General features: G+C 33.6%; 7 protein-coding genes and 1 non-coding gene across 12 annotated transcripts; 6 read left to right on the top strand and 2 right to left on the bottom strand.

Moving 5' to 3' along the window:
- Window positions 1–665: 665 nt before the first annotated feature.
- Window positions 666–11,218, top strand: CTR1 (Protein kinase superfamily protein). Its single transcript, XM_021433369.2, has 16 exons — window positions 666–1,473; window positions 2,538–2,839; window positions 2,931–3,075; window positions 3,260–3,363; window positions 3,761–3,969; window positions 4,630–5,043; window positions 5,167–5,207; window positions 5,506–5,574; window positions 6,627–6,727; window positions 6,893–6,977; window positions 7,096–7,194; window positions 7,887–7,955; window positions 8,052–8,183; window positions 8,825–8,919; window positions 9,022–9,229; window positions 10,882–11,218. The coding sequence occupies exons 1-15, from the start codon at window positions 850–852 to the stop codon at window positions 9,128–9,130; spliced, it is 2,598 nt and encodes an 865-aa protein (XP_021289044.1). The 5' UTR covers window positions 666–849; the 3' UTR covers window positions 9,131–9,229; window positions 10,882–11,218.
- A 7,792-nt stretch (window positions 11,219–19,010) lies between these two features.
- On the top strand, window positions 19,011–22,779 carry HSFA3 (heat shock transcription factor A3). Of its 2 annotated transcripts, XM_021434222.1 has the most exons (3): window positions 19,011–19,655; window positions 20,511–21,081; window positions 21,163–22,779. In XM_021434222.1, exons 1-3 carry the CDS (start codon window positions 19,302–19,304, stop codon window positions 21,633–21,635), a joined length of 1,398 nt encoding a protein of 465 aa, XP_021289897.1. In that variant the 5' UTR covers window positions 19,011–19,301; the 3' UTR covers window positions 21,636–22,779. The 2 variants fall into 2 exon arrangements, with proteins under 2 accessions (XP_021289897.1, XP_021289896.1); XM_021434221.1 differs by having other exon boundaries at window positions 20,511–22,779.
- A 133-nt stretch (window positions 22,780–22,912) lies between these two features.
- Window positions 22,913–25,690, bottom strand: LOC110420841 (Ribosomal RNA processing Brix domain protein). 2 transcript variants are annotated; one of them, XM_021434223.2, is made up of 7 exons: window positions 25,569–25,690; window positions 25,389–25,463; window positions 25,097–25,300; window positions 23,924–24,169; window positions 23,599–23,841; window positions 23,451–23,516; window positions 22,913–23,350 (listed from the first exon to the last, which is right to left on the bottom strand). In XM_021434223.2, exons 2-7 carry the CDS (start codon window positions 25,455–25,457, stop codon window positions 23,234–23,236), a joined length of 945 nt encoding a protein of 314 aa, XP_021289898.1. In that variant the 5' UTR covers window positions 25,458–25,463; window positions 25,569–25,690; the 3' UTR covers window positions 22,913–23,233. The 2 variants fall into 2 exon arrangements, with proteins under 2 accessions (XP_021289898.1, XP_021289899.1); XM_021434224.2 differs by lacking the exon at window positions 25,569–25,690 and having other exon boundaries at window positions 25,389–25,556.
- Window positions 25,691–25,853: 163 nt separating this feature from the next.
- LOC110420839 (pre-mRNA cleavage complex 2 Pcf11-like protein) lies at window positions 25,854–32,640 on the top strand. Of its 3 annotated transcripts, none has more exons than XM_021434217.2 (7): window positions 25,854–26,693; window positions 28,059–28,160; window positions 28,395–28,652; window positions 29,037–29,159; window positions 29,236–29,697; window positions 30,050–32,032; window positions 32,139–32,640. In XM_021434217.2, exons 1-7 carry the CDS (start codon window positions 26,286–26,288, stop codon window positions 32,160–32,162), a joined length of 3,360 nt encoding a protein of 1,119 aa, XP_021289892.1. In that variant the 5' UTR covers window positions 25,854–26,285; the 3' UTR covers window positions 32,163–32,640. The 3 variants fall into 3 exon arrangements, with proteins under 3 accessions (XP_021289892.1, XP_021289895.1, XP_021289894.1); XM_021434220.2 differs by having other exon boundaries at window positions 29,338–29,697; XM_021434219.2 differs by having other exon boundaries at window positions 25,855–26,693; window positions 32,155–32,640.
- A 1,043-nt stretch (window positions 32,641–33,683) lies between these two features.
- LOC110420543 (putative phytosulfokines 6) lies at window positions 33,684–34,554 on the bottom strand. Its single transcript, XM_021433897.2, has 3 exons — window positions 34,325–34,554; window positions 34,143–34,219; window positions 33,684–34,004 (listed from the first exon to the last, which is right to left on the bottom strand). The coding sequence occupies exons 1-3, from the start codon at window positions 34,419–34,421 to the stop codon at window positions 33,897–33,899; spliced, it is 282 nt and encodes a 93-aa protein (XP_021289572.1). The 5' UTR covers window positions 34,422–34,554; the 3' UTR covers window positions 33,684–33,896.
- A 5,924-nt stretch (window positions 34,555–40,478) lies between these two features.
- On the top strand, window positions 40,479–40,571 carry LOC149526927 (small nucleolar RNA snoR8a). Its single transcript, XR_016351509.1, has one exon. It is a non-coding gene; the product is annotated as a small nucleolar RNA snoR8a (small nucleolar RNA).
- Window positions 40,572–48,527: 7,956 nt separating this feature from the next.
- LOC110420515 (D-mannose binding lectin protein with Apple-like carbohydrate-binding domain-containing protein) lies at window positions 48,528–50,622 on the top strand. The gene has a single exon (XM_021433864.1). The coding sequence runs from the start codon at window positions 48,719–48,721 to the stop codon at window positions 50,228–50,230; it is 1,512 nt and encodes a 503-aa protein (XP_021289539.1). The 5' UTR covers window positions 48,528–48,718; the 3' UTR covers window positions 50,231–50,622.
- An 11,861-nt stretch (window positions 50,623–62,483) lies between these two features.
- Window positions 62,484–63,929, top strand: LOC110420631 (uncharacterized). The gene has a single exon (XM_021434015.1). The coding sequence runs from the start codon at window positions 62,788–62,790 to the stop codon at window positions 63,694–63,696; it is 909 nt and encodes a 302-aa protein (XP_021289690.1). The 5' UTR covers window positions 62,484–62,787; the 3' UTR covers window positions 63,697–63,929.
- Window positions 63,930–70,718: the final 6,789 nt, after the last annotated feature.

The raw sequence follows: 70,718 nt of genomic DNA on the forward strand, positions 1-70,718 counted from the left end.
GAGTGAGATGTTGAGAGAGAAATCGGAAGCACAAGTGAAAAGAAATTGTGATGAATAGTTTAATTTATTTGAAATAATTTCAAATGTATTTTTGTCAAGTTATAACTAAATATGATTAAAAATAATTAAATTTATTTTGATAATTATTTTTAAAATATTTTTATAAAAAAAATATTCTTCATAATTTTTTTAATTTTCTTACTAACATCCTTGATTGACTGTTGAAAAAAACCAACTTTATTAAGGCGTGACGTAAATGTGAAAACGCCTAATACATATATTACATACATTTTTTGCTCTTGTGTCCAAGTTCATGCACATAGCTAAATCCCTGCTTGCATACCTTTTATTTTTTTTTTAAAGGAGAGAATTAAAGAAAGTCTATCCGTGAAGACACGCGCGCGTGGGGTAGCGTGTTGATGCAGTTATCCATTTTACAAATAAGGAATGTACCAGTAGCCGTCGAGCCACCCAAACAAACTCAAACAAGAAATCTTAATATTTAGAAAAAAAAAAAAGAAAATCATCCAATCAGCGTGTCAACTGTGTACCAGAAATCCGGCTTTTCGGCATTTCCCCAAAACACCCCCAAAAGCAAAAAAGGCAACGACGAGAATATTACGATTATGCCACCCAATAAAAGCGGGATCGCTTTCTGTTTCTTTCTCTCTCCGACAACTCAAATTCTAGAAAGAGAAAAAAATAAATTAGTAAATACGGTTTACCAAAAGAAAAAAAATTTTGGAGAGAGAGAGAAAAGAAAAGGACTAAAAAGCTTCAAATCTTCAACAATGGCGGTTCCTAGGGTTTCTAGGGTTTTGTGATCGGCGATTTCTTTACAGATTATCAATGGAAATGCCCGGTCGAAGATCCAACTACTCTCTCCTAAGCCAGTATCCGGACGACCAGTACTCCGTTTCCATTTCAGGAGCTCCACCGTCCTACTACGATTCGCTTTCGAGCGACGCCACGAGTAATAAGAACAGTAAAGTGAAATCGGAGAGAGGTTTAATGGATTGGGATCAGAATCAGAGTCAGAACCAGCAACAAGCGAATCGAATCGGCGGCGGTGGCGGGGGAGGAGGGGGAGGAGGTGGGAATATTTATGCCTCTTCGATCGGGCTTCAACGGCAATCGAGCGGGAGTAGCTTCGGAGAGAGCTCGTTATCGGGAGATTATTATGTGCCGACTCTTTCTACGACGGCGGCGAACGAGATTGATGCATTCGTGTATGGTCATGATGAAAGCTTTAGGCACGGGGATTTGAGAGCGAAAGTTGGGGGTTCGTCGTCGGGGAAAAGCTGGGCGCAGCAAACGGAGGAGAGTTATCAGTTGCAGTTGGCGTTGGCTTTGAGGCTTTCTTCGGAAGCTACCTGTGCGGACGATCCGAACTTTTTGGATCCGGTTCCAGATGATTCAACAATTCAAACGGCTAGCTCAAGCTCCGCCGAGACAGTTTCCCATCGGTTCTGGGTAAGTTTTCTGGTGGTTTTCTTTGTTCGTTACACTGTGAGCTTGTTTAAATGAACTTAATGCCCAGTAAGGCTAGGAGATTGAAGAAAGATGCCTAGGTGAATGGATTTTGTGATAGTAAATGGATTTTGTTTTTATATAGTTTAAAGATTTGTTGCAAGATAAACCAGGTGATGTGTGTGAATTCTTACCTTGTGTTATGAACCCTAAATGGTGCATAGAATAGGATGTGAAAAGCTGGTTGATGCTACTATTAGTTTCCCGTTGGTTCAGGGATAGGTCAATCTGAACTGTTGGTGAGAGAATGATTAATTGGCATTTGGAAGATATCTGTTATTTTCAATTCAAAAAAAAAAAAGCATTATAAAGCAATGAAGTAGTTCCTTACTGTCATGATCAAAATATAGTAGCACCCATGATAGGGCCGTGTCAATCGTTCTTGAATTATTACTTCTCTGGTTAACCATGAGTGGGCGGATGTGGCATGAATGGTGTGTGTGCATACATAAAGAACTGGAATAGCCTTCACAACAACTATGTACAAGTTAAAATATGTGTGGAATGATTACTTACTTTTTTTTTTCTTCTTTGTGGTTTAACCAAACAATTAAGATTGGGATTTTCTTGACCAGTCGGTTAGTCAAAAATGTTTATTTAGATAGCATGCTATTTAGAGAAATCTGAATGCTTAGAGGTTGAAAATGTTGAGGGACAAGTGCTGTATTAGATGCAATTTGGTAAAGGTGTATACTCTAGAATGGGTGTATGTGCGAAGGGTAATGCATTATATTGTTAATTATCTGCATTTTGGTTATTTTTGTTAGTCTGATATTTGGTGAATGTATCTACACCTATGTTATATATTGTCAATGTGGGTAAAATGGGAGTATGTAAGCTGCACTGCATCTGCATAGACATGCGCTGACTGGGAAGTTAGTTAAGTTTCAGGAATAAAAGAATGAAATAGATTTATGCTTGTTCTTTTCTTCTTCCTATTATCGTTGGCTGATGAAAATGTATTTGGAAATTCAATTATACTGCCTTTTCTTTGTTATGTGCATCAGGTGAATGGCAGCTTATCATACTTCGACAAAGTTCCTGATGGGTTTTATTTAATTCATGGAGTGAATCCATATGTCTGGACTGTGTGCACTGATCTTCATGAACATGGTCGAATTCCATCAATTGAATCTCTAAGATCTGTTGATCCTACTGTCGATTCACTATTAGAAATAGTATTGGTTGACCGAAGAAGTGATCCCAGCTTAAAGGAACTCCAAAATAGAGTCCACAACATTTCTTGTAGCTGCATAACTACAAAAGAAGTTGTTGATCAGCTAGCAAAACTTGTCTGCAGTCGCATGGGGTGAGTTATCTACACCATTAGTGCAAGATTTTCCAACGTTCATGCATTTTTGTTGCACCTTGGTGATGAATTGTTTTATTTCTATCCCAAGGGGTTCTTCTACTACAGGAGAGGATGACTTTGTTTCCTATTGGAGGGAGTGCAGTGATGATTTAAAAGATTGCTTAGGTTCGGTTGTGGTTCCTATAGGTAGCCTATCTGTTGGCCTCTGCAGACATCGAGCTTTATTATTCAAAGTAAGGTTCTAAGTTTTTGTGGTGTTTTCTTTCACCGGAGATCTTATGAAGTATTTTTCTCTTTAATTATAGTTGGTTTTTTATGGCTTCACTACATTTTCGTGGGAGTAAGTTTCCTGTTATCAAATGTGTTTCACTTCGAAGGAGAGAGGATTCATTCATAGTTCAAATATAATTTACTCAGGTGCTAGCTGACACCATTGATCTGCCATGTCGGGTTGCGAAGGGCTGTAAATATTGCAAAAGAGATGATGCTTCGTCCTGCCTTGTTCGCTTTGGCCTTGACAGGTAATTTTATATTATGACCGTGGTAATTTGGTTGGTGTTAATTATTTTTGCATAACTTTGTTTCTGATTTATTGTCTTTTTCCTTTAAATTCTGAAGTTCTCATTTCTTTAGTGCGATTTTGTTTTTCAATGGCAATAATTTGCTGGCAAAATAAACTGTGCATTTTTTATTGATGTTATCGTTTGCTTGCCATGCGGAAACTGAACAAATTCTTTGAAACAAAAATTACCTAATTCCATCTGCTACTTGACTTGCATGGTGGCAATGTGTTTGCTTTTTGTGGTTTTTTCTTACCATTTTGGTCTATGATTTATAAAAAAGTTAGTGTCTGATTTATCTTGGTGATTTATTTGCTATACACTTGAAAAATCTCATTAACAGTCATTTTGATTTCAGGGAGTATCTTGTTGATTTAATTGGGAACCCAGGTTACTTATGGGAGCCCGATTCCTTGCTCAATGGTCCATCTTCCATCTCAATTCCTTCCCCATTGCGTTTTCCACGTCTCAAACCAGCTGTACCTGCCATTGATTTCAGGTCATTGGCCAAACAGTATTTTTCAGACTGTGAATCACTTAATCTTGTATTTGATGATGCTCCAGCAGGTAAATTTTCAGTTACTGTCTATATAATGAGCTTTAAAGAATGCCCTTTATTTGCTTTGAGATTTTAGCCTTTCACTTGGTTTGAAGTATTTAGTTTTTTTGATTATCTAATTGGGAATGCTGAAAAGCTTTTCATAGGTGAATTGCCTTCATTGGTATGACGTTGATCAAAGATTAGGTGCAGATTTTCAAGTTTTTTATAAAACTTTTTCTGTGTATTCACTAATGAAAGCAATTGATAGTTGCTTCTCTGCCTTTGTAGTGGTGCTATAACTTAACAGTTTCTTATTCAGCACGGGTTTTTTGCAAAAATTTCATCCTGGAGTCGAATCAAGGCATTGTCGCTTTAAGTTACAAGGGAAACCAGAATAGTGACTCTGGCAGTTAATGTGTGGATAGGCATTAATAAATTAAATTTGAGCTGGTGCTCGATATTGCCAATTGCTTCTTTTGTTGGTTGCACTTTATAGCACTGTTGAGGCTGTCATCTCTACATTTGTAGTACACTTCAAATTTTGATATGAACTCCAGGGTGCATTTTTCAAAGTAATATATTATTTATATGGGTAATTTTTGTGACTTAAAGTATGATGTACATGGTTACTTGTGATTCCTTATATATCTGCTCTGTAAGTAAGCTATTGTTGTTTGTCATTTCAGGAGCTAGTGAAGAAAATCCTGGATTCTCTCTTTATCCCAAGAAAGTCGATAAGATTGTAACAGACAGAAATAACCTGGTGCAGATATCAAGCAATATGGATGATATTTCACAATTGCCCCTACCTCCTAACATTGCTCGGCCAACCTCTCATGATAGAGATTCCCAATATTCACAGTCTATAATTCACTCAAAGAACATTATTAAAGATCCTTTAAAGCGCATCTCTCCAATAGGGCATAGAGATGTCCCAATTCTACTCTTGTCTGATCCAATGGGGGATGCTACTAAGGATTCAAGGTATGCTGAGGGCAGTCAACTTGTTCCCAGCAAGCCAAGTAGAGAACTTGCCCTTGAAGTTGATGATTTGGACATTCCATGGAATGATCTTGTTTTAAAAGAGAGAATTGGTGCTGGTATTTGCTGGTCCCTTTCTGAAGAGCATATATTTTTACAGAATTGAGAGACTATTCTTTGCTCATAATTCATGCAGTTATGGTTCTATTAATGTACTTAGGTGTAGACTATGTTCTTTTCAGGTTCTTTTGGAACTGTCCATCGTGCTGAATGGAATGGCTCGGTACGAATCCTTTTGATTATTTTTATGAGAGTGAACTTTTTGTTCTTTATCCCATTTTAATTTGGAGTTTGGTCCATTTTTGGTGATGTTTTGACTTTCAAAGTATTCAGTGCTTTTGAACTGGAGTTCCTTAGTTAATAAGTTTTCTTGATGTATTTCATTTAAACTAATTTAAAATTGTTTTCAGTTGCATGATGTTTTGATAGGAACACACCATATGCTGGTCAAATTCTGCCATTCTGGTGTGTTGGTATTGTTAATTACTCTTCATCTAAATAAACATTACTTTTAATTACAGGATGTTGCTGTGAAAATTCTCATGGAACAAGACTTGCATGGTGAACGCTTTAAAGAATTTTTGAGGGAGGTATGAATTTGCCAACATTTTTACCGGACTTTGTTCCTGAGATTAGGACTCTGTTTGGTAACCAGGAAAATAGCTTCCAGAAGTCTGCTTCTTCCTCTTTAATGTTTGGATGGCAGAAAGTATTATGGTTAACAGAAAGAGGCCAAAACGTGGAAATTGTCTTCTTTTTTCTTGGGCAGAAGACAATTTCTGAAAACACATCACTGCATTCATCCTTCACAAACCCTTGAGCCATCAAGGCCCAAACCCAGCAACCGGCCAAAACTGCCTCCCTTCCCCTCTGCTGGCAACAGCCTCTTCCGATCTGCCTTTCATTCTCATTTTTTCACTCTCCCTTTCTCCTACAGTCTCAACCCACTCTTGTTTCTCTCTCTCAATTGACTTTCCCTCTTTTCACTAATCTTCTCTTTCATTGCTGTTTTTGCTCCACCATTGCTGTCAAGCTTATAGGCAACGTAACAACCAGTTTCTATCTTCCTTTTCTCCTTCTCTTCTTCATTTATTGAACTCTATCTCTCTGCTCTACCAGCCTTCAAGGTGCCCCCAAATCTCCTATGATTTCATTTGTTTTTATCTTAAAATACAATCACATAACCGATTGCTGAATATAATATTTTTCTTTGAGTTCATTGAGGTTGCTGTTTTATTGATTTATTTATGTGAATTTGGTGATATGGGTTTTCATTGGTTTTTCTTGGTTGTGGTTTGTAATTGCAGCTAAATCTGAATGAAAATGATGAAATTTTGCGATGTGATTACCCTTTAACGAAAATAAAAAATAATGATATAATGGAATTTTTTGTGTAGTAACTTTTAGGTATTTATATTTTGTAAATCTTGATAAAATCTTTCGTGATATTCCAACCACCAAAATATTTATCATACTGATATCCAAACATTAGAAAATGTTCTCTTTTTAAGGGAAGTTATTTTCAACAGAATATCTACTTTCAGGGAGTTAATTTCTGGTTACATAATGGAGCCTAAGGAAACATCAATTTTATGTTCATGTTCTTGATATGATGTGTAGTTTCACCTCCATTGTTTGTTAGGTTGCAATAATGAAACGTCTACGGCATCCAAATATTGTTCTTTTTATGGGAGCGGTTACTCAGCCCCCAAACTTGTCCATAGTGACAGAGTACTTATCAAGGTTTGTTACTGTTTTTCTTTTTTCGGAAATACCCCTTCGTTGCACTCCATTTGAAAAATGCAAAAAAAAAAAAAAAGAGAAAAATTTAAGACTGCTTTTTAAGGCTATACTCATTTTAGAGGTTTGAATTGTTAAGTGGACTAAAACCTTGACTCTAATTTGCAGAGGTAGCTTGTATAGGCTTTTGCACAAGCCTGGTTTGAGAGAGGTGTTGGATGAGAGGCGTCGGTTGAGTATGGCCTATGATGTGGTGGGTATTTTTAAAGGTTTTGCTTTTTACCTTTGGTTTTATTTTCCAATATCTTATGGTATCATCCTTATATTTTGTACATTATTTTGGTCTAAATCACCATTTTTTTTACGCACAGGCAAAGGGAATGAATTATCTGCATAAACGCAATCCTCCTATTGTTCATAGAGATTTAAAATCTCCAAATCTTTTGGTTGATAGAAAATATACAGTGAAGGTAAGAACCAGAATGGTGTTGTGTGCCTCTCTTTATTGTTTTCACCTAATGATAATGTGATAGTAAGCATAAAATCTTTTGCCGTTTTCAGTTACTTATTTTTGCAATGGAGCAAACCAAGTGATTGGCTTCTTTCATTTGTGAACTGATAATGGAAACTAGATAGTTCTCAAACCTTATAATGTTGTTCCATTTGTTAAACGTTGCCCTGGGTTGACTGTTGATAATAGTTCTCAACTAGTTTTCTGTAATCATATCCGACATTTTATATAGTTGGAGCCAACCTTGTTTACTTTTTGCTTGTAATTTATATCCTGTGCCTGTTTAATGCAAATTTCTTTCAAAAGTTTTCTAGATTTTGGGCCTGTCAGGCGATATTGCTTCAGGATTTATTCAGTCAAGAAGAGGGAACTACTAGTTTATTATCTCTTGAATTTAATATTGCATTCTGAAAATGAAAACTTATTGTCTTACATCATTTTCATGGCTCCTGCTTGGTGTTGCATTCTTTATGGTGATGTTAACATAACTATGATGAATGTGGTTTTACGAACTTCTGTTGAAGTCCACACACAGTCTTTTTCATGCCTTGCAAGTTTGTTTGCTCTGTTGTAACCTGTAGAGAATAGTCAAGTAGATTTTAAGTCCTTGTACACATAAATTTTCCTCACATTGCCTGGTCTCTACTTCAGGTTTGTGATTTTGGGCTTTCTCGTTTGAAGGCTAACACATTTCTTTCATCCAAGTCAGCAGCTGGAACTGTAAGTTATATTAGTTCTTAACAATATCCCTTTTAGTTACCATAGGTTACTGTTTGTTGCTACACAATATTAATAAATATATGTTTTTTATATTAGCCTGAGTGGATGGCTCCAGAAGTTCTTCGTGACGAGCCATCAAATGAGAAGTCTGATGTATACAGTTTTGGTGTAATTTTGTGGGAGCTTGCAACATTGCAACAACCTTGGAGCAACTTAAATCCAGCACAGGTTTGTTAAGACATTATAGATCTTGGTCCACAAAATTTTATCATGCTGATGGTTTAGTTTTTATGAGCTTGATAAGGAGCATCTTGAAATTTTCCTTGAAATTAAATTTGTATTTTTCATATAGACACCATTCCATAGGTTCCAAGTTGGTTGGAATAATAATAAGATGGCAATTGAAAATTTTCTTGGAGAAGAACAAAAAGTTTTTTTATGCATCTTGAGCAACCGTACAACCTGACCTATTGGTACATGCTATGTGGAAATGAGGACATCTTATATTGAGATAACGTTCAAATTTGTCTATTTAACATAATGTTTGTAAATGAGGACCTCAAGTTTTGTGCCTCTGAAAAAGGTTTGAAGCTCATTGCAACAAGCAAATAGGTACATGCTCTTTGAAAATTTTAGCACCTTGCACTTTGTGAACTGTCTAATAGAATTAGCTATGTATTGCACTTTGTGGACTGTCTAACATACCCCTCAATGAACATTAACTATTAGATATATCAGTACTTTCCGTATAATCAATACCTTGAAGCTTAGGTTTTCTGCTACTAAAACGTTTTTGTTAATTTTTCATGCAAGGGTATCTTCTGGAGCTAAATTTCTAACAAGACGTAACCAATGTAAATGCCTTGTAGGTTGTAGCAGCTGTTGGTTTCAAGGGCAAAAGGCTTGATATTCCGCATGATTTGAATCCTCAAGTGGCTGCCATAATTGAGGATTGCTGGGCCAAGTAAGTAAAATTCTTTTGTGATATGGAAATTGTTAAGAAAATTTTCCTGTCTAAGCTATTTATGTCCCTTAATTGTCCTTGTCATTGTTGATTATAATGCAGTGAGCCTTGGAAGCGTCCTTCATTTTCCAATATCATGGATCGGTTGAAATTGTTGATTAAACCTTCCACCCCTCAACCAGGGCGTGCTGACATGCCAATGCTTACCTGAATGGTTGGAACTCCCCCAAAGTCTTCTTCATGCACATAATACAGCATTCTTTTTGACATTTTATGCCTTGCAAGGATACATGCTGTTAAATAATCTAAGGTATGCTCTTTGAAACGCTTAAGCTTCAAAATTACCTATATGGCATACCGTCCACTTTAGGATTACTTTTGATAGAGGGATCATGGTTAGCTTCTTCTTGAGAAAAGAAGAGGAGAGCTTGAAGATTGTAAATTCCCTTCTTTAAGTTTCTCGGCTCTTTTCCTTGAAGATTTTTGCAATCAGTGAAGCCTGAGGCTTGAGAGTGTATGATGTCTAGACTGGATGAAACTTTATTTCTCCCCTTGGCATGTTTAGAGTGCTCATCATTTCGTGTGTAGGTGCAGACATGCGCACATTTCTGCTGATGCATAGGCATTGTCCCTTTCTTTGTTTATGAGGGGTTAAATTATGAAATTAGTCCTTGTATTTTATCAAAGTGGTAGATTTAGTCCCTGTACCATAATTTGTAAAAAATGAGTTCCTATATTTTGTAAAATTAACAATGTCGGTCTAATTGTTAATAGTATTAAAATTTTGGGTAAAATATGTTTACCTCCTTAAGTTTTGATCGAAATTACAAAGAGATTCATTAGTTTTCGAAATGAACACTTTGCCCCAAAAAAGTATTTTTTGCTAGACGTATAGGTCCAGCCGTTAGTGATCCGTTAATATTTTCGTCAACTTGCTGACATGACAACGATAAAAAGATAATTTTACTTTTAATTAATTTTTATTATTACTATTATATTATTTTATTATTTTTTATTAATTAAAAAAAAGGCTCCCCATGTGGGAGCACTGGAGCTCCCCTAGGGAGCCTTGATCCCCAAAGGGAGCACCAGTGCTACCTTGAGGAGCCTGATCGAGGCTCCCCTTTCTTGGTGAGGAAGGGAGCATTGATCGATGTTTTTTATTTTTTTATTCTTTAAAAAATATAATAATATTTTTTTAAATTAATAAAAAAAAGAAAGGGCATTTTAGTCCTTTCATATCTTCTGGTAATAGTGTTTGTATTCTTAGAGCGGAATGTTTATTTTGAAAACTAATGGATTTTCGTGTAATTTCGATCAGAATTTAAAGAGGGTATGGGTATTTTACTCCAAAATTTTTCTATTATTTATGTTGATGTGACACTTTCTATTGATGTAGCATTGAATATGATATGTTAATGATGATTTGGCATTTTTGATCTGTTTCACAATATTTTTTTCACTGTTTTAAATTATAGAGTACAAAAATTCTATTCTTCTTTGTCTAACAATATTTTTTCCCTAAATCTCATAAATCTATTTGTATTTTGAGCATATTTCTTTTCCAATTCTATTTGAAACCATTAGTTCACATTGGATAACTTCAAGTCTGTACTTATAAATTCCATGTCAGAGCTTGGTCACGTCATATCAACACTATTATTGCAACATTCATGAAATGTTACTTTATCATTACAATGTCATTAGATTCATTGTCACATTAGTAAGAAAATGCCATGTGAATATAGTCAAACGTCATATAAACATAGATAATAGAAAATGTTTAATACCTTAAACTAATATTGTCAATTTTGGAAAATATAGAGATTCAATTTTTACAAATTAAATTCAACACTTTAATAGAGTATAAGGATTAATTGCATAATTTCACCTTTATGAGAATTATCAGTTTAACTGCATTTTTTGGTATATTGATACTTGCATTCATGTGATTCTTTGCAGAATTGTTGTTGTACATGTCTGTTCTCTTAGTGAATTGGGGCCTCTGATTGTTAACATGGACTAAAGGGTTGTGGTCAATTCTGTATTACACCCTCTTGCCAAAGATTATTGTTTCCATAAGTCATTCTCACATGCAATTACGGGAAAAAGTTGTATCATATTGTTTCTCATAGTTTCGTATGTAAAGATTGTAACTGAAATTAGTTCAATGAGAAGCAGCTCATCGGCATCCTGCACTATCTGATATCCGATTCACTCGTTACTGACATAGAGATGAGGCTTTGCCATCAGGGAGAGAATTATGTAACTACCATGAGTTGATAAAAAGTTTTAAATTTGATTGGTGTTAATATTACATTATTAGTCAACGTTTTCTAAAAAATGTTTTACCTTCTTTTTCCAAAGGATTTAGAAAGAACTTTTTTGGTGCCTAAATTGATTTGATTTTCATCCCAGTGTAAGGATTCTCCTTTTGCTATTCCTTGTTTCCTGGGTACTAATCAAATGCTCTATAATAGTTAAAAAGGGTGTCATCTCCCTTTAGAGCAAAGTGGTAGAAGGGAATTCTTCGGCGGAACCAAAGTCTCCCTTTTAAACAGTACTACACGTAGTTTGGTGGAAGTCTTGGAATGTGAGATACTACCCTATTGGACTTACGTGGAGCGGCTTGCTAACTGCTATTGGACTGACGATGGTCGCCAGGTTCTGTAACAAGATACAAGTAGTTCTTTTGGGATGGATGCGGACAGATGGAACAAGGGACAACTTTATTTGAAGTTGTTGAACCGCGATCCGTCTCGGAAATAGTCCATTGCATTGCGTACCTCAGACCTTTTTCAAGCACTCTGCGCCCTTGATTTTAATTTTTCTGCTGTAACTTTCAATCTCATTGTATATTAATCAATCTCACCACATCGATTTGTTTTGAATAGCACCACATCGATGTTTTGGTTTCATTAATCTCACCAAACTGCTATCGAGCTCATCACATAGTTGTTTTGATTTTAAATTTTATATAATTAATTTATATTTAATCAAAGATTTATTATAATAAGAATTTATAACACAAAAGTATATGGGATTTTTGCTCCTTGATTTGATAATGAAGACTTTATTAATCAAATTAATTGTTGGAACTCAGTGCAGTAAGATCTTTTTTTTAATCTATAAGATTCTTTTTGTTTTTTTAAACAAAAGAGTCTTACCATTTATTGAATTTAGTAATTATCTTAAAATTTAAATTATTTATTTCAAAAACATAATCAGTAATGACTAACATAGAAATAAAAATTAAATTTCATTTAAATGATGATACATTGCAAGTGTTTGTCAATAAGGTGGCGTTTGGTACATTACAATGCAATGTGATTACAGGTAATGTGATTGCAAGCAATGTGATTACAGGGAAAATAACATTACAGTGTTTGGTATGTAAGTAAAACAATGATTAAAATGCAGGGAAGATAACATTGCAGTGTTTGGTTTACAAGTATTTTAGTGGGAATGTAATGTTAATTGTCAAAATTACCTCTAATTATTAAAATATAAATTTAATATATTTATATTTTTTATTATTAATTTTTATATAATATCATTTCTTAAATATATTTGTAATATCATATATTTTATTTTTATTTATTATTATAATATTTTATATTTTATTTTTAATATATTTATATTTTTATTATTAATTTTTATATAATATCATATTTTAAATATATTTTTAATGTCATATATTTTATTTTTATTTATTATTATAATTTTATATATTTTATTTTCATTTCTTTAATATATTTTTTATATTATATATTTTATTTTAATTTGTTTTATCTATATTATATAAATATTAATTTTTTATATTTTATTTTATTTTAATTTTTATTCTATATTATATATTTATTTTAATTATAATATTATAAAATATTTTTAATAAGATAATAAAGTTGAAGGGTAAAATTGTCTTTAAGAACATTACAGAGTGCAATGTAATGTGATTGCATTGGTTTTGGATTACAATCACATTACATCCATTGACTGCAATGTGATTGCATTGCAATCTTACATTACAGTGATCTGTTACAAAACAAACACTGCAATGTAATTTAATAAGCCACATTGCAGGGAATGTGGCTTACATCCCTTATACCAAACGCCACCTAAAAGTTTATGACAAGTGTTTAAATTCAAACAAATTGTTCTTGTTAGCTTTACTTTCACTTCTTTCTTGTTGCCAACCATGAGCGTAGATTCTTCCTTGTTTATTATTTGGCTTTCTCTTGCTTATAAATCTTGTAAGGTAAAAATGACATGTTTAGTTGCATCACTATCTAGCCACCAAGAATTGGATAAGTCTGCAACAAAAGACAAGGAGTTACCTTTGTACTTGCAGTTCTCTAACCAAGTTTTATATTTGAAAGATCCTTGTATCTTATGACCCTTTTTCTTGCAAAAGAGACATTTAAGTTTCTCCTTGAGAAATACTTTTAGACCCATTATACTTACAAATTGTCCATATTCTTTATTTTATGAACTAGATTTTGAGTGGAACATCTTAATAATGTATTTTCTAATTCTTCCTATCCCATCATAACTCATGGAATAAAATTCTTCTTGCTTCTGAATCCATTTGGATGCTACTTGCCATTGCTGCGTATCATGACTATGAGATCTGGCATATGGATGTTAAGAGTACATTTGTTAATAGGAATTTGCAAAAAGAAATGCACATGACACAACTAGATGGGTTTTAGATCCAAATCTGAAACCAACTAGGTATGAAAGTTTTAAAAGTCTGTTTATGAACTTAAAGAGACTTCTATAAGTTGGAATATCCATTTTAACGAGACAATCAAAGAATTGAATTTCATTAAAAATGTGGATAAGCTTTATGTATACACGAAAACTAATGGGGACATCGTAATCTTCCTAGTGCTATATGTAGATGACATATTGCTCAGAGAAAATGACATACAAATGTTACAATTTACAAAAATTTGACAATCCAAGAAATTTTTCATGAAGGATATAAGAGAAGCAATCTACATTTAGGGATGACAATGGGTATTCTGTTATAGGGTACCTACAGATACCTGATCGAGTTATATAGGGTTAAAGTACACTATAATCTGGTTTGGGACGAGTTCGGGTAGTGATTTCACTTATCGTATCAAGTTCGGGTAGAGTTCAAGTACTACCCCTTGAATTGCTTGAGAAAAACTAAGGATGTATTTTTTATTTTTGGAGAAATTAACAAAATTCATAACATGCATGGTTGTAGTGATGCAATCCTCTAAACGAACAAGATAGGAGTAAAATCGCATAGTCATACATGATTACTCATAATAGCAAAATGGTCAAGTAGAAAGGTTCCAAACATGAGATGACCATCGTTTCTATAACTAAAGGCTGAATACATCTCTATGTCTAAGTTAGCATGATAGATTGTTTGGATCTAGAAATTCATAATAGAATTTGTGGTGGTTTGTAGCATTGCTAATCCAATAACATTGTATTGTGATAACAATAGAACCATTGCATAAGGAAATGAGCCAAGGTTTTATAAAAAATCCAAGTATGTATTAAAGCAATATCACTTGATTAAGGAGATTATACAAAGGAGTGATATAAAGATTGAAAATGTTCCCACCGATGAAAATTTAGCAGATTTATTCAATAAGCCTCTACCCTAACAGCAACATCATTATCATATGGAAGATATTAGATACATAAGTGATTGACTTTAGTGCAATTCAGGAGATTGATAGTGTAGTTATATACCTTACAAGCCAATCAGTCGGTTATACAGAGATACATATTGTATTTAAGTATTTATTATTAAATAACAAGACATTCTTTATTTCGAAGAGACCTATAAATGTCTATTAGTTAAAATAAAATCCGTTAAAAACTATGCTTTGTAAAAAAGATATTATAAAGGGTTATAATTATGAGAATCTTATTGTATCAAAATATTATTCCTAAATTGTTCCTAATCAAAAGTTTTATGAAGAAAAATGGATATTGATAAAATATAAAGATCAACACATGATTATGCAATTAGCATAAAGGTTATGCCAAGTCATCCAAGGATTAGGATTAATTTAGCCTATAAATTCGAGGCTTATGTTGCACATTGAAGGGAACAACCAACACCACTAAATTACTAGAAACCATCCACAAAATTCTAAGATGCTTGTGAAAATATTTAGAAAGAGTTCCAAATCCTGTGCTTTGATTTTGTTTCTTCTAAACCATATGAGCCACTGATTCTTCTTTCCAAATCAATTTGACCATTGTTTCTTCTTTTCTTGAATGTGACTCTTGGGATTATATTCATTGGTTGAGATTTAGGTAATGGTTGTTTGAAATCTTGTGGTTCAACTAGGAAGAAGGAAACCTTAAGAATCGTACCTATACCAAAAAGTTAGACTCTTTATCATCAATTGGTGTTCCTAGATGTAATTGTGTCTTGGTTTGGTGAAAAAAAAAGTTTTGATTGCCTCTTCCTTAGCTAGCATTAGGTTCTGCAAGTATAAACAACTTCAATGTCCTTTGGAGTTATTCCTAATTATGATTCATATGGATCACCATTTAGAGGTTATACACTAAAACAACTTGTAGTTTGTAACAACCCAACTTGGTACAGAGGATTGAAATTATGCTGAATTCTTGTGATTTCAACTCTAAAGACATTAGGTATAATGATTTTTATCCTTTAGTTAAGGTTTACTGGCTAAATAACCAAAGTACGATTCTATACAAAGGAAAAATTTTAGATTTTCTTTGTGTATACAATATGATTGCATGCCTTTTCTCTTTTCTCCAACATAAAGCTCAATTTAAGCTTCAAAATCCTTTGATTTTAGTCTTTTAACACCATGAAACTGATCTGAAATGAATTTAACTTTATTCTCCTATGTTCATTCAAATTAAAACACATGAATTGGATTGATTTCAAGACAAATTTAAAGCCCAAACTTGCGGGTTTGAAAGTCCTAAAATTGCTACGCTGAATTTGATAAAATCCACGGATTAAATCAAGCTTTATGGTCTCATTAATAAATCTTTAGTGATCAAGGAACAATAATCCTAAGGTAATTTAACAAAAATTACATAAAATCAAGTTGTTCTTCACTTAAAATTGTTAAAACTCGTGACCCTGGAAAAACCCAATTTCTTAAACACTATTTTATTTAATAACAAAGATATACATTGACCAAACAACCATATGATCGATAATATGTCATCAATTAAGTATACCCAGGATTTAATTACATGATTCATAAGGGAATTACGAATTTTTAATGGTGTAATTATACAAATTTTAAAAAACAAGACCTAATATGCAATCTTAATTAATTCACGTAATTAACATATATCAAAATTTAATTATAGTTTTCTAAGATTCTAAATTCAAACTATGATTGCTTTGATATCAATTGTTAAACTTTATATATAATTAATTTATAGCTATAATATCTAAAACAATTTTTAAACTATTTAAGAAAATTCAAATAAGCACTTATTTTATTGTTATGGCCAATCAAGTTTTTACACTTTTATTTTGAGTCAAATAAGCTCTTATAACTAATGATTGATTAATTGTTATTGATCAAAAATCACTTTTCATTCTATGCCACATAACGCTGATGTAGTATGATGACATTTTATAATGGATGATAATATAAAATATTGATGTGGCATTATAACATAACCATATGATATTTTCATTCTCTACATCAATGTCATGATAGCACAATATGAGTATAAAATGATAAACGATATTTTCACTAATCATAATTAATTAATAGTTAGTCATAAAAATCTGTTTGACCTAAAACAAAAATATTATGACTTGATTGAATGTAATAGAAGAAAAATGACTTATTATTTAAAATTTTTTGAATAATTCAAAGACTTTTTCAAATATTATGCCTAATTTGTACTTAAACTAGTATTCACCATACTAAGAATTTAGAACAAAAAAATAAATATGATTCTTAATCCATGATTTGACAACAAAAATAGTATTAGTCGAATTATCTTTTGAAATTCTATGTATTAAGATTTTTCTCCTTGTTAATCTACATTACTTTCATCAATCTCAACACATTATTGTTTTGGTTTCATCACTACCAATCCCATTGTTGTATTTAATGGATTTGGTCTCTAACCTGCATCTTAACCATTATTGTATTTCTTAAAATATAAAATTACTTTTTCTAATCGCTATTTAATTTTTGGTTAAAATACATTAACTTCTTTAAGTTTTGATAATAATTCCATATAAGTTCATTAGTTTCCAAAATGTTTTGTCTATCCCAAAAAAATATTTTTCGTTGAACATATAAGTCTAGCCACTAATCAACCATTAATGTTTCTGTTAGTTTGATGACGTAGTAAATTTTTTTGAATAATTTTTTTTTTTATTAATTTTAAAAATTACCACACTATATAAATTATAATTTTTTATTTTAAAAATTCCTTTCTCTCCTATTCAAAAAAAAATCTCTTTACCTATCTCTTGTTGGTTGGCCACCATGTGGCTGGATTTGATCAAAAAGCGGCAAATCCAACTACTCAAATCTCATGCACGCGCCCTAGGGGAGCACAGATTGATGTTCCTTGAGTGCGTGGTCAAATCGCACTTTTTGTGAGAAGATGCGGTCAAATTTGACATTTCACGATCAGATTTGATTATGGGTGGACAGTCGATGTAATGGAGCGTTACTGGTCAACTAGTGTGAAAAACAAATTATAAAAAGAGGGGAAGTTAGTTAGACATTCTATGTTTATTTGTTAATGTCATTTACACGTTTGGGATAAATTGTATATTTTAAAAATTAATAAATTTACATAAAATTATAGGTAAAACTTAAAGAAGTTAATGTATTTTACCCTTAATTTTTTCTTGTTGTTATAGGTAGAATTGCTTTTTATGAGCTAATATTTCGGATGTTCTAGATCCCATAAGTTGTTTTTATTTTTAATTTTTTGTTGATGCCCATTAAAATTTCATGATATAAGGTTCCTTTCAATTTATGGTCTTGTACTTACGTTTATGTCTACTTAAAATATAAGGATTTGTTCTTAAAATAATTTTTGAAAGTAATGCTGATTTCAAATAAAATTTGTTTAAAGCTATTCATAAAACATTTTCGCATTGATCGGAAAATGATGAGGGGCTCATATAAAATCTTCCCGCAAAGCCGAGGCCATGTTAACAACGAATGATTATAACTATTGGGCAAAAAAGAAAAAAAAAAACAAAAAGAATGATTATAACTATCACATGACGCTGACAATTCGTTGGAAGTAGAACACAGATCATGGGGAGAGGTTTTCACATCACGTGGGTTTTTTTCTTCTCCAATCGATGTAGATCTTTCAAAGCCAATGAAACAAAAAGAGATTTGGCCCATTACCCCTAGAAGGTCGAAACAAAGGGGAAAAAAACGGTGGAGCTTTTTCTATTGCATAGACATAAATAAAACCTCTGTTTCCCTCGGGAATTTTGATGTGCAAATGGAAGAATTCGGTATTCCTTGTTTAGAATGAAAAATGAGCTTTGAGTTTGGTATTGAATTGGGCATCTTTAGTAGTTCATTTTGTGACTTGTTCGGTTGAGTAGATGTTTGTGAAGACAAGTTTTGCTGTCACGAATTCGACATTTCATGAACCAAAATAGAAAAAATAAATAATAATAATAAAAATAAAAAGGAGATCTCCATCCATTTTAATACAGATGGAAGAAATATCATCAAATGGAAGTTGGTTATCCAGGGTTTTTGTTTTGGCCTGTTAAATGATTATTCAAGTTTGAGAAAGGAGTATTCAGCTAGCGTAACATCACATGGGCAACAAATTTTCATAAAATGATTGGTCCACCCATTTCACTGGCCAGCACTTAGGACTTAGCTTCGTCACCAAGTATGTTGACCATCCATTCCAATACGTCACATTCCAAATCCTCAACAGTTGAAAACAAACAAAGGAAGAGGATAAAATGAGAAAGAATGTGGACACGAGTGACAAAAATATCTGGACCAAACAGTGGACCCCAGCTGCTCCCTTCGGACCAGTTAGCCACACAACAAAGATCTGATACTGCAAAACCAGCCCTAGTAACTGCCAAGAAACTACCAGACTTAGGTCGGCGCTCCTTTCTTTCTCACATCTCAATTGTTGCAGCGAGCAAGAACAAATGGCCTATAAAAATTTCGTGTCCAAATCAACAACAGTTAACTTTACCGTGGCCGTTGAAGAAAAAGGCGAACCAACCTCCTCCCCCCACCCCACCGCCTTCAAGATTTTTATCGTAACACTTTGTCGGCATAAACCCTTAGAAAAACCCCTCCCAGCTCATGTGTTTCTCTTTAAACCAAAACCCATAGCTCTTTTTGTTTACCTCCAAAAATCAAATGAACCCAGAAGACGAAAAACGCTCCCCCAATTCCCCTCCTAACCCACCCCAAACGTTGCCTTTCCCTTCTCCATTAATGGAATTGGAGACATCTGGAACATCAGCACCAGCAGAAACGGAGTTTATTGGAGTGCCTCGGCCTTTGGAAATTCTTCAGGGGAATCCAGTACCGCCTTTTCTGTCGAAAACGTTTGATTTAGTCGATGACACGTCGTTGGATCCGATCATCTCTTGGGGTCCGACGGGAGAGAGCTTTGTGGTTTGGGACCCGCTCGAGTTCTCCAGGCTGATACTTCCTCGGAATTTCAAGCACAATAATTTCTCCAGCTTTGTTCGTCAGCTTAATACTTATGTGGGTATTATTGCAATAACACAGCCTACATAAAACCAAAAAAAAAAAAAAAGAAGAATGTTTTTTTTTTTTTCTCTTTTTTGCTTGTTTGTTTGGTTTTTATATGTATTTTTGTTTAAATTTTAAAGGCTTAAACTGTAAATTGAATTCTGTAAATGCAGAAGCGGGATTTGTAAACATTATTGTAACATTGTAAATTATGAAAATGTTGTACATAATTTTGTAATTGAAAAAAGGGGTTAATGAAATTCATTGTTTTGATTTAAAGCGCTTTGAAAATTTTGTATACATATAATTTTTATGGTTTTGTTGTACAGGTAAATTGTGGCATTGAGCTGTTCATGTTATGTTCCCTTGAGCTTTTGTACTCTAATGTGTTTATTTGTACTGAGATCTCTTGTAAAATTTATCTGTTGAATTGGATGTATGTTAAATTTGGGAATTCTTTTGAGTGTAAATGTGTAATTAAAATGGAGATTTTTAAAAGAATGGTTAAGCTTGTTCGAGGTCAGCTCACTTCGTTCTGCTGAATATCTGCTGGATATGGGAGTTCATTTTAAACAGGTAGAAATTTGGGTTCTGGTGGAATATTTGTTTTTGTACTATTTTGTTAGAACTTGAGTTTACATTCACAGTCTGTAATTGTCTAACAATTTCTTATTTTTTTTTTTAGAAGAGAGCTGATGTCATGACTCATGATAGCCAGATCATCTATATAGTGCAATCTAGCTCCTGATATCTGAAAATTGACGGCTTTAAATTCACTTATGTGGATCATAACCTTGATATTTTTGGTTTTCTGAACAATCCTGTTTTCCCCCATTCATTCTTGAATCATTTTGGATATTGTTTCAGGGGTTTCGCAAAATTGATACTGATAAGTGGGAATTTGCCAATGAAGCTTTTCAGCGAGGGAGGAGGCATCTTTTAAAGAACATTCAGAGGCGTAAGTCACCTCAATCACAACAGGTTGGTAACTATTTTCGAGCTTCTACTGAAGCTGAAAGGTCTGGATTGGAAGGCGAAATAGAAAGGTTGAGGAAGGAGAAGAGTGTGATGATGCAGGAAGTAGTGGATCTGCAGCAGCGGCACCAGGGTACAGCTCGAGATGTGGAAGTAGTGAATCGGAGGCTTCAAGCAGCAGAAAAAAGGCAGAAGCAAATGGTTTCATTCTTAGCGAAGTTATTTCAGAATCCTGCTTTCTTAGCACGCCTTAAACAAAAGAAGGAACAGGGAGAATTTGGTTCTCTAAGGATGAGGAGGAAGTTTGTCAGGCACCAGCAGCTTGAACTGGTCAATTCAGAACCACCTGTTGAAGGGCAGCTTGCAGAGTACAAACCTGATTGGAGGAACCTTGCTATATCCTCTTTAGCCACAGACTCAAATCCAATTTCTGTTGAACAATCTCCAGATTATCTACCTGAAGGTATAGAAGGAATTGATTTAGGTGCAGAATGCTTGCCATTTCAAATTGATAATGAAATAGTTGTGTCTGATGAGTTAGCAGTTGCGGATGGATATATTAGAACCTTGGAGCTTGTTGGAGAGGGTACATCAGCCTTGGGAAGCAAAGATTCCCATTTCAAAGGGAAGAACATAATCGGCTCAGAACAAGAGGTTAATCCAGGGTATTTAGTCTCTTTCCCAGAGGAATTGGTGAAGCATAAGAGCTCCTCAGAGTTCTCTTCTTCTATTGGTGAAATTGTTGCTAAACAAGAGGATATATGGAGCATGGGTTTTGATGCCACTGCTGGTATGTCTAGTTCTAGCAATGAGTTATGGGGTAATCTTGAAAGCTATGACATTCCAGAGTTGGGAGTGACTGGCGAGTTATCTGATGTCTGGGATCTGGGATTTGTACAAACAGCTGAGGATTCAGGCACTGATAAATGGCCAACTGAGGAATCTCCTTGTGATAATCCGGAGACTGAGAGTCTAGCTGGCCAGCCAGAAGATAATAGGTCTAAGAAGACTGATTAATAAGAGGGTTCATTTGCTTTGGCAGATGATGCCTTTGTGGATCATAATTATTTTCAGTTACTAGGATGAAGGGTCTTTTGGACAATTGATTTATGAACATATTAAGTGAATGCAGATTCTTTTTTCTAATATATATTATTAGCAGTACAGGTTTCTGTTCTTTTTTTTTCTTGAGTTTTGATTGGGAGGCGTGGTAGTATCTGTTATAAGCTAACTCTTGTGAATCGATTTTTTTATGTTGCTGTGCTATATAAGGGGTTGCACTTGAAAATGCAGGTTTTCCCACTTAAAGATACGTTTGAGTTATATCACTGCAGGTTGAGTTGAAGTATTACTCATCCATATGGTTTGGTGGCATATTCTTAATCCCCTATCTGGCAGGACTGGCTTGTGAATGTCCGGTAAGAAATGACATCTTGATTATTGTTTTTCTGTGGTTGCATTATTGTCAGTCACTTGCATGACTTCAGAACTTGATTGACAATTTCACCATGGGTGTAGGGTTTGCTTCATTTGTTGGTATGTATATATTCTTTTAAACCATTTGTAACTGGCTATTTATGCGATTGTTTATGACTGTTAGATAGATATCCTGAGTAACCTTGTATTTGTGTACTTGGCATCTAATCTAGTGTATTTGAATAATTAGTTGAAGAATTCAGAAGCCTCAGGAAGTAGTGTAATTCTCAGAGAAATTTGATGCGTGCCTGGTCCTCAATATGTGTATCGGCAGATTGTAAATGTTAGGAATGTTTTAATATTTTGTCACTTTGCTTTCGGCTAATCAAAATGTTGAGTTATGTGCTTCCATTGGTGCCATATCTGCATGTTTGTTTTAGAAGTCATCACTTATGTAAAAATCCTCTACAAGCCATATCGTATTCCTATAGATGCAGGTTGTCGAGCTGTGATGAACAGGGTCAGAGGGATCAACTATTGATGAACGATCTCCAGCAACATTCGCAACTGCTACAATTTTCTTGCTTTTATAAATTCTGTGCCAGATGTTGGGATTAAGAGTACCCATGGTCTGGTACAAGGGCTACCATATATATATATATATTTACTTCTTTTGGTTTGGATAAGTGGTAGAAAGGCAATGGTTTCTTCCGTCGGTAACGGATTATTACAACCATTGCACTTCCTCTGTACCGTGAATTTTCAGTAAGTTTCCTATGCATATCTTTTGCCAAATATTCCAATGCAGTTCAAGAATCGAAATTGTACAAAAACTAATGCAGCATTGGCCGCAGTTTTGCTACTGCCCAAGAGAAATGTAAAATAGAGGAAACTTTCACTTTCTTTATTTCAAAATTGGATGACTCATGGGCAAAATACTTGCTACAGCTTTTCTTTTCTTTTCTTTTTTTTTCAGAATATGTAAGGTTGAACTAAATGTAACAATCCAACATAAACGCCTAAACATATTTAATAGGTTACATAATTGAAACAGCGACGGGTGAAAATGTCAGCTTCCAATATCTACCCCATTCATTACATTTGATTTCACTTTGGAGAACTGAAGGCCACAGAGCAAAAATATGGCAGGCAACGAGTTTAAGATAGGAAAGTCAAAGGAATAGCACACATCAGAAGGGCTACTCAGACTCTTCCTTCTGCCTTTTTGAGGCACGCTCATTAGCCTCTTTCTTCTTAGCTTCACGGCGCTCTCTCTTCACACCCTTGGCTTTGTTAGGCAAAGCCATATCTCCAATCTATTAGCAACAAGTATCATTCAAATGAAAATTGGCCAAAAGTTAGGGGGAAAAAACATGTAAGATTGACATATTTAGCCTTAAACAATTGTTTTCTTACCTTCTGATCAGGAATATAGATCTTCCCAATCGTCCCTTGTACAGCATCTGAGCTAACATTTTTGATCTGTGAAGCAACAAAAAAGGTTCATTTAACTGAAACAACTCATTGTAAAGCAGGGTAGAGTTACTGGGCATATTCACTGTACCTTCTTCTTAGGCTGATCTTTAGCTGTTTTCATAGCTTCTTTCCTCAAGCCTTCATTTGGAAGGCGATGACGCCGAACCACCAAATCCATGGAGGGGCCTACTTCTACCAGTTCCATCCTTGGAACTACAGTGCCAGACTTTTTCAGCCGCAATGCACAATGTGTAAGGTATACCTTATTTGAAGATATTGCTGTACATACATAAGCACGGTCCAACCCAGCAAGATTTATATTCTCCACAACCTGCATTAAGAGAAAAGATGTCCATATGAAAATTCTTTCTATAAATAGAAAAAAAATTAAGTGCAAAAAGCTGCAGACACACCTCTCCCCGCAAAAGATCGAGCAAAACTTCCTTCAAATGTTTCAGCTCATCTACATTCTCAAATCCTTCTCCAACAAAAGCAATGAAAGGCTTTGATCCCATCAGTGGAGCTAGTTTCTTGTCATAAGTGAATGATTCAATGGATTTAAAATTTTCAACCCCAACCTCTACAAGATCATAAATATGGTGATCATATGTTCGCCCTATAACAAGATTGTTGGGTCGCTTCTTTGAGTGTGAACCATACTGCAAGCACAAGGAAAATAACCACAAAGATGATTACAAAACTGCTAGCATAAAATGTAATTATGTAAGTGGGAGGGCATATCCTTAACAATAGTTAAAGTCGTACACGGTCACTAACTTATACCTTTATCCCACTCTGCTCACTGAACCTCAATTTGTTCCCATTTGGTCACTAAACTTTTTAAATTGTACCCAATATGGTCACTTTAACAGATTCAGTTGAAATTAATGAAAAAAGAAAAATGACATAGTAACCATTGAAGTAGTCATGTTATTAAAAAATCTATGAAAAGATCTCCCCTTTTTTTGTCTTTATCAGTTTCTTTTATTTATTCATTATTTTCTTAGATTTCCCCATTCTAACAAAACTAGGAAACAAAAATGACGAGAAAGAAAAATGGATCACAAAAGTCAACATGAATTTTTTTAAACGATGAACTAGTTTAACTAGCTATTATATCACTATTTTGGATAAAATTACTTATGATGACCACCTTTAGCACACTCTAAAAAGTTCAGTGACCTAACTGGGACGAACTAAAATTCAGTAAGCAAAATTGGAAAAAGGTAGAACTTTAGTTATCATTTATGAAATTTACTTGTAAACTCAATGAAAACAAGGAGGGATCATAAAAATAATTTCTCAAATGGCCACAACCAATTGAGCAATGAGAGGCATTGATGTTTTAAAATCTCAGCTTGAAACAAATGAGGAGTTAGACATACTTCATAACTAGGCTTAACACGAAGGTAAAATCCTGATGATCAATAGAGTCCTTCAAAATACTTTCTTTAACAAGAACCAAATTTACCATTTCTCAAGCTGACATAATAAATTTATAACATCAGCTACTTTAAAAGAGCGCAAACAGTAGAAATCAACAGAAAAGAAAAAAACAAAATGAAGCCGCGGTGTTTATTACTCACAACAAAAATGCTGCAATCAGTTTTGAGAGAAAAGAACTCCAAAGAAGTTTCACCCCCACTTTCAAAAGGCCTTATGTTATCATTCTTCCTTGTATATCTCACAACTCCACCTTTCTTCAAATGGCAAATTTCACTCAACACAGCATTCAATGTGCTGCTCGTCTTTGTACCTTGTAGTATCAGCGTCTTCTTCCCCGTTTCAACCTGCCAAATATAATTCCAATAAGAACCCATTATCTACACACACACATATGTTCATTAAAAATTTGAAAGAAATTTTAGAAACTCTTACAAGCTTTGGAGCGCGTTTTTCTAATTCCCTTTTGACTCTGCCTTTCTTGGGAGTTTTAATTCTCATCATGATTGCCTGAAACAATAGAGACGCAAATAAAGATAAAAAGTTTTATCTGAAAAAAACTTGGATTTAATATAAAATTTTAAACAACGGGGAGCGGAAGAACTGGTAACGCACAACAGAGTAAAGCGGAGGCAAAGGGACGTGGTGCTGGTTATGGTGATGCTAGGGTTTTTGCTTACAGTTAGGTTGTTGAAGTTGGGGTTTTAGATTTTTGTCCGTGAAACTATGGGCTTTTGATTGGGCATTGTTGTGAGATTTATGTCCAATTGCTGGGTTGGGTTTGGGTTCTCTCTTTTAATTTTAAGGGACGGCCCACGGCTCAGCAACGCTCACCATACAATCCTTTCCTTTTTCCGATCGTCCTCTCCATTATTAAAACGCCCGAACTGGCCATGTAACATTTTAGCCTCCTAACCTTCAAAATTTACATCTAACCCTTGACCCTCCCCTTTGATGTTCTCCGTTCGACATCGCTCCCTCTCTCGCTTCACACTCTGTCTCTTCACCCCCTCTCACTTTAAAAACCCCCCCCATCCAAACAATCCCTAATTCCCTCTCTTTCATTTTCTTGCTGTTGGAAACTCTCAGCTCCATCTTTACAGATTAATTAAAATTCGTTTTCTGTACATCATTAGACTTAGGGTTTTATTCTTTGCTATCCTTGTACAATAGGGTTTTTCTTGTTTTTAATTTTCGATTTGGATTTCTTTTTGTATTCTTTCAGTTCTTTTTTCTTTTACTACTTTGGATTTGATGTAAATGAAAAAAAAAACGAGTGGTTACTGGTTATTGATTTAGGGATTTAGGAATTTAGGGTTTAGATTTGCTTATATGTTAATCAATATGGAGAATCAGCGTAGATCATTTGATAGATCAAGAGAACTCGGTTTAAAAAAACCGCGGTTAACCGAAGACCTCGCTCCAAACCCTAACGGTCGGCCCTTTCCTCAACGGCCTAACCCAGTTGGTGCTGCCTCTGCTTTAAGATACCGGTCCAGTGATTCCGAGACCAGTGATTTGAGCCGCGGCGGCGGAGCTTACGAGCCACAACCAGTGCCACATCAGCAGCAACAGCAGCAACAGCAGCAGCACCAAGAGTTAGTTAGCCAGTACAAGACGGCGTTAGCTGAGCTGACTTTTAACTCAAAACCGATTATAACTAACTTGACGATAATCGCTGGTGAGAATCTTCACGCCGCCAAGGCGATTGCTTCTACTGTCTGCGCCAACATTCTTGAGGTGAACTCAGTTTTAGCTGTGCCTTATGCGTTAAAAGTTTTACCTTTTGTTTGAAATTAAATTGTACATCGAAATAAATTTGTGTGCTTCTATACTGTGGGAAGAACAAAGGAAAAGAAAAGAGGAAAAGATAAGTTGGATTGTAAGTGTAAATTGGATTAATGGATTCCTTTTAGTTTTGCAGTAATCAATATGTGTCTTCAATGTGGATTTGTTAAAATGTTTTGTATAGTTGTTTCGAGTTCAGATTTTATATTACCGTATCAGGTGGTGAGAGTACAAAGATGATGGTAAACTGTTGGGTGAATCTTCTTTATTGACAACCACAGTGTGAGAGATGCTAATGATGTGATGCGATTGCTTCCTCTATAGTCTACACAATTACAACCAAAGGCCTTGCTGCCTGCAAAATTAATGGTTTCTTGGATGTGCATGCTAATTTTCCGTGGATCTAATATGTTTCTAAATGCCCCACAATTTGTAAACAGCCAGCTACTTGATCATAGAGATGGGAAATTTTTTACAATAACGGAATGTCAAGAGAGCCAATATCTTCTGAATTTTACAATTTCATGGAAAATGAATTGTGTTGGGTTTGGAATCTGATAAAGCCATTATACATTTGCAGTTGGGTTTTTCACAGCAATATCCTTGTATGCTGTACTCTTTTGTTCATCTCTATTTCCTTTTTACCTTCTTAAGTGAGTGTAGCAATTTCCTACTTACGTGTAATCATCTCTTTCTAGCAATTCTTTTGTTATGCTCAAATCATATTTGGATGCTGATATGAAGAAATAGAATTACAAATGTTAAGGCCCTGTTAAGTTCTTTAGTTGAGTCTGTTGTTGCTTCCTGCACTCATGGGTTTCCAATCGGCAAGTGGTGAAGATCAGCTATCAAAGATTAAATGGTGCCTCAGATGTGAATTGCCTGGATCCAAAAGAATGCGTACTTTGAGATGGAGCTAATGTAAAAGGCTGCAACCAGGTAGAAAGTGAAGAAAACAAGGGAAGAAGATGAAATTGTGAACAGATATGACAAAGTCAGGTTCTAAGGGAAGCGCAATTGAACACTTAGGCTGATGAAGTTAAAAGGCTGCTATTTTTGGTACCAAGGATGCATTTGAAAACTTTGTTTACTGATGAAATATCTTCACAGTGAAACCTTTATCTTGTTTATGCAGAGAATGAAAGCTTTGGTTCATTTTATATTTTCTGTTTGCAATCCTTATTCCTCCTTCTCCTTGCTGTCTTTTCATTACAACATTGCTGGTATTATGGATGTGGTTAATATTTTGAAGAAGAATTAGTCCAATGAAGGTGTGCTTTTGTGGTTTGTGAGCTGATAAAAAAAATGACTTTGCAGGTTCCCAGTGACCAAAAGCTGCCATCACTTTATCTTTTAGACAGTATTGTAAAGAATATTGGGAGAGATTACATTAAATATTTCGCTGCCAGGTTACCTGAGGTTAGATTTTCATTCTTTTTCTGGCTCCATCGCCGCTTTGTGTGAAAAACTGCAGAAGACTATTTTACCAATGAAATTCTTATCATTTAACATATATATCCTTCCTTGTCACCTTTATGTGCTCAAAGTCTCAAACTCTTTCAAATGCTGAAACATTCTTTTTTGTTTATCTAGAATGTGTTGACGGTCACATTGCAAGTGTAATAATTCTACCATTTTGACTGCTGGTTTTAGGTGTTCTGCAAAGCATATAGGCAAGTTGATCCTCCTGTGCATCAGAGTATGCGTCATCTTTTTGGAACATGGAAAGGGGTATTCCCCCCTCAGCCTCTCCAAATGATTGAAAAGGAACTTGGATTTGCGCCTATGATAAATGGTTCATCTTCAGGAACCACAACATCTAGACCTGATCCACTGTCACAGCGTCCACCACAGAGCATTCATGTAAATCCGAAGTATCTAGAGAAACAGCGTCTTCAACAGTCAAGCAGGGTAAATTGTACAGTCTTCTTTTCCTTTTTTGATATGCTGTCTGTTGGATTTTATACAGTATATTTGTGAAGCATTTATGGAGGTTGGAGGTCTGCTCATGTTTAAGAAATGAGCATTTTAAGTGCTTTTTCTCAATCATTTTTTGTTTTTTTTTATTTCACCTTCAATCTTTTAGGATTTATATCCAAAATTGAGAATTTCTCTATATCATTCCTTTGTAGTTCTTCAAATGGAAGCATCTATGTCAATGCCACCGTTGCCAAGTTTTTTCTTCCTTCTCATAATCATCGACTTCTTACATCTATCTGTGTGAAGTGATAAATTCAGATCTTAATGCTTGTATTATAAGGGCTTTTCTGTTGATTTGGTTTTTATGTGTTGAAGGTAAAAGGTATGGTCAATGATATGACTGAGACTTTGTCCAGTTCAAAGGAGGATTCTGAGAGGCCAGATAGAGCAGCCATTACAGCTGGGAGGCCATATATAGATCCTTCTGTTAAAATGAATGTATGTGAAGTGTTTTAAATTTTGTTATAATCTGTTCATCTATTTTCACTCTCTGCTGATATTTTAAAATTGTCAGAACATTCAGCGTTCTCATAGAGACATGTTTAATGAGCCTGTTCGTGAGAAGAACATTGGTGCTATATTTGGTGATTATGACTATGGCTCTGATCTTTTACAGACTCCTGGCATGGGAGTTGGAAGAAGCGGTGGGAAGGTTACTGATCAAGGGAATGATAGGCCTTGGTATGGAGCTACAAGCAGTGTTACTGAGATGATTTCGAGCCAACGAAATGGTTTCAATATTAAGCATGGATCTCAAAATTACTCAGCATCCAAATCTGTGAATGCTGATCCTCGTTTACAGGCAACTAAGAACGTTGCTGGTAGAAGCAGTAGTGGATTGTCTAGCAGCTGGAAAAACTCTGAGGAAGAAGAGTTTATGTGGGAGATGCACTCTAGATTGTCAGAACATGATGCAGCCAATATCTCGAATAACTCGAGGAAAGATCATCGGACTCCTGATGTTTCAGAAAAGTTGGTAAGCTTGCAAGAAAAGGACTTTGGATTAAATTTTATTAATAATTTGTTTGGCTGGAAACATTTACATTATGTATGTTTATACCCTTTAGTCTTTTGGTACCCTATAGTGTTTATATCTTGTGTGAGGTATACTGTCTAGGACTTAAGATTAACTGCAGTCATCAATATTTATATGAAAATGTAAATATAATAATGCATTATTGGAGTCTGGTTTTGTTAATTGGCAGAGGAACGTTATGGTTGTTTCGATTGTTTTATCTTTTTGCTTTTCTAGTTTTCTTCATTTCATTGCTCTAGGAGTTTATTTTCTATAGTATTTATAATTATCTGGGTTACGTTCTCAATGGCAGGATTTTGAAAGTCAGCTCCGCAAAGCACAAAGTGTTCATGATGTGGGGTCAAGGTTTGATAGAGAAAGAGAAACTACTGTTGATTCATTATCCACTGAGCAGAAGGACAAAAGTTCTTATGGGCGCAGGATTTCATCTGCATGGCCATTGCCAGAGTCAAATAAAACAGATGGATTGCCCGCTAATAATTTGGGCCATTCTGAGAGCTATTCTGCCACTGTTGGTGGGTTGCCTACAGGTGCAAGTTCTTCCCTGGCCAGGATAGGAATGCGACCACAAAAGATTTTGGCAAATGTAGCATCAGGATCCACTAGTACTTCAGGACAGCAGCGTTTTCAGCCCCTGGGAACTGCATCACCACCTGAACAGTCTCCTATGCGCCAGCATTCACCTTCACCGTCATTTCCTGGACGCCATCCCCATCAGCAGTTACAGAAATTGGCTGAGCAAGACCATCCACAAGCTCATTCCCTGCCTCATACTGATCCAAAACCATCCCATTTTTCAGGAAAGTTGAATGTTGGATCTCATAAACACTCTTCTCAGGCTTCATCTGCTTTGATTTCTTCATATCAACCAAGCCGTCATTATCCCTTTGCACAACCACCACAACCAGACTCTGTGCAGGCTGAACCTTCTAATCAGACTCAGAAGCCACTTCTGTCTCAGATCTCCAAAGTAGGAGCAGCCTCAACACTGGGAAATGCATCAGAGCAAGCCAATCCACTTGCTATTGGAACTTCAGAACTGTCAAATACAAGTAGTCTATTGGCTGCTGTCATGAAGAGTGGAATCCTCTCCAGCAATTCATTTACCAGCAGCCTTCCAAATAAGATTTCTCAAGATGTGGGGCAGATTCCATCACAGCCTCCTCTTCCAAATGGGCCTCCGCCTGCTGTTTTCACATCCTCAGGCCTGAGGGTTCATTCTGGGACTTCATCAGGTTCTGCTTCCCACGATGCATTAGCAGCTACTACAAATAGTTCTCAGGGAAAAGTAGAACAGCCGCCACTGCCTCCTGGGCCACCACCACCTTCTCTTGTTAGTAATGCCCCGGCACAAACATCAGATGCAGAAAGCAAGGCTTCAAACCCAATATCCAACCTTTTGAGCTCATTAGTTGCGAAAGGTTTGATATCTGCATCAAAGAAGGATGCTTCATCTCTCTTGACTCATCAGATGCCTACTCAAATGCAGGAGAGCATGGGAATGGAGAGGCATACTCAAATGCGGAAGGAGAGCCTGGGAATGGAGAGACCGACTGAATCACTGAACAAGAGCTTGGGCATTTCTACCAGTAGCCCTTTGCCAGCGTCTTCCATTCCAAGTTCATCGGATGCTCCTAGTTCCTCTACCATGGATGAGGTATCATTTGCTGAACCTGCTACAAAAAGTTCAGTTGCCTCACATCAGTCCGCTGCAATGGAAGTAGAAAACCTGATAGGATTAGAATTCAGGCCAGATGTAATCAGAGAATTTCATTCATCTGTGATCAGTAAATTATTGGATGACCTTCCTCAGTGTTGCAGCTTATGTGGTCTTCGACTTAAACTTCAGGAGCGGCTTGATAGACACTTAGAGTGGCATGCCATGAAAAAGACTGAATCAGAAGGTTCTAATAGGGCTTTGAGGGGATGGTATGCAAGATCAGATGATTGGATTGCTGGAAAGCCAGGGCAATTCATATTTGAATCCACTGGTTCTGTGAACCAGTTGGAAAAGACGACAGAAAAGAGTGAGCTTATGGTTCCTGCTGACGAAAATCAGTATGCATGCATGTTATGTGGTGAGTTATTTGAAGATTATTTTTGCCAGAACAGGGGTGAATGGATGTTTAAGGGAGCAGTATACTTGACTATCCCATCAAAGGATGGTGAGGTAGGAACTACAGATGGGAGTGCAGGCAATGGTCCTATTGTGCATGCAAATTGTATATCAGAAAGTTCAGTTCATGACTTGGGACTGGCTGGTGGCGTTAAATTGGTAAGGTCTCTTGTCTTTTAACATGTTTACCGTACTTTTTTATTAGTTAAAATGTTTCTGCTCTATTGATTCATTTTTCCCTATGTTTTTGTCACCTGATTGTCAGTGTCACTTCTTGTTAGGAAAATGAAGAATAGCGCGTTAAGGTGAAATATCAAGCCATCACTTGCTGTGCCATTATGAGAACTTGATGAAGAATCCAGGTTTACTTTTCCATAGCTTAAATGTTTAATGGCACTTGTATGCTAATTTTGTTGTGCCTTAGAAAGGTGCTGAGAGTGTCACTAGTTGTTTTTGCTCGCATTTTTTTCTTATGTTTTTTTTTTCTTCTTTTCAAAGGTCATAGCCTGATAGAAGTACATATAAATACCAGATAGTTTTTGCCTTAATTTTCGTCGCTAATGGGTTTAATATGTTGCATTATATTTTGTGTTTTGGACTTTGCTGGAGTGGATTTGAAATTGATAAAGGAGAAGGCAATCAGACCATGTCGATTCAGCTTCGAAATTGGCTGTTGGCAAGAGCCTGTTTAACATGGAATGCAATGAAGGCTTTGAAAGAAAAAGAAAAAGAAAAAAGTGAAGAAGAAACAGATCTTTTCTGGTTTATTGTTGTTCCAATTTTTCTCCTTTTTATCAATTTTGACCTGCTGTTTTAAGAGCTGTGGTTTTGACCTTGTGAATTGTGAGCATTGTTCCGCAAGTTGCATTACTTTTAAAGAACATGATTTCCTGTTGACTGGCTAGAGGACAAAATTTTGGAATCTGGTGGCTTCTTATTAGGATCATGCTACTCCTAATAAGACTCTTAACTTTGCAGTATGATTATTTATGTTGAGGCACATGACGTATATTTTTGAACGAATTATGTGAAAGAGTAGGGAGGGCTATAACTTTTTGATCTGGTAAATATATTATCTTAATTTGTAATAATTGATAAAGATAAAATGAAGCTTATTAAATATTGGTTGAGTACGTAAAAAAGGGAATTAAAAGGAAATTATTTTACTTCATCAAATGAGAATCGGAACTGGGAATGAGCTTGCCGCTTAGTCGCCGTAAAACAGGGAAGGGCAGTGTCAGTTTTCTTCCAGTGTTTTTTCTCTCCCTATGCTCTTTCTTTCTCTCTCCTTTTCTTTTCTCCATTGTACTCTTGGACAAATTTGGGTAAGACAAATTTGCGTAGGTACAAAGACAAACTACAGTAACTTCTTAGTATAGGAATGAAGAAAGGAAGCGTTTAACTATGCTGGGGCTTTTTTGTGTTGCTATCGTTATCAGTAGAAAACCGTATTCGACCAATTTGCTACACTTGACAGATACCCTTCCCATCACTGGACTGAGGTCACGGACCTCGATCTCTCCATTATTGCAATTCGTTGATGCTTTTGTGTTTGACTGATAAGGATGACGAATATCATCTTTCATGCTTTTACACCATTAATTAACCCCAAATTCCGTCACACAAGAAAATTCTGTTGCCTCTGGCTTTCTAGGAATTAAGCTCACTTCACTTGCACGCTTCAAAGCAGGGAGAAAATATTTTATCTTTTCTTCTTCCAAGCAGGATCTTTTCATGCAATGAAAAGCATTTATACTTTGCCCTTTCCTTTAATTTTCATCGCGGTTCACATAATATTCAACAAGCAAACTTGAAACAGATGAAATTACTATTAATCATTCCTTGCATTCATATAGTTTACTAATCACTATGGTTATATATAAGAGTAGTTGTTACATTCTTTTTCTTTCTTGGCCCTGGCCCTTGGGTGATAGTTACATACAACTTTATAACTAAACACAACTTTTCTCTTGATTGAGCATAAAAGTACACACTATAATATTCCTTGTATGGATTATTTTATCTAAGGCTTATGATGTTGAGTGTAAATGTAATCGAGATGAGCTTCTGCAATCATCCTCCTTTTCAGACATTCCTCATCTTTCTCATAACACTCTTCTGATCCCATCAACTGCACCCCATATCAACACAAATCAGCCCATATATAAATAAATAAATATATATATATATATATATATAAGAAGAACAAACAGAGATTTTACTTGAAAGAGGGTGGGTGAACAAAGACAAGAAACGATGGAATTCTTACGTTTGAGAAATCTTCTTTGACATCTGTAGCCAATAAACCAGCTTGATTGATCTGGTTAGCTTTAAGCTCCTTCTCACCTGTAAAATAATTTTACAAGTTGGCACATCTTTTAGACCAAACCATGAAGGCCAACAGAGAAAAGAAATAAAAAAGAGTCAAAGCGGTTTTTGTCAATAACCCACCTTGTTTCTGTGCCAGGAGACGAGCAGAGGTTGAGTAGGAGCAAAGAAGAAAAGCAAAGAGCAGAAAGGTGATAAGCCCAAGAAACTTTTCTTTCATTTCTTTGACTCGTATTTTCTTTCCTTTTTCTTTTTGTTTAAAGACAGAAGGAAGAGAGAGAGAGAGAGAGGTAGAAGACAGGAAATATGAATGAAGCAGAGTGGAGGAAGGCTACTCTGTATAAATAGCAGCAGAGACACGGAGAGATGCTTGTTTGCTGCTGCTGTGAGCTGATCTTTTAAGTCACATGTAGATCCTTAACACGGCAGTTACAACTCTCAACAGAGTTAGTGGCGCCCACACCGCCCCAACTTTTAATTTGCAATCTTTTTCTCTTTAAGGGTTATTTATTAAATGGAAAAAAATAAAAATAAATTTGTCCTTTGCTTGCATTTAGACTGCAAAATAAAATCATGGTTTGGTTTCGAGTAGTATGAGTTTTTAAAATTGGATCATCTATCTTAGGAATGGATAGGTCAAGAGTGTTATGAATGCATATTTTATGTACATGACATGCATACATAAATCCCTTTGCACTTAACAGTTCATATATAGGATAAATGGTGCTTAAAGGTACGAAGACTTTGAAATGTAGGGTTAAAATACGCCTAACAATGCTCATTATCAAAGTATCATCATGTGGGAATGAAGACTAGGAAGGGCACCAAAGGCCACGGAATTGTATGCAAGTGGCTGTTGTTTCCCATTGCCCAATTTGGTGGTGGTGATGGTGGTGGTGGTGGGGACCCAATTCTCCAAAATCACCTTCAAGTTGTGAACAAGAAGACTAAGAAGAAATGAAGTATAGTTTTTGTTTTCTACAAAGGAAAAAGGGATTTGGGCTCAATTATTTTCTTTATCATTTTTTTTAAAAAAAATTTTTGTGTGGAAAACCAAGTAGAAGGTGATAGAATAAGACCTACCAAAGCGTCAACAAGTCAATCTGTGGACTATAATACTGCTACTTACCCATTACTTGGCCGACAGCTGTTTCCCATTTGTACCATGTTTGACACTTTCCTTGAGTTACACGCACGTGATAACGTTTTCACTACTTTTTTCAGGCTTAATTTATAGATTAATTCATAGTAGTTTAATGCTTTATTTAATCACAATAATTTCATTTCATGTTTTCTTTCAACAAAAATAGGGAGATGTTAACCGTGAGAAAGAATATTTGCCGCTGTCGAATTGATGTTCAATTCTGAATTAAAGGAAGGGGGAAGAAAAAAACCATTTCGCTCTACACTAGTATGATAATCATTTTGTAAGATCTCAAAGATGTAATTTAGTACTATAATCCTAGGACTATGTCATCTTGCTATGTATTCCAAAGAGGTAATGTTGTATAATTCCACTAGCATTCCTTGACTCCAATTAGACTTAATATAGAGCTTTAATTTCCTTGCTAAAACAGATAACTAACAAGATATAGGTCAATAGGCTTAGCTTCACCAACTCCCCAGATATATATGAAGTATAAGATTATTAGTAGATAATGCTATGTAACTTTCATTATCGTCCTTAAAGTCAAGAAAACAATATTAAACTACAATATATTTCAATGCATGTTTGTTTAAATTTTAATTACTTTTAGCAGACCAATCTGTGGAAAAGAAAGAGACCAAAGTCCAAGTCTCCTCTTGAAGCCAAATTCTAAATTTGGGATGAAGTTTTATATGTTTTCTTTGAGTAAAGACACCGGGAAAAGAAGAAACAATAATTTATAGTGTGATTTAAATATTAACTTAATTTAATACTGTTGTTTAATAAGGTGGGCTCTCTAACATGTTTATTTTTTCTTGAAATTGCAAAAAGGAAAGGTGACACTAGGTGAGTGATAATTTGGGGTCATTGCTTTGTAAGCCCCATTGCGAAGAAATCAGACAGCCTAAAGCCTAAGTTTCAACGACACAAAATCAGAAAAAGGGAGACTCTAGGAATGGAAACATGACAACCCACTCACGAGGATTATATTCATATTAATTCTTTTCGAAATTACGTATGTGAATATCTTGTTCTTGAAAATGCTGTAATAATAGGTATGAATCCAAGAACTTGTTGCAATCTGAAACCCAAAAGTTCTAAAGTTTTTCAAGGTGAAAGTGAAGGGAGAGATTACAAGTCAATCCTGGGATTCAATCCATAAATTAAAGCCACACATAATCAGTGAATTGAAAAGCTAAAAAGGAAAAGGCAAAGAGAGAGATTGGAAAGTGACAAAGGAGATGGTAAATATCAATGTAGGAAGAATAGTGGAGTATTGGAGTCTGACCACGCCTGCTGCCATTTGGATCATTACATGTGATGCAAAACCTAAGGTTGCCAACACAATCGAGGGCCTACTCGTCCTTTACTGAATTTCATGATTCCAAATTAAAACCCCGTGCAATGCCTTTCAATGTTTGAAATTTGGCTTCAATAATTGAACTGCCAAAGGTACAGTCGAGTAACTGTGTGAAAGCTATCACTTTGTTTGATGCTTTAAACGAGTTGAAAATCTAGAACGATAAGCTACAAATGGTCGAAGTTCTGCTAGAAAAGAAAAGGAAAAAAAAAAAAAGAAAAGGGAAAGAATACTTGGGAATTGACGTTTTGGTGGAAAGTGGAGGTTTTTCAATGAAAGAGAAAATGTTGATCACCCCACTTATCAATTTCGGGCTTTTGCTTTATCCTTGTCTTGCGTTCATCACCCCCAACATTGATGTTTGGAATCTATAAAAGAGAGCACGTTCTAACTCAGGTCAGAAGAAATTATGGGGGATCCGTATTGCACATATTTTTTCTCTTCTTTTCCTTTCTCCATCCTTTCATGTGAATAAATTGATGCATACATGCACTACTCTTATATCACATAAATAAAAGATATTATTGACCAACAAATTTCTAATAATCTTAAAGAGTTGTATCCATCAATGGTAATGGTTTAACTACACCTTTAATTAAAACGATACTTGAAAGTTCTTTGCTATGGATTATTTGATATAAAAAAGGTCCTTTCATCTTAGTTGTAATATTTTTCTAACGTCAACTTTATAACAATCGCATTAAATGTCAAATTTGTTTAGTTTTTAATTTATTGAGAATTACCCTGGAAAACAATAATGAGTTTATATACATGACTTTGGTTATCGAGAAGAATATTAAAATTTTGAAATTCACAATATTAATATAAAACATAAAATATTTTATTCTTTGAATATAATTTTTTTAAAAAAAAAATTAATTCTTGAATAGATTTCTCATGAATATTTATCACAAAATGATGAAATGATGATGAATGAGTTAGGATTGATTTGTCATTGACTTTATTTTAGAATGGACAAAATTCCTTTTGACGATCGAGTATGAGAAGCATCAACATCCATCAATATGCAGACTAATAAGAGTTGAACGTTGAGCTACGGAACATCAAATTCTAGTTCAGCTAAAACATCAATGAATGAAGACATTTATCGGAAAAAAATTTTTTTTTTTTGACTGGTGCATGTAGAAATTGCACTTTGCCTTTAGAGCTTTCTTACTAATTTGAAAAAAAAAAAATCAATATGTAATCGACAAAAAAACTTTGAGGGACCTTAGATTGAAATTTAGGGCTTTGCATATCTTTCATGCATGGAATTTGAAACAAGAATTTTTGTACCAAAGTACAGCATCTCGATTGCTGCAGCCGAATTGGATTTTAGTGAAAGAGAGGGATTTGGTTAGCTTTAACCAAATGTTTTATCATTCCTCACCTAATCTACTTTTTGAATCCTTATGACTTGTGACATATGACATATCCTCTCTCTCTCTGTTTTACACTTTCTCCATCTCTTTTCTTGTTTCTAAATTTCTTTTGTAATAGAATTTATTATTAGTAAGATCTTTGAAGCAGGCATATTTTTTCAAGTTGAAGGTAGGAACTGGGAATTTAAACTCAAGACTCTTATTATATGAAGCAAAATGTTAAATTGTGCCACCAAAGTGACATGCATGAACTCAAATGACACGTCTCGCGTGCCAGAAGAAGTAAGTATTCATAATTTACTCATGAAAAATGCAATTAAATAATTAATTTTCCTATTCTTTTGCACATAAGTCTATACTTATTGTTATACATGGTGATCATATGTAAGCATATGGAGTATAAAAGGTGATAAGGTAATTATTAATTATAATAAATAAGCAGCTGTTTATCATGTTATACTAATTAAGAAATCATGTAATGGGAGACAACTTTTTGTATTTGAAAAGAAATGCTTTTGAAATGGACTAGACGTGCATGGCATGTTATGCCTCCACCATCCGACACATTTTCTCTATTATTTCATTTCTTTCTTGTATGATTGAGTACTTTGATGAGATTATAAGCTGAATCAAATAAGCAAGAGAGCCTGGCATCTTTTACATACTGTGTATTGTTCCTATATATTCATGGGCACAAAGACAACAACCATAACCTTCTTATAATAAAACAAAGGCCTTTTGTTGAGTGCCCTTCTTGTATGACCTTGAACAGATATAAACACACAAACCTTGAAATTCAAACCTCTGTACATAAATAGATACATACGTATATGTATCTAGGCGTAATGAGTTATTGAGTCATAACTTCTTATTTACTCTTGTTCTTGATACTTATATTGAATCAAATGAACATCTAACTAGCTAGTAAGGGAAGAAAAGGAGAGGAAAAATGATCAGGGATCAAAAAAAGAAAGAGTTGATGACAATTATTTTTAGATGGATTGATTTTCTTCCACTACTCAAAAGAGAAATTTCATTAATTGAACTTTTTTTCAATAGAATAAATATTAATTTCTAATCTAAGCTCTTCCCTTTGCCAACCTGTCTACATGCTCATCAACGACAGCAATCTTTTTACCAAAAAGAAAGTTAGTTGCCAAGGGAATTAACTCCAATGTTGTGTTTTGTTGGATAGTTTGATAATGATAGTATTTGGATTTCTGAAATAAAATATTAATAAGTAATGAATATTTATTATTTTGATTTTCAAATTAAATAATAAATGTTATTTATTAAGAGTGCTTATTAAGGAAAAGTTGTAATTAAAGAGTTATGAATAGTTATTTTATTAAATATAACTCTTTGAATATTTATATTATGAAAGGCCTTTCAAAAATATAGTTATATTGTGAGAGGAAACAATTGCTTGAAAAGTTATAATATAAAAAAAAATCTTTACATTGAAAGTGTATATATTTGTTTATTAAATAAACAAAGTCATTAGGTTGTAATTTTCATTATTGTGATAAATGTGTTAAGAATTTTGTTTGATGAAAATACCTATAAAGTCCCTATATTCTTGTATTTTGTTCAATTTAATTCATGTATTCAAAATCGAAGCTATTGAGTCCCTTAATTTTAAGAATTACTTCAATTTAGTCATTCTCCTTAATGGCATCTAATTTTGCTATTAAAGAGGATGATGCCAAAGGTGACATGGCACCAACATAATGATGTGGCATGCCACATGGCTCCAACGTGATGATTTGTTAGTGCCAAATGGCACTATTATCTTGACGAGGCAATATTGATGTGGCATGAACATGTTGGCGTGTCTGTGTCATGTGACAAATAAAAAAATTTTAAAAAATTTTTTTGTCACATCATAGAGATTAAATTGAATAAAAATATAAAATACATAAACTAAATTAAACAAAATTGAGATGTTGAGGAACTAAATTAAAAAAATATTTAAAAAATATAGAAGTAATTAAATAAATAATAAAATTATTTTTATAATATAAACTTATAATAAGCTAAATACTTAAGTGTAGAAGACTTAGGGCCTTAAAAATTATATATAAAATATTCTTACTTGATTATTTGATTTTAAAATATGTATATTAATTTACCTTCTTTTCAAAAATTTAAGTTTGAATTCTCCATTTATAAAAAAAAAATTTAAAAAAAATTATACATAAAGTCAAATTTAGATGAATAACTTGCATTATGTTAAAATAAAATAATATAAAAAATTAAATAAATTTTTTTCTTCTATTTATAATAGTATAAAATTTTAAAATTTATTTTAGTTTTTAATTTTAGTTGAATTCAAATTAATAAAATAAGTTGATTTAGTTTTTTCTTTTAAAAAAAAAAAAAGATATGGAGTTAGTGATAATTATAAAAAAAAATTCTCGTTCTAACTGGCTTAATTTGAGCGTGATGAATCTCTTACTACACTCATAAAATTTGAGCTACTCCACCTCTTTAATTTTTTATTTATTTTTTATGTTTTTATTTTGTTTAATATTTCAGGTTATATTTTTTAGGCTAAAATGTCCTGAATTAAAGACTGCATTTATGGTAATAAAGTTAAATATAATTGTAAATATTTGTACTATTTTATTTTATATTTACAAATTTTTTGTAGATCCAGATTAATAATTTAAATTTAAATTTAACGAAATTTGATTATGGTATTTGAATTTAGATAAAATCGTTTTATAAGAAACTTTGAGTAAATTTAAGTAAAAGGTAAATAAGGTAAGGATTAAATAATTTCAATAGAATCGGTATTTATAAATTATGAAAGTTGTAACTATGATGTGGTATCAATTTTTTTTTTAAATTTTTTGATTTGTCACGTGGTACCAACACGTTAGCATGTCAATATCATGTCAATATTACCATATCAACATATTAATGTCACACGGCACTGCCATGTCATCACGTGGATGTCACATGACATGTCACGTCATCATATTGATGTCACGTCAATACTAATGTCATTCCTTTTAACGGTAAAATTGGATGTGGATAAGTGAAGAGATTAAATTAAAATAATTCTCAAAATCAAGAGACTTATTACTTCAATTTTAAGTATAGGAATGAAATTGAAGAAAATATATGAATATAAGAACTTGGTGGGTATTTTAACCATTTTATTAAATTTTGAAAATTAAAAAAATACTTTAAAAAAGTGTTCTATTCACACCCTCAAAGTCATATTCTTCTTCTCAATTAATTTGCTTGAGGATTATTGAATAACCCAACAAGTTCTCTTATAACCATCTAAGTTGCATCCAGATATCGTTTATGGTCTGCAATCTGCATATGCATACCAATATGTGGTTGAGATGAACTTATTGGCCCCTCATGGCATCCCAACAAAATGTTAGGCAACAGGAGTAATCCAAAACAGTCTGTTTACTGTCATTATCATAATCTGATTATTGGCAATTTGGGTATAAACCATTTGCTTTGAAGGTCAAAAAAGCTAAAAGAAAGAGGCCATAATAGCAAAATCTAGATGATGTTATATTGATCTAATGTTGCAGGTCTTGACCAGTAGTAGACTAATATTTACTGTAAACAGTTTTCTGCTTTTCCTTTTAGTTGGTTAGGTCTATTGAAACTTACATATATTTATGGAAAGTAAGAGGCATTTCCATATGCAAGTTGCAGGGCTTGTTTTAGAGATTGACAGTCACTAAGCCCCCACATAAGTGAAACTTTTTACCTACTTATTAGTTTAAGGCCACTTGAGATCATCTGTGAATGTGATTTGTTAAGTTTCTGTATCTTCAAGTTGAATTTCTGGAAAAGCCTTTTGTAAAAAAAGAATTTTGGGTGCAAAAATTTGGAGTACTTTTCCCAAGCTGAAACTTGTAGACATCAATATTTTATTGACAAAAATCTTTGAAGAAAATTGTTATTAAAAAATGTTGAGATGGTCGAGTTGGTCTAAGGCACCAAATTAAAGTTTTGGTCTAAAAGGGTGTGGTAATTAAAAAAAAAGGATAAAATACTTACATTTTTTAAATTTTAATCGAAATTTAAATGAGTCTATTAGTTTTTAAAATAGATATTCTGCTTTTAAAAATATATTTTTTTTCGACATATCAACATGTCAGTATCACATCAATATTGTCATGTCATTATATTAGTGTCAGATAGCACTCTCACATTATTATATCGATGTCATGTGGCATGTCACGTCATAAAAAATGTGTTACATCAGCATTGACATCAGAGATAGGTCATATTTTTAATAGTAAAATTCAATTCTGTTAAAAGGAAGGATTAAATTGAAATAATTTTTAAAATAAAAAAATTAAATTATTTCGATGTTAATTATAGAAATTAAATTGAACAAAATGCATTGATACAAAGACTTGATGGGTATTTTAACCATAAAAATATAACACTTAAAAAAATTCTTAAATTATTTAAAAAATTCATATAAATCTTTTTTTCTCATTTTTTTAACAAAAGTCTATACCTTTTTTGAAGAAATATGCTCCTAAATTATTCAAAAAATTCAAATAAATCCAAAAGATAAAAGTATAATACTTAAAAAAATTCTTAAATTATTTAAAAAATTCAAATAAGTCTTTTTTTCTCATTTTTTAACAAAAGTCTATAGCTTTTATGAAGAAATATGCTCCTAAATTATTCAAAATTCAAATAAATCTAAAAGATAAAAGTACAATACTTAAAAAATTCTTAAATTATTTAAAAAATTCAAATAAGTGCTTTTTCTCATTTTTTTAACAAAAGTCTATAGCTTTTATGAAGAAATATGCTCCTAAGTTATACAAAAAATTCAAATAAATCATTTTCTTGTTTTTCAACAAGAGTCTACAGCTCCTAAATATTTAGAAAATTCAAATAAGTCATTTTTCTCATTTTTTAACAAAAGTCTATAGCTTTTGTGAAGACATATGCTACTGAACTATTCAAAAAATTCAAATAAGACTTTTGTTCTCATTTTTTAACAAAAGTCTATGACTTTTATGAAAACATATGCTACTGAACTACTCAGAAAATTCAAATAAGTTATTTTCTCGTTTTTTAACAAAAGTCTACAGCTTTTATGAAGAAATATGCTCCTAAACTATTCAGAAAATTCAAATATGTTTTTTTTCTTGTTTTTTAACAACAGTGTACAACTCTTAAATTATTTTTAAAAAATTCAAATAAGCTTTTTATGAAAAAATATGCTCCTAAATTATTTAGAAAATTTAATTAAATCTTTTTTTCCATGTATTTTAGCAATAATCTACACCTTTTATCAAGAAATATGGAAAAATAGCTAAATTATTTTAAACCAAATTAGCTAAATTATTCAAAAAATTTAAATAAATTTTTACATTATTATTTTAAACCAAATTAGCCCCTATTATTATTTTAAACCAAATTAGTCCTTATTTAATGCTTGATTTAGTTAAAAGTGACACTTGTCATTCTATATTGCATGGTTTTAACTTGGCATACTGAAATGTTATAATTGATGATAATGTAATATGTTAAAAAAATATAATACTTAAAAAAAACTCTTAAATTGTTCAAAAAATTTAAATAAGTTATTATATTTTTATTTTAAACCAAATTAACAATTATGATTATTTTATTAATGATGACGTAATATGTTAATACTTAAAAAAACTTAAAAATTATTCAAAAAAATTCAAATAACCGAAATTATTCAAAAGAAATTCAAAGAAACCTTTATATTTTTATTTTGAAACAAATTAGCTCTTATGATTAACGCTTCACTTAGTAAAATACCACTTATTATTCTATACCACATAATACTAGTATGGTATGTTGAAATGTCATAATTGATTATAAAAGTATGCTGACGTATCATAATTAATAATGATATGGTATGATAATATGATCATGTGGTATTTTTTACTCTCAATATCAACGTCATATCAGTGTCATATGAATATAAAATGATAAGTGATATTTTAATTAATAAAAATTAATCAAATATTAGTAACAAGAATTCATATGATCCAAAACAAAAGTATAAGAACTTAATTAATGAGAGAATAAAAATTTATTTAAATTTTTTTAAAATAATTTAGAGATTTTTTCAAGTATTATATCAAAGAGAAATGATATATATAAGACACATTTATAAGAGTAGAACTGACATTGTATAAAACAACCACTCGTAGTTTCAATTGTACTACAGAATGGAGAGAGTTCAACTAATAAGCATTGGCAAAAGATGTTGCTTTGATTATGAAAGCTACGGAGTAAGTGAGAAGAAGCCAAAGCAGAATTCAAAAAGGAAATCTTTGATAAAGATTTGGACCCCCAATGGAGATGACATTCCTTATATTTTCTTCTCTTTTATTAAAGGACAACAGTGGAAAATTTGGACCCCCAATGTTTTGACGAGGTCAATTACAAGTAAAAATACAACACATCAACATAAAAGTTAGATCAATCGCACCTACTGTTAGATTTGAACCTGAATTTAAAACCTGTCACCGAGATAATGCATCTTCGGATGAGGAGTAGAACGGGAAGAGAGTGTGATTATCCAAAATGTGCCTTGGTCAGAATCGCTGGATTGCAATTTGCAGGCCCACTGCATGAGTAAAGAGAGGTAGAAAGGACTCTAAAAGCCCGGCCCTTACTCTTCTCCTTGGACTGCGACAGGAGCTTCTCCATTGGGTACATCCATCCATGAATATCAGAAAACCATGTGACCCAAATATTTACAATAGAGAAGAATTCCAAATGCTGGTCAGTATGTTGTTCCGATGTAGCTGCTTCTGCTGGACTGAAAAACACAAAAGGAAAAGATATATCTTTATAATAGTTGACACACCATCAAATTTCAAAAAGAGTTTTGTGAACAAAATAATATAAAGAAAAGGAAAAGAATATGTGTTGGTGGAGCACGTTGCCTGCTCGAGATGGATTTGCACCGTAAAAAGTGGATTTTCTTTCCGCGGTTAAAATAAGTGGGTCTCCCACTATGATTTCATCTTCTTTTCATCTTGCCAACTACTGGTTTGCCTCTAAAATTAAAGTTGTTTGTTGTTGTTAAATTTAGGATAATGTATCTTTATTTTCTTAAACTTTGTTAATAATTTCAAACTAAATTTTTACAATGTATCATTTGTATTTTAAAAAAAAAAAATTTCATTGAACATGTAATTCTGCCGTTAGTCACTCGTTAATAGTTTTATTATATTAATGATGTGATAGTATTTTTAAGATAATTTTATCCTTCTTTCACCTCTAAATCAACTAGAAGCTAGAACTTTATCAAAATCTAAATTTTTTTTATATTGAAAATTCCAGCAAGATCCAACTACCTTATTAAAATTTTATTAATAAAAAAAATAAAAGGCACATAATGAAGGGAGACATAAAATCATACCTTCAAAGTTAAAGAAATTATGAAAATTTTAGTACCTTTTAACGGCTCCACTTTATGTGCATACCGTTCTTATGATACTAAGAAACAATAAAAATAAATTAAAAGCACTACTCTTCTACATTTATTTAAAACAAACAAAACGTAAATTTAATTTATCTAATTTTAATATGCCACGTAACTTACCTTGAGCTTTGTAAATACTTGAAGATTTTGATGTTTGTGACCATGGTTTGACAAGAAATTTGCAACTTGATTACCTTCTTTGTGTACGTGTGAAATTCTATAAAAAATATTTTGTAAATAGTTTCTTATAAATTTCAATAAATACCGTATCTCATGGGATCTTTTTTTTTTCCTCTAAGAAATTTAGAATAATTTAGTGACTTATTTGATATTGTAATAATTTAATATATAAAATTTAACCATGCTACATTCAGGTTTAAAAGAGGCAGCCTACTTATTCATCAATTAATAACATTAACATCAGTGCCTAAATTTATTTAATGAACCATTAAAGTATTATATTAGGGTTAGGCTGGAGTGATCAAATAATGCTGACTAAATTAGATCAGAAATAAGTGTTGTACAAGGAAGTCATCAATTTTGCTAAGTTTCCTTTAGTTCCGTGTGCAATGAATTCTCCATCTCACAGATTGAATAGCTAGACTGGTAGCATGATACACTTTTTCTAGAAGAAAAGCGACAGGGGTGGACCGTCTAATAAGTTGAATTATGTACTACAGCGAGTACCATTTTATGTGTAGATTTTTCTCTGCTATTATTTTTGTGCTTTTCAAGATAACTAATATATACGACCACATGGAATATACTCGAATAAATTTTTTATTTTTCAAATAATATTATATATTAAATATAATATATTTTAAAAGTTAATTGTTTATAAATAATAGATAATTATATAAAAATAATAATTAATGTTTCAATTATTTGAAGTTAAAATTTTTTAATATTAATCTATAAATTATTCAATACTAGTAAAATTTAAAAAAAATTAATGAAAACCACTCAATACAACAAAATTCCTATTAAAAAATTGGATAGATTTTATTGATATTTTAATTTTAATTTTAATAATTAAAATTAATGAAAGGAAAAGTGAGAGCGTTGGAGATGATGAGGTCAAACTTTTGAAGAGAGAAAAAGGATGAGAAATGGCTTGAAAGAGGGGGAGTAAGATGTAGCTCAAAACAAGGGGTTTTTGTTATTTTCCAAGGGTGGAGGGCAGATTCTTAGAATAGAAGAAACATGGGTTAAACATAAAGGTCAAATTCATTCAAAAAGGGCGGAGAAGAAATTGTACAAATTAAGGAAGAGCGAGAAGGATGGCTTTAAAGAGAGTAAAGTAGTAATAGTTCGTACTATGGAAAATATTTAGTTATTTGGTGGTCGAATTCCAAATGTCAACCAACATGATGGTTTCCATAAATGGTTAAAAAAAAACTTGTTAGTTGTCCATGTACCCTCTCCTCCTTTGTCAACCCCTTGGCTTTATTTTCCTCACCCAAAGTCACTTCATCATGTATTTATTGCTTACAAAGGGCCAAAAGTTACCCTCTTTATACAATTTTCTTTCTTTTTATTTTTGCCAATTTTAACTACTAATACTTTAAAAACACACATTAACAAAATCTTTTTATTCAAAGTAATATTCTAAAATTTTATTAAACATACAAGTCTCTCGTACAAGTCACAAATTCATAAGCTAAAACATATATTAGACTTGCAATTTTAATTCGTTGTTTAATCAAATTTAATATATTTTACATTCAAACATTTGATTTATTAATAAATATATAATTCATTATCTAAAAAATAAAATTAGAATATCTTTTTATTAAATTTAAAAAATTAATATATTTTATTTAGTGCTATATATGTTGCTGAAATGTAAGAATAAATTGATAAAACAAATATAATGCTGTATTAATTTGAGTGAAATATAATATATTTAGTATGTACAATATAGGTAGAAGGAGGTAATTAATAAGCGAGAAAAAGGAGATACCGAAATGCCCAATCCTTGCCGGAGATATCACAAGTCTTTAATGGGTGGTTGATAGAAAGAGCTGGATTCTTTTGACGTTGTAAATATTGGTTTGACTTTAGCTTAGGTCGAGGGGTGTTGGATGAACAGATGTATAGCTTTTCATTCCCCTTTTTGAACGAAATTAAGACAATTGGGTGTTATATTCTGCATTTACTATCTTCCCAATACAAAAATCTATAAGGCGGTAGCCTAATCCCAACAAACATTTCTAGAATCTAAAATCAAATTAAAAAAAAAAAAGAAGAAGAAATGTTCAGCTTTCTGGTCAAGCCCTCGTGTGTTTATCTAAGGACTATATAAATGTGGAAAATTTTGGCTTCTATATAATATATGTAGCATTGCTACTAATAGGCCGAGATTCAAAGGGATTTTCGTGTCTTTTTTCCTCGATTTGAATCATAGGGCAGTCAAAAGAAAATAGGAGTAGATTGTTAATCAGAAACGTTGCTGGATTATTCAAAAGATTAGTTTTGGTTCATCAAATAGCCTTTAAGTAAACTCGAAATTTAAGCCACTGGAGAAACGAAAATAGTCTTCACCTCTCCTTTTCAAAACTAGAATTTAAAATTTTTAAAATAATTTTTTTTTACCAAACAGGAATGCACATAAAAACCCAAGTTTAAAATTCTTAACCATTGACGTGTGAACTGACCTCAATCTACATTGGTAAACATTAGAAGATAATTCAATTTAAATTCGTAAGTAGCTAAATTCTAGAATGCAGACTCAATCTGCAGTGTGTATATAATTGATTAGTTGCAGCATATACTGAATTTGGAACTCCCACCAACAGCAAGAGTCAAGAATATGGAAGAAGAGCATTTATTATGAAGATGCAGCCGCATTCTGCAACTTGCAAACAGCCCATGGTAGAGACTTCACCCAAACTAAAAGTCTTTTTTTAACTTTCGGTGGATTCGATTTCTTTATTGTATTAATTTGTTTCTAAAGTCTGAAGATTAGTAAAAATAATAATTTAAAAGTATCTAAAAGATCCTTATTATCGAATTAAAAACTAAAAATACTTTTAGTTCATAATGGCTAGTGACTATATAGTAACTATAAATGCCCTTTCTTGGCTGCTTCTAAGTTCCTCTCAATCTGAATCCTCTCTCTCTCTCTCTCTTCCCTTCTTTTCTCTCTTCCAACATGGAAAGGCTGCTTACCTTGGTGACTCGTCCCCTGTCAACGAAGTTCCTTTCTATACTCATCATTTCATTTCTCTACACGTTGACATGGCCATGCATGGACGCCGCAGCCACCCAAGAGCTTCTCGAAGGTTTTGAAGCCACCCCAAATCCTTCAATCTCCTCGTTCCAACCTCTCCTCGACGATTCCTCAGGAAAGTTCTCTTTCGGTTTCCTCCGAGTCAACTCAACCCGACTCGCCCTGGTCGTTCTCCACGTGCCTTCCAGTGAACCCCTCTGGGTCGCCAACGCGACCGCCTTAGCTCGCTGGTCAGACCACACGAAGGTCTTGTTCAATGGCAGTCTTGTGATTTCAGATCCCCTTACGAGGGTGTTTTGGTCAACTGAAACGCTAGGTGACAAACTAGTCCTCCTAAACAATTCCAATCTGCAGATACAAAAAAGCCTCGATCACGGCATCAACGACTCAACTGTGTTATGGCAAAGTTTTGATTTTCCCAAAGATACCCTTGTCGAAACTCAAAATTTCACTGCTACCATGTCGCTCATTTCATCCAATGGCCTATATTCAATGCGCCTAGGTAGCGATTTCATTGGATTGTACGCAAAATTTGATTCCAATTTTGACCAAATTTATTGGAAGCACAAAGCATTACAAGCCAAAGCTCAAATTATTGAAGGTAATGGACCGATTCACATCAGAGTTGAACCAGATGGGTGGTTGGGCATGTACCAAAATGGAACAACGCCGGTCGATATTGAATCTTTTAACAGCTTTCAACGACAACTTGATGGACTCCTTATGGTCCGGTTAGAATCGGACGGGAACCTCAAAGCATATTATTGGACCGGGTCAAGTTGGGTTTTGGATTATCAAGCTATTCGTGAAACTTGTGAGTTACCACGTCCCTGCGGTTCGTACGGTTTGTGTACTCCCGGGTCGGGTTGCTCTTGTTTGGACAATAATACGGAATTTTCATCCGGTGAGTGTTCCGGATCGGGTTCCTACTTTAATGATTTGTGTACCGACCCCAACACTCAAAACGACATCAAGGTATTAAGAAGAGAAGGAGTGGAGGTGCCGTTTAAGGAGTTGATGAGCTACGAAGCGACGTCGTCCTTGGAAGAATGTGAGGACTCGTGTGAAAGAAATTGCAGTTGTTACGGGGCGGTTTACAACAATGCATCCGGGTTTTGCTACATATTGGACTACCCGATCCAAACGCTGTTGGGAGTGGGAGATGACAGTAAAGTTGGATATTTCAAAATGATGGAAGAAGCAAGGAAGAAAAAAGTGGATGCGGGCTTAAGAGTGGGGATAGGGTTATTAGGTGGGGCCATAGCGTGTTTGATCGGGGCAGTCGGGTTCGGAGGCTACAAGATTTGGAGGAGTAGGAGAGGGGTGAATCGGATGTTGGAGGAGGAAGCGGGTGGGGTAATATCGGGCCCGTATAAGGATCTCGGGTCGGCTAGCTTTAGGTCGATCGAGATGTGCAGCGGGAGTAGTCGATGACATGGGATGACTTGGTTTTTTCATTTTAGAATTTAATGTTCCAATCCTTGTTTCCCCTTTGGCTGGGCTTTCGCAAGTAAAAAAAAAAAAAAAACAATACCTGTGCTAATGCTTACATAAAATAATGTGAGATGAGGTAAGCAATGACGTAGGAGTAGGGGGTTTGACAAAATATTTGAGGATGGTCACTAACTTTTAGTTGCCCTTGTGGATGTGGGGTCAACTTTTTGTTTTTAACAAATTTCCTTTTTGGGGTTTTGTTACATTTTGGATGAGGATGGGACTAGCTAATCCTGATGGAACATCTTTTTAAACTTGTAAACTGTGTTTTTTTATAGAGGATATATAGTGGACTCTGCACGTGGGATCATGTGGGCCACCCTTTGATGTATTCCTAGATATTATAATTAAATTCTTTTTTTTTAAAAAAAACTATACTGTTCAAGTCGTGACATATATTTAGCCAAATGATATGCTGTCGACAACAATTATTTTGTTAAGTTTGTCTTTGATTGATGAATAAAAAAATTGATCAGTTGATAGATTTTATGAATACATACGCTTATACAATTTTAACGAAAAGGGAAGTCTTTTTGATGTAGGGATCACTTGGTAAATTTTTTATTCATTTGTAATGAATAAATTTATAAAAATTATAAGATTTATATTTGATGAAAAAATACTTGATAATTAACATTATATTTGATTGATATCTTTATTCCACTTATTGATTTATACTTCACCTATGACGTTTATGAAAATATATATATATATATATATATGATTGGCTCGAATAAGACTTCTATTCTGAAATCTTTTTCCCTTCCCCATGCATATTTTCTCTCAATGTGGAAGTTCGTTTCAATCTATGGCGAGAATCCCCGCAACAATTAACCCCAGCCCTCCTGGCTTCTTCCGTGTATGATTATCATCTTCTCACAAAGGTCGAATCAAGGCCCAACTCTTGCCCGGAAAAAGAGCTTCAAATATATTTGAAAAAAAGCGGCCCAATCACCTTTGGTTGGATTTGAATCATTTCATACATATGTCTAAATCCAAAAATGATAATTCAATCTTAATCATAATCCATCAAGTATATATATATATATATATATATATATATATATATATATATAGTATCTTCGCATAAAAGTCGAATCAAGGCCCAACTCTTGCATAGAAAAAGAGCCTCAAATGTATTTGAAAAAGCAGCTTGATCACTCTTGGTTAGATATGAGTCATTTCATACGTATAGTTGATGCTCTGCATAAATTGAAGATGCTACTCATAAATAATAGAGAAATAAAAGAAGAAACGCAACGTTTTGATGTACAGCTGAAGAGAAAAGAAAACAAATGTGAAACGCACCGTTTAGAGCAAACAAAGAAGAACATTTATTACATAGCCATTGATTATTTTTTAATTTTTTTATTAGTTAGTTAATCACTATAATTAGTTACACTATTTTGTCCTTTTCTTGGTGTCAGTGTAGATACTATATAAAAAGGCCACTCTTGTATGTTTTTCATGATAAGAATGAAGAACATTTCCTCAAAATATTCTTTACAAAATCTCATTATTCATCATGGTATCAAAGCAGCCTGGAGTTTGCAGAAATTGATTTGGGAATCCTAGAAAGGTTTTATAGCAGTAGCTACCTTGTTTTATCTTCACTATCACATCATTAGTTCTATTCTTTAATCCTTCAATAAGTTGATTCAATTTTCTCAGCTTTTTCATCTCTGCTTTTAACTTGTGAATCATGTCAGACTCATCTGAATCGAGATCTCAGCTGTCTTAAACCTTGAATGATTTGAGATCAACATTATCACCCATTATAGACCCCCAATCACCATACTTCCTACACCACATTGATCACCCTGAATCAGTTGTAATCAACCTTAAGCTAACCATAAGTAACAATCAAGCATGGAGTCGATCCTTCCTATTAGCACTGTCAGCTATAAATAAAATATGATTCATCAATGGTTCAATCCCAAAACCAGAGATTATAGATCTTATTTACCCTTCTAGACCTTTTGTAACAACCTTTTAGTTGCTTGGCTTCTAAACTCCATTACACAACCTATTGCCATAATAGTGTTTTACATGGAGTCAACAAAGGAAATCCGGAACACACTTAAGAAAAACTTTGCCCAACCTAATGATACCAGGGTTTACAATTTGCAATACACCCTAGGAAACATAACACTAGGGACTAGATCTGTTGATGTTTACTTCATAGAGCTTAAAGGAGTTTAGGAGGAATTGTCCATGTGGTAAATGCTATGCTAAATGTTTTATAAGATATTCTGACCAATACCAGAAGGATATGGTCTTCAGGCTTTTCAATGGCTTGAATGATTCTTATTTTACCATAAGATCTCAAATCATCATGTTGGATCCCATACCAACCTTGGATAAGGTGTATAACCTTATGTCAAGAGAAGAAACACAGGGGAATTTGATGCTTCAAACACATTTTATTCTAAAATCATCAGTTATGCAAACAGTTAGTGATGTCAAGAAGAAGCAAAGCAAAGATTTACTTTGCTCTCACTGTGGAAAGAAAGGACACATTAAGGAAAAATATTACAGATTGGTTGGATTTCCAAAGGACTTTAAATTCAAAAAAACAAAAATCAATATCAAAAAGGGAAAGACGGTTCTGAATGTTGTGGCATATGAGCAGTCGGCAGGAATACATTCTGACCAAGAGGATGGTGCAGCATGTGCAAGATCCATGTCCCAAATATCTATTTTTAAACTACAGGTCAGCAAGCTAATGGAGTTCTTGAATGAGAATGGGATCACTTGTAATGATGGTAAGGCTTCCACATCACCAAACATTAACCAAAGTAAACCATCCTTAATCAACTCTATTTTTGCAGGTATAGTATCAAATCACTGTTGCTTCAATACACTAAATAATATACCATATTGTTTCAAACATATCAGGAACCTTATGATTAAACAAAATAGATTGATCATAGACTTTTGGTGCTTCTAACCATATATGTCACTTTTTAGACAAATTTATTCTAGCTCAACCAATTAATAACCATTATGTTTACTTGCCTAACAATGGTAAAGCTCTTGTCACTCACATAGGGACTATCAGATTATCACCTCTGTTAGTGTTTAAGAATGTTCTCTATGTTCTTAGCGTTAACTTTAATTTCATATCAATAAGAGAATTAACCAAATAAAAAAAATCATGACTATTCTTCACTGATTCATATTGTGTTGTTCAGGACCTGCCATCATGGATAGTGACTGGAGTTGCTAGAGAGTCTTCAGGGCTTTATCTGATGTACTATAACCAAGTTGAGCAAAACCTATCTCAATTTTCTTTTGAAAATTATGTTAAGAACATTTCTACTTTTCCTTTCAGTTCCTCTAAGCCAAGATATAAAGACTTTGATCTTTGGTATTTGAGATTGGGGCATGCCCTAATAGAAAGAATCAATGTATTGCACAAAAATTTTCCAGAAATCAGTTGTTCAAATGATTTATTGTGTGAAATTTGTCCAATGGCAAAGCAAAAGAAACTTCCATTTCCAGTGCATATTCATAATTCAAAAACAGCTTTTGAAATAGTTCATATAGACATATGGGGTCCATATGAAGTTCCTACTTTGAATGGCCACAAATATTTCTTAACCATTGTTAATGATCATACACATTTTACATGGATATATTTAATGAAAACCAAATCCGAAGCTTCTTCAATCATTTCGATTTGTGATAATCTTGTCCCAAAATTAGTTTAACAGATCTATAAAATGTTTAAAGACTGACAATGGTCTAGAATTTTGCTCATTGAATTTTATAACAAAATTGGAATTGTTCACCAACTATCCTATATTGGTACACCACACCAAAATGGTGCTGTAGGGAGAAAACACCAGCATTATTTAGCTGTGGTAAGGGCATTGAGACATCAATCAAACTTACCACTCACCTTTTGGGGGGAAATAGTACTAACTACTGTTCATTTAATAAACCAAGTGCTTACAAGAGTTCTTCAAAATCAATTATCGTATGAACTTTTGTTTAAGAAACCACCTTCATATGATCACTTTAAGGTCTTTAGATGCTTGTGTTTTGCATCCACACAAACACAAAACAGAAAGAAATTTGACAGTAGAGCTAGCAAATACATTTTCATAAGTTATCCCAATCATGTCAAAGGGTACAAATTATATGATATTGAAGCACAAAGAGTCCTAGTATCCAGAAATATTGTTTTTCATGAGGATACTTTTCCATTTCACTCTTCAAAACATGATAGACAAGACTTTTACATTTTCACAAACACTTGGTGTACATATCACACCTTTTGATCTTTTCGACTCATATTACTTGAATTCTCAATCCTTTGACCAAAACCAAGATGTTTCAAATTTGAATAAACCTTCAGTAATCTTAGAACAATCCTTCATATCAATGAATGATGAAAATTTTCATAATTCCTCACCTGATAGCAATTTGCGTATTGATAGTACTACAAGTCAACCTGAACCAGACCTCACCATTAACTCAAATACCAATTAGAAAAAGCTCAAGAATTAAAAGTTCACCAAAGTATTTAAAAGCATATCAGATTGACCTACCATTTCATACTAATAATATCACCCTACACCTCATATCCAATTACCTTTTTCATCAAAAACTGTCACTTGCACACAAGGCATTTACCATATCCCTATCTGGTATCCCTATCTAGTATACAAGAACCTAGTACTTACCATCAAGTAGTAACTTATTCTCATTGGAGAGAAGTAATGGCAACTGAATTGAGGGCATTTGAGGATAATGGAACATGGAGTATTGTACCACTGCTTGCTAATTCTCACACTATTGGCTATAAATGGGTATATAAGAATAAGCTGGATGCAAAAGGAGAAATAGAGAGGTATAAATCTAGGTTGGTTGCTAAAGGCTATAGTCAAGTGGCTAGTTTTGATTACCAAGAAACTTTTAGCCTTGTGGCTAAGCAACCTACAGTCAAAATTTTCTTTGCTTTAGCAGCTGCATGCAAGTGGTTATTGTTTCAGTTAGATGTGGATAATGCATTCTTACATGGGGAGTTAAATGAAGAAGTTTATATGGAATTACCTGAAGTTTACATAATCAAGGAAGAGTATTCAAAGGATTCAAAAATGGTAGGCAAACTACACTAATCTCTTTATGGTCTCAAACAAGTCTCAAGGCAGTCGAATGCTAGGCTAACATCATCCATTCTACAGTATGGTTTTAAGCAATCAATGTCAGATTACTCATTATTCATTATGAATGCAGCAAATGGTGAGTTTGTAGCTTTCGTTAATATATATCGATGATATTTTAATTGCCAGTAACTCTACACAAGCTGCAGCAGCTATAAAAAGTCACCTCAATTCACAGTTCAAGCTCAAGGAGCTATGTACCATTAAATATTTCTTGGGACTTGAAATAGCTTGATCACCACAAGGCATTACAATATGCCAGCGAAAATATACTTTGGACCTATTGGAAGAGTATGGTTTACTTGGAGCCAAGCCTATATCAACTTCTATTATTTATAATGTTAAGCTGAGAAGGGCCAGTAAAAAAGAAGAAGTAACAAATCCTACAAGGTACAGACAACTTGTTGGGAAGCTACTCTACTTGACATTCACAAGACTTGATATTTCTAATGCAGTGTAGAGTTTAGCTTAATTCATGGACAAACCAACCAGTGAGCATCACATGGCAGCTCACAAGGTGCTGAAGTATTTGAAAGGAGCACCAGGACAAGGAATTCTAATGAAAGAGACTGTAATTTAAAGATTTCAACATATTGTGACAATGACTGGGCAGGATGTCTTGACACCAGAAGATTTGTCACTAGCTCTTGTGTGTTTATTGGAAAATCATTAGTGAGTTGGAAGTTTGAGAAGCAACAAATAATTGCTCGAAGCTCAACTGAAGTAGAGTACAGATCTATGGCAGCCACATGTTGTGAAGTTATTTGGATAAAAGGTTTGCTAGCAAAATTTGGAATTCAACAGCAGGATGCTATAAAGCTCTACTATGACAACTAGTCATCAATTTATATTAGTAACATTTCTTCATGAAAAAACATAGCATATAGAGATTGATTATCACTTCATCTAGGAGAAAGTCCAAAATGGTGTGATCGAACCTGTCCATACCAACACAGCTACAAGTTGCTGATGCATTCACCACACCTCTGCAACCTGGAGTTTTTCAAAGGTTATTATGCAGAATGGTTCCTCTTGAGGGGGAGTGTCAAACAAGATTATTAAAGATTGAAGCAAAATGGTAGCAGGAAATAAGTGTAGTTGATGCTCTGCATAGATTGAAGATGCTACTTGTAAATAGCAGAGAAATCAAAGAAGAAACGTAGTGTTTTGATGTACAGCTAAAGAGAAAAGAAGACAAATGTGAATCGCACCATTTGGAGCCAACAAATAAGACCGAGGATTACATAGCCATTGATCATTTTTAATTCTTTTATTAGTTAGTTAATCACTATAATTAGTTACACTCTTTTGTTCTTTTTTTTGTGTGTCAATGTAGGTATTGTATAAAAAGGCCACTCTTGTATGTTTTTAATGATGAGAATGAAGAACATTTCTCCAAAATATTCTCTGCAAAATCTCATTATTCATTATGTAGACAAAATTGTTTTCTCAGTTGTTTGTCTATGATTAAAATGACTTTACCTCAATCCTCATAAGACCACAATTCTGCATCTTATATTATTTTCCAAATACATGTTAAGCATAGAATTTAAACAAAGCCCTACAGTTGCTTGAAATTAAAATATACTGGAAACTCCTTCAAAAAGAGTATTTTTAATTTTATGTAACCATACAAGTATATGAATACTTTTGCATATTAGAAAGATGGTGTAATCAAAATAATTTTGACCCGTTGCAGACTTTTATTTAATATATTATCATGAATTTCTTATTTTATAATCTTATTTACCATGTATCAGGAATTTTGTAATACTTATACAAACAAATTTGATATTCTCATGAGGTATCAATTAGATATATGTGTTTTAGACATGTTTTAGTAAGGGCAAAAATATAGTATAAAATATTTAGCGCAGGGCGCTTTGTAGGTAGGGCTCTATTCTTATTGAGAGATATATGCCTCTCCAACATGGTAGATTAACGTATTGATAGTCTCGTAGAAGACAATTTATTATGTAAAATCAAAGTTACAAGCAGTATTGATGAATGGGTCATAATTGAACATCATAGATTGTCACCATTCACCATCATTCTCCTCGTTTCCTGGTTCATGTCTTAACCTTTATATCAGGAAACCTATTCTCGTTTCACCTTTTTGTAGCCTTCCCTCCATTTTCGTTTCTTTGCTTTTCCATGAATCAACTTCTAAATTTGACCTTTTGTCTCTTTCGATGATAACTTCAGAAATATGGAGATTATTGCTAAAATTATTGCCGACCGAAAGCAGCAAGGCATCAATTTTAAAGTGGATTGGGTCAAAATTTTACAGGAACATATAATTAAGCAACTTATACTATGATAATTATCTCAATGCAAGGTTGAGAGTTTAGAAATGCTCGGTTTAGTAAAAAGCTAAGGAAATGGTTTTTGTTAATGAACCTCTGCAATTTAAAAATCATTGGAGAATCCTTCTAGTAGATGGCCTACAAAAACCGATTTAACAGCGTTTTACATCAAATCTGATCATACCAAATGGCCATCGTATTACTCTTCTAGAAGAATCGCAAATGGTTGGGGGACTAATAGTCTAATACCCAAGCTTAAATATTAAAGGAAGGCGCGCGAGAATAGATGATATTTGACACAGCTGACCATTTACTCGAATGTTAAGGACCTGTTGCCATAATATTCTTCGATTGGAAAAATTATTCCTGCAACTATTTTGCAGGGAATGGGATTAGTGATCATTGTAAAAGTCGGGAAATCAATTGCTTTTGGCTGAAGGCTGTTTTTTGAAGACTTCTTCAGGGGATCCAATTCTTTTCTCAGTGCTAGAGTGCTTGTTTTGCCCAGAAGTAGTGCCTGAGCCTGACATGCAAGAAATTGCTCTGAGAGTAATGAATTACTATCACTGTTTTTCTGGTGTATGCTTCCTTTTCAGTTCATCATTGATTGCATACCAGATATGATAATATATGTCAGCTAGGCAGCAAGGTGGTTGGTGCACCACATTTTTTTTTTGTTTTAAAGGACCTTAACTGGAGTTAATTGATTTATTATTGCCATGTTCGAGTGGGTAACGCTTCTTTGGGACGATTGAAAATGACATTGGAAGCAGTAATATAAATGTTGACAATTAGATGGAGTCCTTTGGTTGGTTTATCTAATTGGTTGAGCTATTGAAATTGATTTTTAGACTTAAATGGGATTTGGTGAAAGGATATTAAACAGAACCTTGTGATTCCATGTTCTGGAGCCCACAAAAAGTCATTGCTGAATCTCTTTCTGCTTGGGTCTTTTCCTTTCCTTCCTCACTTGAAGGATAGTGCTAACTTCTTGATTGGGCTTGACTTCTAAAACAGAAGGTTTGCTTCTGAACTGACTCAATAAACATAACAGACTTTGTTTCATTCGTACACCATGCAGATACCGCAATAAGCCGGTTCTTTTCCCTTCTCCTGCCCCCATTTTTAGTTTCTCAGGACTAAAATACAATTTAAGTGGACAGCATTGGAGTAACGAAGTTCATTCCTTCATGTTTAGCTGCCAATTATGCCTATTTTCTAATGAGTTGGTGGTGCATCAAAAAACAAGAGCACACTCCAAAATTTATGATGGTATTTAGAAAATCCCAACAAAATATGGAACTTGCTTAAGATGCTGACATTTTCCAAGTTTGTTCGGCATAGTTAAATTGGTCTATTAACATTTGGTTCACTCAAAGACACCAGCATATTCTGCTAGGTGTATGATCTTTAATGGAAAGAAAGTCTGATTGAATAGACCACTTTTTGAAGGTTTTTGGCAGGTGGAAGGAGAGGGTGGTTTCTTGAGTAATGCGTTTGTGACAATGCAGCCCAATGCACTCTTTTAACCTTTAAGTGTCAGTTGACTAATTTGAAGAGGATGTTAGGTGTTTTCCATGTTAGTGCAATGAAGTATAGGTCTGGTAATTGCAATTTAAGGAAAGAAATCCAACTTTCCTGCCCGGCTAAGGGAGCTTTTTCAATTAAATCCCCACTAAAATAGAAATTTGGAGCTGGAATTCTTCACCTGATGCTCTGCAGGAGATAGCTTCAAGTAGTTGAGATGGAGATATGATGAGTCTATTAATTAGGTAAGTTGGTACCAAACTCTGTTATTGTTTAAGAGAGGTTGGGATTTGCTTTCCCTCTCTTTATGGCTTGGGGTAAACAGGAGTTTTGCTCTGCTAAAAATAGCTTCAAAATCAGGAGGAAACGTGAGAAAAAGAAATGTGAACAATGCAGATTGAAGGGTATAAACAGCTTCTGTTAAAATCGAAATGTATGGTTCATCTTATTTCTATGATATTTATGACACATGTCAGTTCAAGTCGCTGGAAGTACGACAGAAGAATAGATTCCAAAACTCAAACAACAGAGAATTGTGAGGTGGCTGAAATTCCCTTTTCATTAGGTAGTTTGGAAATGCATAGAAGTGGGCCATAATGGAGATTGTATGCAGACTATCCCTAGGAGTTCAAAACCTTTTCTTTCTCCCACCTTGTACCAGTAGTTACATAATCTATTACTGTTTCTTTTTCTAGGAATTTGTCTTGTTATTTAATCTAGGGGATGAAGGCAAATAAAGGTAGTTTCAAGATTTACTTGAAGAATGGTGAATGAGTTACCTAAGAAGAAAGGAATAATTATCAGATGGCTTCTTTTTGCTCCGCATGTTAATCGTACGCAATGAATATGAAGTTGATGTTGCACATTTAAACTCTGCTACATGGAAATGCTGCGTTTCCTAATAGAGATTCATGAACCTCGAAAGATTATAATAGGGAGGATCCCAGGCGCAGATGAGTTTTGCGTATTAAATTCTGGTAGTTTGCTAATGGTGGTCCAAAACTTTAGCCTCTTATGCCCTGGACCATCATCAAATAGAGTTGCTATCTGTCTGTTTAGCCTTCTTCTTTTTTCTTAATCTTAAATATAAAGTTTGGTTATTGTCTTCCAGCTTGAGATAATTAATCCTCAAATTATCTGATTGACATGATCAAGCATTTGTTATTTTGTGAGTAAAATCTGCAACTTTCAGCAAGAAGTAAAACCTTGGTTGCAGTCCAGGAATTTTCATAAATATTCAATGAAAATTGCATGCAGAATGCAAACCTATACTCCAAAATTGTCACATTGGAACATAATTCCTACTCACCTTTTCTCTCTGACAGCTCCCTATGTTGAAGAACACCCAAATCAAGTCTGGTCCCCAACATCTGGAGCACATTTCAATGGGTAATTATGGCGAAGACGATGTGGGAAACTGTTGTTTTCCCGCTTTCAGCTCCAAAGAAGTAATAATGCCATAACTTGCTGTGAATTGGTGTGCAGAACCGAGAAATTTCTACACACCACATTTAGAAACATCTCGTAATAATCATTTCATATTTGAAATTAAGTATAATATATATTTGTCTGCATTATTTTATGATTAAATGTTCTAATCCATATCTTCTTTCACAACAAAAGTATGCAAATTCTTTTCCCTGTATGGAAGCACCTTTCTCCAAAAACCTGTTTGAAGAATCCAAGGAAAGTCTCCAACAAAATTCCCTGGACAATCTTTATGCCTGAAAATTCCATCTTAGCTGTCGCTGACCCAAGTCTTTGTTTACTCCATCTAATATTCTGTAATCCTAGCTACCATCCCAAACCAATACTACATCTTTGTTTCTTTTCTGTTTTTTGTAGCTTATGTATCTTATTTCTCCTTAAGTTTGTCCAATCAGTAATCATGTCCAGACTGTTGCCCATCGGCCATGTCTTTCATTAGTTAATTATGGAGTGGCTTTCCTTCTTAATTCTGTAATAACAACGTTTCCCCATTGGTCGTTGTGAAATTTTGATTGAGGTTGATCACCAGACGGCCCTCTAAAAAGAAAAGAGATTTAAAGAAACTATTGTAGACACCATTGTCACTCACCTCCTCCACTCATCACATCACAGCCGTCCATATCTTGTAACCATCACTTGATGAATGGCTGGGTTGGGACAAATAGAGGAATGAATGGAAATGGTGAACCTAAACAGTCATTAAATCAGCATCAACAACGGGAAAATTCCCATGAAATGTCTCCAAATATTGCACTCAAGCCCTGTTCCTGTTTCTATGGTTTCTTACACGTGAAATTTGCTTCCGTTTCACTTTTACCCAAAGAAAAGAAAAAGGAAAGTTAAACGTACCCATTTCACACGGATTTAATGTACCCTCAACCGTGTAACTGCATGTATCATCTAATTATTTTTACAATTAATGGGAGTTATTTACAATTAATGGATGTGAAAAGCTTACGGCACTCGCGTCTGGATTGTATTTGTTTTTGTCTTATTGTTGGCTTTTATGACATTCCATTCAGAACATGAAAGTTGAAGGGTGAGGTTCATTCTGTAACTGATGGTGTAGGAGAAATGGAGGTTAATAAACCAAAATGCGCAGTAAGAACAGGGTAGCTAGGGTTAAGGCATAGGGGATCCTTCGGTCACTGTTGTCTTTAGCTGTAGTAGGTGAATCTGAAGGCAGATTTTAATTTTTGGGCCCATAAATCACTATCATCAATGCATCATCATCACCATCAGTCCAGGCCATGTTATCCAATAGCATTCAAAGTCACCCCCTCCAATCCCATGTGTTTATCAAGGGTATTTATCAAAATCCCCTACCTTGAACTTGATTAGTATTCTCTTTAATCCTATATTATATTTAGTTTATTAATATATTGTTGCAGAAGGACTAGGAGCTTGTAGCCAAATTTTCATAACTGCGTCTATGTATAATTTTGATTAGTTGAGAATTGAGATTTATGTTTTTTTATTGCTAGTGTGGGATCAAGTCAAAAGTTTAATTGACGTTAATTTAATTAGATTCTTAATTATTCTAATGAAGAGGCACATGAAAGCTAAAGAACAAAAAGTAATGGTTTTGGCTTTTATATTTGATAAAGAAAAATTTAAGGTTGAGAGAATCCTATTTAATGTACACGGCTGGGTTAGAACATGGATTTTAATTTTTTTTTTCCGTTTTATTTCTATGGCTTATTTTTGTTTCTTTCCTTTTTCCTACTAGGAACTAGAAAAGACAGTCCACATGGGAAAACTCAGAGGAGAGTACTGATCTTTTGTCACCTTCAATCTTCCAATTGTTTTCCAGTAGCATAGATAAGGAAGAGTAATTAATCAATCTTTCAATTTTCTTGTGCTAGAGGCAAGGAAGAGTAACTCCTCCTCCTTTCTGCCTCTCTGTCTCTCCTGCATATATTTCAATAGAATTCAACAAAATAAAAAAAAAGACCTCCTCGATTTCCATCTTCCTTTTCACTTTCTTTCTGGGATTTTCTCAACAATGAGAAGCATAGCATCTTGTTATAGTGAACATGCCATCAAAGTGTCAGATTCTTATTGTTCAGGCCCTTCAACTCAGGCCTATCTATCTCCCAACCTAGCCCCTTCAACCCCAAATGCTGTAACATGTATATACAAAGCTAAACACTCCTCTCAAAGAAACCTTCTGATCACCCTCACATGGTGCAACAACCTCATAGGCCAAGGCCTAATAATCAATGTTGACGAAAGCCTCTCTACTCCATCCAAATTCAATTCCAGTTCTCACCACCTGAGAAAGAGCAAAGGCAGCAAAACATTCAAATCTTGCAATTCAGAGATTGAGGTCTTTTGGGATGTTTCTGACGCCCAGTATATCAATGGACCTGAACCAAGTACCAGGTTTTCTGTCGTAGTTTTAGTTGACTCAGAACTCTGTCTACTTCTTGGGGATATGAATGAAGAATTACAAATTGAAAAGATTCAATCAGGACAACCAGCTGCAAAATTCTCATTGGTTTCACGAAGCGAAAATTTCTCGGGCAGTACTGTTTATTCAACCAAGGCACAATTCTGTGATACAGGATTGGCTCATGATATTTTAATCAAGTGCAGTGGAGAAGAAGAAGGGTGGAGAAATCCTGTATTGTCTGTGTGCATTGACCAGAAGAAGATTTTCCAAGTGAAGAGATTGAGATGGAATTTCAGAGGCAACCAAATAATTTTTTTGGATGGATTGTTGGTGGATATGATGTGGGATTTGCATGACTGGCTCTTTAAGCAAACATCTGGCTATGCTGTCTTCATGTTCAGAACAAGGAGTGGGTTGGATAGCAGGCTGTGGTTGGAGGAAAAGGGCAGCCTGGAACAGAAGGAGAAAGAAAGAGCTGAGTTCTCCTTGTTGATCTGTGCTTGTAAGAGTCCTGACTAGTTCTTTGTTATTTGTTTGATTGATTTTTTTCTTTGTTTAAGTCTGATCTGAGGTGCTTTTCTTTTCTTTTTTCAAGAAAAATAGTTTTTATTGTAGATTTTTAAATATTAAAGAACATAGATTGTTAATCTTCTGATTATAGAAAATTATATGCTTAACTTGGAGTGGAGGAAATGAATTTTAGAGTTATAGAGCTTGAATTGTAAATGAAACTTCTTCATTGCTTCACCGTCTCTATCTCTCTTCGCCATACTGTTACACAGGCAACGTTTGTATGCTTTCAAAGAAACTCTCTTCACCCTGGGCCCCATTTCCCTCTTTCTTCTTCCTTCCTCTCCTCTGCTCTTTTTCCTTTCTCCTCTTTCTTTATAACATTGAGCAAGTCAATGGACTATGGAGCGTGGTTTGCCCTGGCGAGGCATTCCATTGTTACATAGATCCCTGTGAATACAATAACTCTATTCTTTTTTTTTTTTGGATAATTAAGACAATAACTTTTTTGTCTTTTTCATCTATGTTGCGTCAAATAAAGAAGCAATGGTCATATTCAAATGCTAGGGAGCCACATGTTTAGATTATAGAACCGAAACTGATCGGATTCTGAATCAACCATAACCAATGGGAATTGATAGTTTCCTACATTACTTTGGGAGTGATCAGAGGGGATGTTTTTTCGGTTAATGGAACCAAAGATGCAATTCCTAGCTCCTAAGGAGAAAAGGGTTATTTCTTCTTTGCACTTTTTGCCTGATCAAACCCAAACAGAAACAGGAAAGAGCCACACACCTGCATGAGCCTCTGCCAGAAAATAGAGCTCGACCCCAAAGAAAGGATACTTTATAAACCTTGATACCTTTCACCAAAATAAAAAGGTAATGACCGGAGATTTAACAACTTAATGTACAAGTAGTACTTTTAATTTGTTTGATTTTGTTTACATATGTATGAACATTAATTTGTCCTGTGAATATAGGCCGCCAAAGGAATTTTCGAGGTATTCTTTTTGAATCAGTAAATGGATCAAAATATCAATTGATTAATTCAAATTAGTGTTCACTTTTTATGTCAAACATTTTTACATTTGACTTTTTGATTTTAAATGCATGAAAATTACAAATGAAAAAAGCTTAGATCAAAAGGTTGTCATCTTTATATTTTTCAGTTCAAACCCATGATTAATTTAAATTGATTAATCATGTCAAAGATTAAATTTTTTATGTTATAAGGTACGTAAAAGGTGACACTAGCTATTGGACGAAAGAATTCTTCTTAGGAAAAATACACTAAAAACTCGGGAAACCTTATATATTCCGAGATTTTATTTGCATGATTCACATTTACATTGCTTTGTAGTGAATTCATATGGTAGTTGCTTTCCTTGTAAATATGGCTCAAGCCCTCTCACAATCAACCTCATAACTCAAAGAGAAAACACAGCATATATCTATTCCAATACACATATACATATTGGCATACCAATTTTAATAACAATGTGCTTTACTTTGATTTGTTGGATTCATATAATGGATGTAATTTTTTAGAGCAATTATAAAATCAAGCAAGGTTCATAAATTATAAGGAATTCAATCGATTTCACTTATTTGTTACTAACAGTTTAACATAATTACATATTATTTTTTTAAAAAAAAAATGGATTGGGTTATGACAAGTCACAAGGATGATAATTTTCCACTCCTTGCTTAAGAAATTGCACAGCCGCAACAAAATCCAAATCTCAATAATGAGGCAGAATGAAATCCTAAGCAATACCCCACAATTCAGCTTTGGATGGCCAATGTGAACAAACCAAGCTTTAATCCATGTATTCAAACCTCCATTGTTTATTGCCTTCTATAATGATCCTAAATTTTGGTTTTAGGACTTGGCCCATCCCAATTCTGTCTCATCTAATATGCCATAAAATACATATAAAAAGAAGATTGAAGTAACATCTTCAATTAAATGAAGCAAAAAAAAAAAAGGTTTTTAGTGTTGTCATTCCCGTTTACTATCAACAATTTTATATTCTTTAATTGTTTTTCAACTATAAAAGGTTGTTCCAATGTTACATCAAAACTTTTTTGAGCTAATTCGAATGGAAGTTTTAATATTTTGTTCAGTTAATCAAGTCTTTGGTGATTTTAGTGGTGATACTTGATAATTCATTTAGACACTTATCATCAAAGGATTTTGTTTTTTAAGTTCAGATTGGGTTCTTGGAAAAAATATAAATTTTTAATTTTAATTAATTTTTCTTCTATAATATATATAAAAGTATAGATGTTGAAAAATTTTTTAATTGATGAAAACAAACACTTTTATTCATTATATTTTTAATTTTCCATTTTAAAATATTTTTTATTATAAACATTAATAAAATTTATCTTCTTTGTAAAAAAATGTTTTTCAAAAAATATGTTTCTTAATTATAATAATATAATAAATTATAAAATTTCAATTATTTATATATTTAAAATATTTATATTTATATAAAATTATTACTTAAAATAAATAAAAAATATTAATTATAATAAAAATTTATATATTTAATTTGCACATGTTTCAACCATAATTGGTCGCTTGATATATTAATAATCTAAAAGTAATATTTAATTTTTTTTTACATTTTGACAAGGCACAACAATTATTTACTATTTATTTACTTTGAAATAGAGAGACGACAACAATATTTAAATTTTAACAAAAAAAGAAGTGAATAGAAACATCTGGAGGCGCTTTTTTTCTTGATCAAACATATTTGCAATTGCAAGAACCAAATGGATGCAACTTGTAATCAATTTGGTCCAGTCCTGGTTAGTAGATTATTACTTGGCTTTGGATTCCCTTGCACAAATGAGCTTAGCCTCCTCCATTTTCACCCCATGTTTTGCGAAGGATGACCCGAATAACAAGTTTTTTGAGTTATACTTTGATTAATCTCATCCCATCCTAGATTAGATTGGATATTTTTTTTGGGTGAAAAGATTAGATTGGGTTGATACTTTGAAATTATAACACATAAAAGGGTTATCTTAGATAGATTGATTTGATGTAAAGGTCTAAAACTCATAATTTGAGATTCGATTTGGAGTAATTATATCTAGAAATAAGAAAATTTCATCATTGGATGTGGTCAACACAGAATTTGTGTACGGATTTGGGCATGGTTTCCAAGTTGCCAATTGCCGTAATTAATGGCAAGAGGCTCGCCCCATGTCGACCACATGTGCTGGAAAAATAAGCTTGGGATATAAATATGATGAGAAGTGGTTGCTTTCTAGTTCATGTGCTTCTTCTGAAAAATGCCGATGCCCATGCCGCCGTGCCAAAGAAACAAAGTTTGTCGCCGTCTCATTCAAAGCTCAACAGTGTGGGCTGTCTGCGTGGGCTTAGCCACAAGGCCTCACAAAGCAGCTTAAGGTCCCTTTCCACTTTGTCTGCTGCATGCGTTACCAATTTGCAACAGCTTTCGTTTTCTTCCGCGGTCCACATTCACAGCTATCTATCTATATGTTTTTCCCGCAAAATTCTCTTTTCCAAGCATAGAGGATCAGTGGCTTAGGTATAAAAAAATCATTTAGATAATTTATATCTTTTTTTAAAAAAATTATTAATTATTTTTAATTTACTCATATTTTAATCAAATATGAAAAAAATTAATGCAATTAACCTCTAATATTTTTATTTTATTTCTATGTAAATTTATAATATTAAATATAAAATTATAATATATAAAATAAAAATAATTAAATACAATGTACTTGATTAATAATTTCTTTTTATATAATCAAAATTGTTTAAAGACAAAATAATCAAAATAATTTTCTCTTATATACTCAAGATAATTTTCAACTAAATATAAACATAAAGTAAATATTTTCAAGATAATTTCCTCTTATATAATCAAGATTAATAAAAAAATACATTAATAAAATTTTAAACAACGGTACAACACTACTGCTGAAAGAGAGAGAGTGTTTGGGAATGATTTTCTTCATTCATCAAAAAAAAAACGAAAGAGAATTACAGAGTTTGGTTGTTTATATGCAAGTCTGTACAAAGGGAAAAACAGAAAATGACAAAATTGTATAACTAACTACCAATTAAAGAATGATTAACAGTAACATTTTGGTTTTAAATGAAATGTTATCGTTTATGCTTCCTTCTTGATATGGCCTTTGCCTTTGTGTCAACATGGTGTGTTTAGTCTTTATTTAAGAATTCTATTTACAAGCAGCTTCATCTCCTGTATGTTTGAAACCTCCACACTTATTTTCTCCGTCATTTGAGTCCTTACTTTCCATGGTAGCTTAACACCCCCCTTTAGGAAAAACCATAAATATTGTGAATGTTCATCTTGCATTATAACTTCTGGAATTGTCCAGGTTACAAAGCCTTTGTGAATGCATCTATTACTTATAAATCTGTTGATATATGAATTGGTTCAATCATACCACTCGAAATCTTCTCATGAATGAAATGACAATCAATCTCTATGTGCTTGTTTCTTTCATGGAAGATTGGATTTTGCTAATGTAGATTGATGATTAGTTGTCACAGTATAGCTTCACTGCAACTCTTTGTTCAATGCCAAAATCCGCAAGTAAACTTTTAATCCAAATAATCTCACAACAAGTGGTTGCCATCGACCATATTTTACCTCAATAAAACTTCGAATCACTACTTACTGCTTCTTGCATTTCCATCTTACTAGTGAGTTACCAATGAACACACAATAGTTAGTAATAGATTTCTTGGTGTTAGGACACCCTACCCAGTCATTGTCACAATAGGCTTATATTTTCAAATATGCCTTTACTTTCATCAATATACCTTGGCCAGGTGCTACCTTTAAGTATTTCAATACTCTGCAAGTTGCCATATAATGTTTTCTACCTTGTTTATCCATGAACTGAGCAAGAGTTTGTATTACATAAGAAATATCAAGTCTTGTAAATGTCAAGTAAAGAAGTTTTCCCACCAACTATCTGTACTTGGAAGAATCAGCTAATTCATCTTATTTGTTTGCTTAGTTAGCTTCATATTATAATCAATGGGTGTTGAGACTAGTTTAGTTCTAAGCAGTCCATATTCTTGTAACAAATCAAGTGTATACTTCCTTTGGCATATCAAAATGCCTTTTGGTGATATTGACATTTCTAAACCAAGCAAGTACTTTACTGTCCTTGAGTCCTTAAGCTTAAACTATGAGCTAAAGTGTTCTTTTACTGTTGCTGCAACTTGAGTAAAAGTATTTCAAATCAAGATATCCTTAACATATGTTAGTAAAGCAATGAATTCACCATTAGCTGTGTTCATAGTAAATAGTGAGTAATTTAACATTGATTGTTTGAAGTCATAGTGAATGAATACATGATGTTAGCTTAGCATTCCATTGTCTTGTGGCTTTTTTAAGCCTATATAAAGATTTATGAAGTTTGCAGGCTAAGTTTGATCCACTTGGATGCTCCCTCTTGATTGTATATCCCTTTAGTACCTCCATGTAAACCTCTTCATCAAAGTCTCCATGCAAGAATGCATTGTTGACACTAATTGGGATAATGTCCAATTCCTTGCAACTACAAATGTAAAGAAAATTTTGATAGAGGATTGTTTAGCCACAGGGCTGAAGGTCTCTTGATAATCAAAACTAGCCATTTAACTGTATCCTTTGGCAACTAATCTTGCCTTGTACCTTTCTGTCTCACCTTTTGCATTTAATTTGGTCTTGTATACCCATTTATAGCCAATAGTATAACAATTTGTAAGTAATGATACTATGTGTTAACTTAATTATCTTTTATATTTTAAAATGACAAAAAAATGATCAAAATTTTCACCTAACTCATAAAGGATCAAAGGTCTCATGTTCTCAAACAATGTCAAGTAAGTTTGAGAAAGAAAAGAAGTGAAAATAGCTCTAAAAATGCATTCTGGTTCAAATCTATCGATACACGTTCTGTATGTATCAATACATTTGGATAAGTATCGATAGATTCCAACATTTATTGATACATGTTCTTCAATAAAAGTCAAAACTTAAAAGTCAAACTTAATTTATCGATACATCCTCAATTGTATCGATAGAATTGAGACAAAATGCATATTGACCTAAAAATATCTATACATTTCTCAAATGCATTGATAGATTTTCAACAAAATGCTCACTGATCTAAAACTATCAATACATAGTTTCATATATCAATACATATTTAAGCAGATTACTGAGATCCTTATAGGTAAGCTCAAATATATTGATACATAAATAAATGTATCAATACAACGCGATAGGAATTCAAAACAAAAGGCAATGTATTGATAAATTAACATATGTATCGATACATTAACATATGTATCGATACAATATGACCTTTAGAGTCTTGGATAAAGAAAAGAATGGCTATTTCACATTAAATGCTTTTTCAGCTACCCATGAACTTTCAGCAACTATAAATACAAGTTTCCTTAACATTTATGAAGGTTAGAAGACTTGAAAACACAACTCAAGAGAAGAGAATTAGCCAAGATGCATTTAGAACCTATTGTACTCTTTTTAAATACAAAAAGTCTTCTAGTCAATCATTTATTAGGCTTCCATTCTTTCTTTTAAGTATTGTATTAGATTCTTCATTTAGCCTTTAAGAGGCACTCTTGTTGTACCTACATTTCTCACATTGTATTTACTCAAGTGGTTGTACCTTAACCAATAGAAAATGTAAAGTGGTTGTGCTTTAACCATAAAAAGACATTGTATTGTATAGTTATGCTTTATCCACAAAAGACATTATATTGAGCTTTTTGATTGAATAATGATTTTAAACTCCTTAGTGAATCTAAGGGAGAGGACGTAGGCAAAAAAGAAGTCGAACCTTTATAAAACACTTGTGTTAATTTCTTTACTATTCATTTTACTTGAAAATTCAATTCTCTTTCATTGATCTAAAAGCCAATTAGTTTGTCTTCTTTTTAAACTCAGCTTTTGAATTAGAAGAGAGATTTTGTTCGAAAAGGAAAATAGTTTT

The sequence above is a fragment of the Theobroma umbraticum genome, unplaced genomic scaffold (assembly GCF_002168275.2).
Source record: "Theobroma umbraticum cultivar Fairchild unplaced genomic scaffold, ASM216827v3 scaffold_86.0, whole genome shotgun sequence".
Classification (NCBI taxonomy): Eukaryota; Viridiplantae; Streptophyta; class Magnoliopsida; order Malvales; family Malvaceae; genus Theobroma; species Theobroma umbraticum.

Excerpts from the sequence above, each read along its gene's own strand:
- HSFA3 (XM_021434221.1), top strand. The coding sequence starts at position 19,302 with ATGAACCCAGAAGACGAAAAACGCTCCCCCAATTCCCCTCCTAACCCA. Across the intron at positions 19,656-20,510 it reads TTCGTCAGCTTAATACTTAT|GGGTTTCGCAAAATTGATAC; the intron begins GTGGGTATTATT and ends ATATTGTTTCAG.
- LOC110420631 (XM_021434015.1), top strand. The coding sequence starts at position 62,788 with ATGAGAAGCATAGCATCTTGTTATAGTGAACATGCCATCAAAGTGTCA.
- LOC110420543 (XM_021433897.2), bottom strand. The coding sequence starts at position 34,421 with ATGAAAGAAAAGTTTCTTGGGCTTATCACCTTTCTGCTCTTTGCTTTT. Across the intron at positions 34,220-34,324 it reads TCTCCTGGCACAGAAACAAG|GTGAGAAGGAGCTTAAAGCT; the intron begins GTGGGTTATTGA and ends ATTATTTTACAG. Across the intron at positions 34,005-34,142 it reads TCAAAGAAGATTTCTCAAAC|TTGATGGGATCAGAAGAGTG; the intron begins GTAAGAATTCCA and ends TATGGGGTGCAG.
- CTR1 (XM_021433369.2), top strand. The coding sequence starts at position 850 with ATGGAAATGCCCGGTCGAAGATCCAACTACTCTCTCCTAAGCCAGTAT. Across the intron at positions 7,956-8,051 it reads CCAAGTCAGCAGCTGGAACT|CCTGAGTGGATGGCTCCAGA; the intron begins GTAAGTTATATT and ends TTTTTATATTAG. Across the intron at positions 8,184-8,824 it reads GCAACTTAAATCCAGCACAG|GTTGTAGCAGCTGTTGGTTT; the intron begins GTTTGTTAAGAC and ends AATGCCTTGTAG.
- LOC110420515 (XM_021433864.1), top strand. The coding sequence starts at position 48,719 with ATGGAAAGGCTGCTTACCTTGGTGACTCGTCCCCTGTCAACGAAGTTC.
- LOC110420841 (XM_021434223.2), bottom strand. The coding sequence starts at position 25,457 with ATGATGAGAATTAAAACTCCCAAGAAAGGCAGAGTCAAAAGGGAATTA. Across the intron at positions 25,301-25,388 it reads AAAAACGCGCTCCAAAGCTT|GTTGAAACGGGGAAGAAGAC; the intron begins GTAAGAGTTTCT and ends TATATTTGGCAG. Across the intron at positions 23,517-23,598 it reads AAGATCAGCCTAAGAAGAAG|ATCAAAAATGTTAGCTCAGA; the intron begins GTACAGTGAATA and ends GTTGCTTCACAG.
- LOC110420839 (XM_021434217.2), top strand. The coding sequence starts at position 26,286 with ATGTTAATCAATATGGAGAATCAGCGTAGATCATTTGATAGATCAAGA. Across the intron at positions 28,653-29,036 it reads GTCTTCAACAGTCAAGCAGG|GTAAAAGGTATGGTCAATGA; the intron begins GTAAATTGTACA and ends TATGTGTTGAAG. Across the intron at positions 29,698-30,049 it reads CTGATGTTTCAGAAAAGTTG|GATTTTGAAAGTCAGCTCCG; the intron begins GTAAGCTTGCAA and ends TCTCAATGGCAG.